Here is a 66971-nt window from a genome sequence, read left to right as displayed (position 1 = left end):
ACAGGAAGCTTTGAATAGAAAATGTACCTTTAGAAAAATATTTTAGTCATCCTAGTCTGGGGACATGCAAAGATGCCAGGTTATAGGGTGTAGCATTGAGAATGGAATGCCAAATTTTGGAGGATGTGTTGCTTACTTTGGAATGACCAGAAGGAGGTTATTCACACCAACCTGGAACTCAATCAGCATGATGACAAGAGTGGGGCTGATAACAGTGTGTCAGGAAGTGAACAGCTCATTGCATTGTTTGTGACTCTCCATTGGTGACACCTTTATGTTTACTTTTGACTTCACAGGCAACAATTACAACAAATGTGATTATATCCACTAACATGAATTTCCTTCACTTCCTTACATGCATCTAGTTAGTCAAATTACTCTATGACTGGCTCTCCACTGGCTCCCTCTCCAGGCAAATTCATCTAAACTTCCCCTCATGACCTTTCCTTTGTTCTGCACACTTCTCTTGCATTGGCTGACCCCTTCCCCACCCCATGTTGTGATTTGATGATACTTCTGATAATACTTCTTCCATTTCTTAAGACTAGTAGAACATTTTGAAAGCCACACTCGTCCCATAATAAGCAGATCTTTTTCTCCTCTTCTTCTTAGAAGCACAATTGACACCGTCTCACAGACAATCCTTTTACCACTATTATAGACTCTTGAAGATTAAAGAGTGTTGTGATCAGGAAAAATAATCCTTAAGCCAGTGTCCACTGAAGCTGGGATTGGAATATGTATAGCACACTGGGCATTGATCTGGAGTGAGAGTGATGACATGTGTTTTGCTCTTACTCTGTTGAAGTTTCATACCCAGAGTTTCTGCTTGCTGGGGTTATTTGGCCTTCCAGATCCCTAGAGGTGGATATTCTCTTTTGAATGCAAATACAGCAGGTTAGTTGGGTCAAGGAACCATGTCATTTCTGTCTGAGGCATGTTATGAGTTGGGACAGAAGATAAATCCAGGGCAACCAATCCATTGGGGAGTTATATAATAATGTAGTATTAAACATTTTTAAATCCTTGACGTGAGTCAGTTCTTTTCCTGAAAACATTCCATGTATTATTTATAATACATATTTATAATAATAAATATTATTGTGTTTATTAGAGTGGAGGGGGAGTGGGAAGGATGGGGTGCCTGGGTGATGGACATTGGGGAGGGTACATATTGTAGTGAGTGCTATGTATTGCATAAGACTGATGAATAACAGACTTGTATCCCTGAAACAAATAATATATAATACAACAATAATTTAAAAAAATTAAATTTTATATCCATTTTAAAATGAGAATAATTTAAGTAACTTCTATAATTTTAAATAGTTGGTAAATGATAGACCTGTTTCTAGCCATTCACACTGATTCTAAAGACCTTATTCTTTTTGTTTGTTTAAGATTTTATTTGTTTATTTGAGAGAGAGAGAGAGAGATCACAAGCAGAGGAGGGGCAGAGGGAGAAGCAGGCTTCCTGCTAGGTAGGGACCCTGATGTGGGACTTGATCCCAGGATCCTGGAGAGCCAAAGGCAGACTCTTAACCAACTGAGCCTTCCGGGTACCCCTAAAGCCCTTATTCTTAACTGTAGTGATAAAAACTGCCCTAAGAATGTGGCAGTCTATTTGCAATTTTGCATATAAGAAGAAGAGGAGGACTTGTCCTGTACCTAACAATAAAGAAAACCATCACCATTAATTTGATTACAAATACTGTTCAAAAGTCCCCAACTATTATATTCTATAAAGGAACTGGTCCAAATCCAAGCCTTTCTCTTCTTAATTAACCCTCCTGCACTTTCAACAGATGACCTCTCAGAGGGAAAATTAACCTCTCAAACTCAGAGGCAAAATTAACATTGCCACCAGACAGGTTTGTCAACCTTACCCTCTTAGCTTTATGTTTATGTACTTGTAACACATTGAACTAGTACATTTTCACAGACTCTCCTTCCTTTATTCTGAAATGAAACTTCATGTCCTTCTACCTATATTTGTAATTCCATCAACATTCTCATCTTTCTCATGCACTTTTCCTTCATTTCTTCTACTTCCTCTATGCCATTACACAATTTAAACATATTTTACCGACAGAAAACATGTGGACAGGTGTGCCTGGGTGGCTCAGTTAGTTGAACAGTTAACTTTTGATTTCGGCTCAGGTCATGACCTCAGGGTCCTGAGATGGAGCCCCAGGTCTGGCTCTATGCTCAGTGGAGAGTCTGCTGGAGATTCTCTCCCTCTCCCTCTGTTCCTTCACTTCCTGTCTCACTTTCTTTCTCAAAATAAACAAATAGATATTTAAAAATTTAAAGAAAATATATGGATAGATTATGTAGAGCAAACGTTCACACTGAAGTAAATGCAAACGTTCAATCACATAGGCTTATTCTTACTGGAAATCAGGAAATTAAAAATTAAATGAATATGATATAATTCATGCAGTATTATATTTTTAACCAACAGAATTTCAAGATTGATGATGATAAGCATTAATGAGGTTTGGGTTAAAGAGTGATTCTTATGCCCAATTGATTAGAGAGAATTACTCCTAGAGGAAAATTGCATAGTATTATTCTTATGAAAAACAAAGTTCTGGGCAGAGCAATTTCACTACTTGCCATTTAGGGAATAATGTTCACAAATACATATGGAAGTATATGCAGTAATTCTCATTGTAAAAGTGCCTGTGATAGAATTAATAGTGAATCATTCAAAATGTCCATCAATAAAGTAATACTGAGCTTACAAATCTGTGTTATCTTTATATCATAGAAGTGCTTAGAATAAGTAAAGTATATTTATGTAAACTGACATTCAAATAAAAAAGAAGCAAAAGTTTGATTTTTCCATTAACATTGACAAATTATGAAAAAATTAAGAGCATACTGTATGTTCATATATGTACATTTATAATGCAAATTTTATAAACATAAGAGCTACCTAAAAAGGATACATAGCCAATGGAGGAGAGATCTAAAATGTGGAGTGGATGGAAAGAGGCATAGACAGTATAATTAAGCTGTATAGCTTGGCATTTTTAAACAGTGCCATTATATATTCATGTATTACATGTATAGTTTAAGTCAAGTAAATAAATAATGCAGTTACAAATGTTATTTACCAGAAAATAATACAAACCAAGAAATTACAAAGAAGATGTGGCCTTCCATGTCTTATAAAATATTAGCAAATTTTCTAACCTCTTGAAATATGTTGTCTATATCTCTCTGCATATAGAGAACAGGTCACCTACTCAATTTGTGATGGTAGTGACCTGTGTCTTTTTTTGTCATGGTATTTCTTCATACATGCAAAACCTAGGTAACCTAGTTAGTGTTGAAGATCCTGCTAAGATATCAGCTCTGTGAGAAAATTTTTCTAGGAACTTTGGACCATCATGGATATCCATCCTCAAGTGTTCCACTGACATGTGTACTTACCAATCTTCTATATCTTCTCATATTGTATTTTATATATCTGTATGTTTTTCTCCTTTATTATATTGCATGTTCTTACTTGGCAGAATCCATGTATTGTCATATATTCATTTGTTCCAATGAATGAATAAAAAGAGGAAAGGAGAAGACAAGGGAGTATTCTTATTTTTCTGGTAAATAATTTCAGCATAGGGGCGCCTGGGTGGCTCAGTGGGTTAAGCCGCTGCCTTCGGCTCAGGTCATGATCCCAAGTCCTGGGTTCAAGCCCCACATCGGGCTTTCTGCTCAGCAGGGAGCCTGCTTTCTCCTCTCTCTCTGCCTGCCTCTCTGCCTACTTGTGATTTCTCTCTGTCAAATAAATAAATAAAATCTTAAAAAAAAATAATTTCAGCATAAATTTAAGACAACCAGTGGAATCACTATAAATTTATTATAGTCCACATGATCTCCAAACACTACAGTGCACTAATAGTTTCCCTGATTCTAATATAAAATCTTTAAGACATACCCAGGGATTAGCTTCTAGCAAAATCAAATTCTCTCAGCATTTGATTCCTTGTCTGACTACACAGCATGGAAAACAGGAGGGATTGGAAGGAAAAAAACCCTCACATCTGCTTTTGGGGAGGAATAAAATGGAAAAAGAAAACCCTGCTACAATAGATCAACATGAATTAGCATATATTAGGTACATGTAGTATTTATAGTGCACACATTACCAGGTGTTCTGTGAGGAGGATGAGGATGGTTTGAGGAAGATTTTCCTTGTCTCAAGACCTTTAAGGTTTCTAGATGAGCTCAGTTATAGACTTGTCTACTGATTTCATGGGCATAGAGACCACCCCCAGTGGTTTCTCGACAGGTGGGGAGGACATGGTCTCCCCACCTGTCAAGAAACCACTGGGAGTTAAATTTGAGTTCAGAACTCAGGTTCTAAGTCTTTAGAGCTAACCTTTTCGTAACAGGTGAATCCCAGAAGGGTGAGGGGAAGGCAGGAGAGTTTTTTCTGAACTGTCTCTGGAGCCTTCAAGTTGGCGGAGTTGCTTGAATCTCAGAATTGATTGTTCTTGGGGCGCCTGGGTGGCTCAGTGGGTTAAGCCACTACCTTCGGCTCAGGTCATGATCTCAGAGTCCTGGGATCGAGCCCCGCATTGGGCTCTCTGCTCGGCAGGGAGCCTGCTTCCTCCTCTCTCTCTGCCTGCCTCTCTGCCTACTTGTGATCTCTCTGTCAAATAAATAAATAAAAATCTTAAAAAAAAATAGAATTGATTGTCCTTAAATACATGAAGTGTATGTATGAAGTTAGGATAGATAAGTGTCTAGTTCCTTCACTTTAAACAATGCCTTTTTATCTTTATTTTTATTTTTTTTAAAGATTTTATTTATTTATTTGACAGAGAGAGGGAGAGAGAGAGAGCACAAGCAGGGGAGCGGCAGGCAGAGGGAGAGGGAGAACCAGGTTTCCCACTCAACAGAGAGCCTGATGCGGTGCTTGATCCCAGGATTCTGGGATCATGACCCGAGCTGACGGAAAATACTAACTGACTGAACCACCCAAGCACCCCTCTCCTTTATTTGTAATACAAGAAAATATAAATAAAAAACCAAACAATCATAATGTCACTTTGATATTTGGTTGATTTTATTACATGATTTTCATATTCATATAATTTAGAATATTCAAATCATATTCGACTTTAACATTTTTTTAAAGACTTATTTATTTATTTGACAGACAGAGATCCCAAGTAGGCAGAGAGGCAGGCAGAGAGAGAGGAGGAAGCAGGCTCCCCCCAACCCACCCCCAACCCCCCCACCCCCCACACCCCCCACCCCCACCCACCCCCACCCCAAGCAGAAAGCCTGATGTGGCGCTCAATCCCAAGACCCTGAGATCATGACCTGAGCCAAAGGCAGAGGCTTTAACACACTGAGCCACCCAGGCGCCCCAGACTTTAACATTTTATCTCATAGTCTAAATTTCATGTTGTGACATGTACTGCATTTTTTCATAATTCATCAGAATAAATTTCACAGAAAATTTAATTATATGAAATTAATCAAAATGGGATTTTTTTTTTAATTTTTTTATTTTTTCAGCATAACAGTATTCATTATTTTTGCACCACACCCAGTGCTCCATGCAATCCGTGCCCTCTACAATACCCACCACCTGGTGCCCCCAACCTCCCACCCCCCCACCCCTTCAAAATTCTCAGATCGTTTTTCAGAGTCCATAGTCTCTCATGGTTCACCTCCCCTTCCAATTTCCCTCAACTCCCTTCTCCTCTCCATCTCCCCTTGTCCTCCATGCTATTTGTTATGCTCCACAAATAAGTGAAACCATATGATAATTGACTCTCTCTGCTTGACTTATTTCACTCAGCATAATCTCTTCCGGTCCCGTCCATGTTGCTACAAAACTTGGGGATTCATCCTTTCTTTCTTTTTTTTTTTTTTTTTTTTTACAGCTTTATAAACATATATTTTTATCCCCAGGGGTACAGGTCTGCGAATCGCCAGGTTTACACACTTCACAGCACTCACCATAGCACATACCCTCCCCGATATCGATAACCCCACCCCCTCTCCCAACCCCCTCCCCCCATCAACCCTCAGTTTGTTTTGTGAGATTAAGAGTCACTTATGGTTTGTCTCCCTCCCAATCCCATCTTGTTTCATTTACTCTTCTCCTACCCCCTCGACCCCCCATGTTGCATCTCCTCTCCCTCATATCAGGGAGATCATATGATAGTTGTCTTTCTCCGATTGACTTATTTCGCTAAGCATGATACCCTCTAGTTCCATCCACGTCATCGCAAATGGCAAGATTTCATTTCTTTTGATGGCTGCATAGTATTCCATTGTGTATATATACCACATCTTCTTTATCCATTCGTCTGTAGATGGACATCTAGGTTGTTTCCATAGTTTGGCTATTGTAGACATTGCTGCTATAAACATTCGGGTGCATGTGCCCCTTCGGATCACTATGTTTGTATCTTTAGGGTAAATACCCAGCAGTGCAATTGCAGGGTCATAGGGTAGTTCTATTTTCAACATTTTGAGGAACCTCCATGCTGTTTTCCAGAGTGGTTGCACCAGCTTGCATTCCCACCAACAGTGTAGGAGGGTTCCCCTTTCTCCGCATCCTCGCCAGCATCTGTCATTTCCTGACTTGTTAATTTTAGCCATTCTGACTGGTGTGAGGTGATATCTCATGGTGGTTTTGATTTGTATTTCCCTGATGCCGAGTGATATGGAGCACTTTTTCATGTGTCTGTTGGCCATCTGGATGTCTTCTTTGCAGAAATGTCTGTTCATGTCCTCTGCCCATTTCTTGATTGGATTCTTTGTTCTTTGGGTGTTGAGTTTGCTAAGTTCTTTATAGATTTTGGACACTAGCCCTTTATCTGATATGTCATTTGCAAATATCTTCTCCCATTCTGTCAGTTGTCTTTTGGTTTTCTTCACTGTTTCCTTTGCTGTGCAAAAGCTTTTGATCTTGATAAAATCCCAAAAGTTCATTTTTGCCCTTACTTCCCTTGCCTTTGGTGATGTTCCTAGGAAGATGTTGCTGCGGCTGACGTCGAAGAGGTTGCTGCCTGTGTTCTCCTCGAGGATTTTGATGGATTCCTTTCTCACATTGAGATCCTTCATCCATTTTGAGTCTATTTTTGTGTGTGGTGTAAGGAAATGATCCAATTTCATTTTTCTGCATGTGGCTGTCCAATTTTCCCAACACCATTTATTGAAGAGGCTGTCTTTGTTCCATTGGACATTCTTTCCTGCTTTGTCGAAGATGAGTTGACCATAGAGTTGAGGGTCCATTTCTGTGCTCTCTATTCTGTTCCATTGATCTATGTGTCTGTTTTTGTGCCAGTACCATGCTGTCTTGATGATGACAGCTTTGTAATAGAGCTTGAAGTCCGGAATTGTGATGCCACCAACTTTGGCTTTCTTTTTCAATATTCCTTTGGCTATTCGAGGTCTTTTCTGGTTCCATATAAATTTTAGGATTATTTGTTCCATTTCTTTGAAAAAAATGGATGGTACTTTGATAGGAATTGCATTGAATGTGTAGATTGCTTTAGGTAGCATAGACATTTTCACAATATTTATTCTTCCAATCCAGGAGCATGGAACATTTTTCCATTTCTTTGTGTCTTCCTCAATTTCTTTCATGAGTACTTTATAGTTTTCTGAGTATAGATTCTTAGTCTCTTTGGTTAGGTTTATTCCTAGGTATCTGATAGTTTTGGGTGCAATTGTAAATGGGATGGACTCCTTAATTTCTCTTTCTTCTGTCTTGTTGTTGGTGTAGAGAAATGCAACTGATTTCTGTGCATTGATTTTATATCCTGACACTTTACTGAATTCCTGGACAAGTTCTAGCAGTTTTGGAGTGGAGTCTTTTGGGTTTTCCACATAGAGTATCATATCATCTGCGAAGAGTGATAGTTTGACTTCTTCTTTGCCGATTTGGATGCCTTTAATTTCCTTTTGTTGTCTGATTGCTGAGGCTAGGACTTCTAGTACTATGTTGAATAGCAGTGGTGATAACGGACATCCCTGCCGTGTTCCTGACCTTAGCGGAAAAGCTTTCAGTTTTTCTCCATTGAGAATGATATTTGCGGTGGGTTTTTCATAGATGGCTTTGATAATATTGAGGTATGTGCCGTCTATCCCTACACTTTGAAGAGTTTTGATCAGGAAGGGATGCTGTACTTTGTCAAATGCTTTTTCAGCATCTATGGAGAGTATCATATGGTTCTTGTTCTTTCTTTTATTAATGTGTTGTATCACATTGATTGATTTGCGGATGTTGAACCAGCCTTGCAGCCCTGGAATAAATCCCACTTGGTCGTGGTGAATAATCCTTTTAACGTACTGTTGAATCCTATTGGCTAGTATTTTGGCGAGAATTTTTGCATCTTTGTTCATCAAGGATATTGGTCTGTAGTTCTCTTTTTTGTTGGGATCCTTGTCTGGTTTTGGGATCAAGGTGATGCTGGCCTCATAAAATGAGTTTGGAAGTTTTCCTTCTATTGCTATTTTTTGGAACAGTTTCAGGAGAATAGGAATTAGTTCTTCTTTAAATGTTTGGTAGAATTCCCCCGGGAAGCCGTCTGGCCCTGGGCTTTTGTTTGTTTGGAGATTTTTGATGACTGTTTCAATCTCCTTACTGGTTATGGGTCTGTTCAGGCTTTCTATTTCTTCCTGGTTCAGTTGTGGTAGTTTATATGTCTCTAGGAATGCATCCATTTCTTCCAGATTGTCAAATTTGTTGGCGTAGAGTTGCTCATAGTATGTTCTTATAATTGTCTGTATTTCTTTGGTGTTCGTTGTGATCTCTCCTCTTTCATTCATGATTTTAATTATTTGGGTCCTCTCTCTTTTCTTTTTGATAAGTCTGGCCAGGGGTTTATCAATCTTATTAATTCTTTCAAAGAACCAGCTCCTAGTTTCGTTGATTTGTTCTATTGTTTTTTTGGTTTCTATTTCATTGATTTCTGCTCTGATCTTTATGATTTCTCTTCTCCTGCTGGGTTTAGGGTTTCTTTCTTGTTCTTTCTCCAGCTCCTTTAGGTGTAGGGTTAGGTTGTGTACCTGAGACCTTTCTTGTTTCTTGAGAAAGGCTTGTACCGCTATATATTTTCCTCTCAGGACTGCCTTTGTTGTGTCCCACAGATTCTGAACTGTTGTGTTTTCATTATCATTTGTTTCCATAAATTTTTTCAATTCTTCTTTGATTTCCTGGTTGACCCATTCATTCTTTAGAAGGATGCTGTTTAGTCTCCATGTATTTGGGTTCTTTCCAAATTTCCTCTTGTGATTGAGTTCTAGCTTTAGAGCATTGTGGTCTGAAAATATGCAGGGAATGATCCCAATCTTTTGATACCGGTTGAGACTTGATTTAGGACCAAGAATGTGATCTATTCTGGAGAATGTTCCATGTGCACTAGAGAAGAATGTGTATTCTGTTGCTTTGGGATGAAATGTTCTGAATAGATCTGTGATGTCCATCTGGTCCAGTGTGTCATTTAAGGCCTTGATTTCCTTGTTGATCTTTTGCTTGGATGATCTGTCCATTTCAGTGAGGGGAGTGTTAAAATACCCTACTATTATTGTATTCTTGTCGATGTGTTTCTTTGATTTTGTTATTAATTGGTTTATATAGTTGGCTGCTCCCACGTTAGGGGCATAGATATTTAAAATTGTTAGATCTTCTTGTTGGACAGTTCCTTCTAGTATGATATAGTGTCCTTCCTCATCTCTTATTATAGTCTTTGGCTTAAAATCTAATTGATCTGATATAAGGATTGCCACTCCTGCTTTCTTCTGATGTCCATTAGCATGGTAAATTCTTTTCCACCCCCTCACTTTAAACCTGGAGGTGTCTTCGGGTGTAAGATGAGTTTCTTGTAGGCAACATATAGATGGGTTTTGTTTTTTTATCCATTCTGATACCCTGTGTCTTTTGATTGGGGCATTTAGCCCATTAACATTCAGGGTAAGTATTGAGAGATATGAATTTAGTGCCATTGTATTGCCTGTAAGGTGACTGTTATTGTATATTGTCTCTGTTTCTTTCTGATCTACTACTTTGAGGGTCTCTCTTTGCTTAGAGGACCCCTTTCAATATTTCCTGTAGAGCTGGTTTGGTATTTGCAAATTCTTTCAGTTTTTGTTTGTCCTGGAAGCTTTTAATCTCTCTGTCTATTTTCAATGATAGCCTAGCTGGATATAGTATTCTTGGCTGCATGTTTTTCTCATTTAGTACTCTGAATATATCATGCCAGCTCTTTCTGGCCTGCCAGGTCTCTGTGGATAAGTCTGCTGCCAATCTAATATTTTTACCATTGTACGTTACAGACTTCTTTTCCCGGGCTGCTTTCAGGATCTTTTCTTTGTCACTAAGACTTGTCAATTTTACTATTAGGTGACGGGGTGTGGACCTATTCTTATTGATTTTGAGGGGGGTTCTCTGAACCTCCTGGATTTTGATGCTTGTTCCCTTTGCCATATTGGGGAAATTCTCTCCAATAATTCTCTCCAATATACCTTCTGCTCCCCTCTCTGTTTCCTCTTCTTCTGGAATCCCAATTATTCTAATGTTGTTTCGTCTTATGGTGTCACTTATCTCTCGAATTCTCCCCTCGTGGTCCAGTAGCTGTTTGTCCCTCTTTTGCTCAGCTTCTTTATTCTCTGTCATTTGGTCTTCTATATCGCTGATTCTTTCTTCTGCCTCATTTATCCTAGCAGTGAGAGCCTCCATTTTTGATTGCACCTCATTAATAGCTTTTTTGATTTCAACTTGGTTAGATTTTAGTTCTTTTATTTCTCCAGAAAGCGCTTTTATATCTCCCGAGAGGGTTGCTTTAATATCTTCCATGCCTTTTTCAAGCCCGGCTAGAACCTTGAGAATCGTCATTCTGAACTCTATATCTGACATATTACCAATGTCTGTATTGATTAGGTCCCTAGCCTTTGGTACTGCCTCTTGTTCTTTTTTTTGTTGTGAATTTTTCCGCCTTGTCATTTTGTCCAGATAAGAGTTTATGAAGGAGCAAGTAAAATACTAAAAGGGTGGCAACACCCCCAGGAAAATATGCTTTAGCCAAATCAGAAGAGATCCTGAATTGTGAGGGGGGAGAAAGGGGATAAAAAGGGGTTCAGAAAGAAAGAAAAAAAAAACTATTAAAAAAAAGAAAGCCGATAAAGAAAAAATATAAAAAGAGGAAAAAATATATATATATTAGATAAACTATTTAAAAAACGTTAAAAAAAAGAAAACGGTAAAAGTTAAAAAAAAATTTAGCAGAAGAAGAGAAAAAGAAAAAAAATTGAAAAAGAAAAAAAAATTAAATTAACTGCAAGGCTAAAAAATCATGGGGAGAAAGCCATGAGTTCTGTGCTTTGCTTTCTTCTCCTCTGGAATTCCGCCGTTCTCCTTGGTAGGTGAACTTGGTCCTGGCTGGGTTTCCCGTAGATCTTCTGGGGGAGGGGCCTGTTGTAGTGATTCTCAAGCGTCTTTGCCCCAGGCGGAGTTGCACCGCCCTTACCCGGGGCCGCGCTGAGTCATCCGCTCGGGTTCGCTTTCGGGAGCTTTTGTTCCCTGAGCGCTTTCCGTAGAGTCTGGAGGACGGGAATAAAGATGGCGGCCTCCCGGTCTCTGGCCTGGAGGAGCCAAGAGCCCGGGGCCCCACTCCTCAGTGCGCCCTCAGAGAACAGCGCCAAATGACTCCCGCCACCCTGGCCTCTGGCCGCGCTCCGAGCTGACCGAGCCTGCGACCGGTTCAAGGCAACCCTGAGCTGAGAGTCACTCCTCGGCTCTGTCTCTGCAGCCGGCTTCCCCGTTCTAATACCGGTAAGCTCTGCGACACTCTGACACCCCCGATCCTTCTGCGACCCTGCGGGACCTGAGGCTGCGCTTACCCCGCCTAGGCTTCACCCCAGTTAAGCCTCTGGAGCGATGTCCCTCAGCGGAACAGACTTTAAAAATCCTGATTTTGCTCCGTTGCTCAGTTGCTCCGCCGCTCGCCGGGAGCCGGCCCCTCCCCCCGCGGTCTATCTTCCCGTCGCTTTGGATTCACTTCTCCGCCAGTCCTACCTTGCAGAAAGTGGTTGATTTTCTGTTTCTGGAATTGCTGTTCTTCTTCTCTTCAATCTCCCGTTGGATTTGTAGGTGTTTGCAATCTTTAGATAAGCTATTTAGCTGATCTCCCGCTACCCGAAGTAGTCTCAGCCTGCTACTTCTCCGCCATCTTGACTCCTCCCCCCTCAAAATGGGATTTTGATGAAAGTTGAGTTGTATCTAAACATTACTGTGGAAAATGTGACAGCTTTAAACATGCAGTCCTTTTAGCCATCTAGATTTATTGTGTTCTTACATTCATTCCAGCCCCCTTTGAGAACTTTGAATAGTTTTTAAATCATTTTGTGTCAATCTCACCAATATTTAAATTGCAGAAGTTGGAATTCTATTGTATAATTTTTACATTTATTTATATGCTTTATGTATGATTTGAGTATGAATCCTATATCCTATGCTTTATGTATGATTTGAGTATGAATCCTATAAATTACATATACACAATGGGGCTCTATTATATGTGAATTCCATATTTACTAGTTTGCCTACTCCATAAGATTTATTTGTAACCCCAAATAAATTCTCATGGCACTTTAGCAGTCATTTGCCAACGTACAAAGAGATGTGAAAAATTTGAGTTGCCAGATGATCACATTCTCAGCTGAGGCTAAACAAAGTGAGATTCTGACTTCCCATTTCAGCTATAAACAAGCGTTTTTACATTCAATTTAAGGCCAGGTTTTTCTTATTTTTTTCTACTTTTTGTTGATTCCACTGTTTAATATGGCCCTCCAGGATAGTGCTGAAGTGCAACACAGTAAATAACGATCTTGTTATTTATTCATGGAGTGTATTGCAGTTAAATAATACTTTTCTAGTGTTCCTAAGTGTAAGATGGTTGTGCTTTACTTTATGGAAAAAATAACCATGTTGGATAAACTTCATTCAGGTGTGAGTTATAACAGTGTTGCTTGTGATTCAAAGTTAACGAATCAAAAATAAGATACACCCAGACATAGGAAGACGAAATTCATCTCTATATGAAGCCACTCTGGAAATTACTAAAGTAACATTTGTAGCATGTGATATAAATATGGAAAAGATGAGAAAGAGGATAAATTTGTGGAGTCATGAGATGACAACTAGTAAAAAAAAAAAGTGTAATGGACAACATTGTGGTGAAGTCAAAGATGGCTACAGTTACATCACCTGGGGTCAGAGGAAAAAAAAATCAAACTCTTGTTGGATAGCACTGGGTTTGCTAGTACATTTCAAAAAGCAATGAAGGATATACAATATTAAACTTAGAGTCAAGGCAGATTTTGCTAATTAGAAGGTTGTAGAAGAGATTTTAAAGTGCCTACTATGTGTACAGGAAAAGGATTATGTAGAAATCAGGTTTTCAACACCAGTGAGACTCTCTGTTGTACACAGATGTTGGTGAATGAAACACAAGTGGCCTCCAAAGTTCCTGGCTTTCGATCATTTAAAAGCGGCACGATTAATCATAAGAGCCATGACCAACCTATAAGAACTATGTATTACAGGAAGTGTCTCTCACAGAAAAACACACATTAAAAAAGTTATGTATTGATTGATTGACAAAAATGTTGTGCATTTCCCCTAAGAGAAAAGGCACCAAATTTCCTAATTCAGTGTTCAAAGTGACCTAATAGAACACAGCTACTGAGGATAGTGAGAACTGACAATGTTTGTGTGAATACATACATGTGTATACACACACACACACACACACACACACACACACACATCTGGGGGCAGGCTTGCCCTTTCTTTTCCCCATGAGAGAACTCAGGGGCTGAGGAAAGCTCTCCTGGGGCAGAAAAGTACCAGGCTAGGGGAGAGGGGATGTGGGTAAAATCAAACTTTCTTTGTATCCTTTTCAATTTGTTTTTTGTTGTATGTACCACTAGAGTCCTGTAATCTCTCATTCAAATTCTGGAACTCTCATAAAGGCCTTTCCATCCATCAGTGCTTGTTAAATCTGTGGTTTTGTACTTGGAGGAGTACTGGGTCCTCCTGTCATCTTGCTGACCTAAATCTCACTCCTGTGCCTTCATTTCTTTCCAAGCCAGGGACCCCTAATGGTTCTCTCTTTTTGAATCAGAATTAGACACTAGAATCCTCAGAGACTTTGTGTTTTTTGGCCAAACTGGCTCCAGGGAATTTCCTGTTGCAAGCTCCTCCCAGGCAAAGAGCAGCACCCTCATAAAGACTGAGCAGGTGAGATAAAACAGAGACAGGATTCCATGCTGGTGCTTAGTCTGGTGAGTCTTCCCCATCTCCCAGCTCATGGTGCATCCTTACTTCACAGTGAGAGGTGAAAGGAAAGAAGGTGGATGGGGAAGAAGAGAGGAGACACAGGAAAAGTGTGGGGCAAAGAAGACTAAGACTGGTGCTTAGAGAAGGAGTAGGATGTAGGATCATATTAGGAAAAACCATCCAATCCTAGTGAAAGCATTTGGATTTTAGCCTGAATCCAGTCAATGTGCATTTTAAAAATCAGTCTGCTTGAAGATATCTAAGGAATGATGGACAACCAGTCTCTTTGGAACATGCTTCAAAGTGCTTTAAAAAATTATCAGTTAGGGGCACCTGGGTGGCTCAGTGGGTTGAGCCTCTCCCCTCAGCTCAGGTCATGATCTCAGGGTCCTGGGATCAAGCCATGCATCGGGCTCTCTGCTCACCAGGGAGCCATCTTCCCCCCTCCCTCTCTGCCTGCCTCTCTGCCTACTTATGATCTCTCTCTTTCTCTCTCTGTCAAATAAATAAATAAAATCTTTTAAAAAATTATCACTTTAAAACTAATAACATACTTAAGGTTTTTATCTTTATTATCTCTATTTTATGATAAAAATACATTATGATGAAAGGTGCTTGTTATTTACTTTCCTTGGATTAGAGAGTGAATTAAGTCATGAATCTGGGTTTTAACACAGTTGGTCAGACTATAGAGCTCTTGCTCTTAAGCACTATAAAGTACTGTGTTATAGTTAACCTCCCAAATGATCCCATTAGGATGGAGATAAATGTACAGATTTTAAAGATATTGGAAAAGTAGAATCAGCTTTTTGTTTGGTTTGGTTTGGTTTGGTTTTTTAATGTGTGAAAGAGAAGGAGGGTGGTTTTCAGACTTTTTTCTTCTCTCAATTTTTTTTTAAATTTTAGAAATAATTGACATAGAACATTATATTAGTTTCAGTTATACAACATCATGTATAATTGGTAAATGATCACCACCATAAGTCTGGTTAATATCCATCACCATACAGCCTTATTCAGATTTTGATCTAGTGAGTTCACTGAGTGGTAATGATATAAGCCAGACAACTACAGAATTTCATTGTTGTCTATGTCTTCTATTTCTACTAGGCTATTCATATCACTGCCTCTCTACTTAGCTACTGAGGCCTTGTTGTAGGTTATAATTATCTGAGTTGAGAAACACACTAATTTCCCTCAATAATGAATAATCAATAATCAATAATGAACTCTATACTATGAGCTACAGTAATTTTCTTTTTTACTGAGAATCTACTGGGTATAAGTACGATGAAATAAGGAAAGCATTGTTTTTATAGCTTTCTAAGACTATTGCATACATTCCTGATCTACAGAAATGTTACTGAGGAATACAAAAAATGTTTTTTTTTTTTTTAAAGATTTCATTTCTTTACTGACAGAGAGAGAGAAATCACAAGTAGGCAGAGAGACAGACAGAGGTGGTAGTGGGTGGGAAGCAGGCTCCCTGCCGAGCAGAGAGCACCATGCAGGACTCGATCCCAGGACCCTGGGATCATGACCTGAGCCGAAGGCAGAGGCTTTAACCCACTGAGCCACCCAGGTGCCCCACAAAAAATGTTTTAATAAAAGAATCTGCCATTAGCATTTCACTGACATTGATAAATCATAGGAAGTTAAGCCCTCATAATTGAATTTTACCTTTTATCCTTGTGTGGTTCACATCACACATTTTTAGACTATTCACTATTCCATAAAATTGATTACAAAGAGGAAAGCAGAGAAAGAAGCAGCCTGCAGATGAATATTATGTACAGTCTTGCAGGACTTAACCAGCTGGGGAATCTCTGTTTTTTAAATGTCATTAATAAAATATTTATCCAAATTTGTACTTTTCTTTCACTTTTCTCAGGAGGCAATTAGAGTTGAGATATGTTCCTTCCTATCTTCCTTCATTCCTCTATGTTTCCTTCTGTTTTTCCTTTCTTCTTTTTTTTCACTTTTCTTCCCTCTCTTCCTATACTCCTTATTGCTTATTTATTTCTATAGTACTAACTATATCTGCTAGTTTTTTTTCTATAGGAAGAAAGAAAGAAAGAAAGAAAGAAAGAAAGAAAGAAAGAAAGAAAGAAAGAAGAGAAAGAAAGAGAGAGAGAGAGGAAGGAAGGAGTGAGGGAAGAAGGGAGGAGGGAAGAAGGAAGGAAGGAAGAAGGAGGAAGGGAGGGTACATCAAAACCAAGAAACAGACATTGGGACGCATGTGTGCCATTTTAGGTCACCTTATCACATGTGTAGATTCAGGTAACAACCACCACAATCAAGATTAGATTTCATCAACACAAAACCTTCCCTCTCAGTACCCCTTTCCAGTCACAACCACCACCCCCCCAACCTCATCAGCCCTAACCCTTGGTGACTGCTAACCTAACTCTGTGATAACAAAAGCGTGAGTGGCTGCCTTCAATGTGTGACCTGCACAGATTGGCTTTTTTTCACTCAGCACCATGCCCTTGAAATCCACACCAGCTGCTGTATGCATCCAGAGTTTGTTCCTTCTTAATTGCTGAGAAGTATTCCATCTGGTATGGATGTACCACTCATCTACTGAAGGACATCTGGGTCATTTCCAGTTTTAGGGTGTTACAAGTAAAGCTGGCATTTTTAAGAGCTGCAAAATATTTGTAACTATTGCACAGTTTTGTATCAATTCCCTGACCTCTAAGTAGGCTGTTTTGTTTGTTTTTAACTTGCAGCAAGAATTACTATCAAACTCCACTTTCGGGGCCATAGACCTTGGGGTCTTAGCAAAAGACCTGCCCCTCATGAAGCACACTACCAACATTTAATGAGTTCATTGGCTATTTTTTGTTATAATAATGATGCAACAAATGTATTTACACAGAAAATGTATAAGCAGAGAACACGAAGAGAGGGCGGAAAGAAGGAAGGAAGGAAGGAGGGTGGAAGGAGGGTGGAAGGAGGGTGGAAGGAGGGAGGTTGGGAGAATGAGGGAGGGAAGGAAGGAAGGAGGCAGGGTGGAAAGACAAAATAAGGAACAAAGGAAAAGACAGATCTTAACTACAGTGTGGTAAGTAAGGAGCATGGATTTCTTAACCCTGATGTTGACCACCATCACTGTCATTGGAAACACATCTTTACCCCTCAAAGTTTCTCCTTTCAAAACATCTTTTCACTATTCTTTCCCCAAACCCGTCCCCCAAACACACACAAGGATCTGTAGAATTGTTGGCTATCCAGAGACATTCTTGAGAATTTGGCAACCAACAGAAACCTTGGAGTTCCTTATTAAGTTAATTCCCATCACAATGCTATAAAAAAGAGATGCGTTTCTCTCCTGGAGGTAATTTCCAGCTGCAGTATTTTACTATCTTTGTGTGTCTCTTTTCAAATCTGAGGCACAGTACAGTGTGCAGTGTGTCTACCCATCTTTGTGCAACTCTTACTATATTATATCTTAATATATCTTATTATATCTGAGATTCAGCACAGCACGTCTGTGGGGGACATATGAGTAAACATGGAGGGATGCAGTAATGAAGCACAGTTTTTCATTTTGGATCTGGTTTTCTAAATGTGTATCAATGTATACTGAATACTGAACAAAGTGGTTAATGAAATCTTGTATTTGCTATCATTCTATAGCTCTAGGTACACTTAAATTCCTTTTATATTGTTATATTCTGTGTGCAGTTGTCTGTACTGTTGCTTAGTGATTTTGTGTTGATCTGTTTAGGTAAAGTGAACTTTGTCTTCAAAGAAGATTGATATTTCAGTATAAATAAAGTCCTTTTATGTTTTTAAAATTCGATCCAGTTTTTATTTGGGGTTTCAGCAAATGAATATAAGATATTATTGTCCAAAACGTGAGAGGGAGGGAGACCTTTCATAAGGTTATGTTCCTTCCATTTGAAGAGTGCTAAGTCAGTTCCTGCATACTACTTTGAACTCAAGCTTTAGCATTAGATTTCTGTTTTGTTTTGTTTTAGAGAGAGAGAGAGAGAGGGAAGAGGAAGGGCAGAGGGAGAAGGAGAGAGAGACTCTTAAGCAGGCTCCATACCCAGCCTTGAGCACTATGTGGGCTTGATGTCATGACCATGAGATCATGACCTGAGCCAAAATCAAGAGTTAGACATTTAACTGATTGAACCACCCAGGCCCCCCAGCATTAGCTTTTATAATAAGAAAACTACAGATAAAAATTAAGCCTACTGGAAAGTTTTGAGATATACTTTTGTTTTTCCTTCTAGAGTAGTCAACTACTTCTCATCTCATCTGTGGCAAGATGTTCCACACAAACACTTCCACTTTCCACCCAGACACCTTCTTTCTTACAGGCATCCCAGGACTTGAGAGTTCCCATGGCTGGATCTCCCTGCCTTTTTGCTCCATTTACTTAATGGCTCTGTTGGGCAATGCTACGATTTTGCTGATCATCTGGTCTGACTGTACCCTGCGGGATCCTATGTTCTATTTCCTAGCCATCTTATCAGCCATAGATCTGGCCCTCTCCACAACCTCAGTGCCCAGAATGCTGGGTATCTTCTGGTTTGATGCACATGAAATTGGTTTTGGAGCCTGTGTGGCTCAGATGTTTCTGATACACACCCTTACAGGAATGGAGTCCACTGTTCTGCTGGCTATGGCTTTTGACCGCTATGTGGCTATCTGTGTGCCACTCCACTACACAACCACCCTGACACCCCGAGTGCTAGGAGGCATTGGTGTGGGTATTATCATGCACCCTGTCCTGCTTACATTGCCCATTCTTTACCTAACCCATCGTCTACCCTTCTGTGAGACTCAAATTATTGCTCACTCCTACTGTGAACACATGGGCATCGCCAAGTTGGCCTGTGCCAGCATTCGAGTTAATGCCATTTATGGGCTTTTTGTGGCTTCCTTTCTTATTTTGCATGTGGCATTGGTTGGAGTCTCTTATGCCTACATCCTTCGTGCAGTTTTCCGCCTCCCATCTCAAGAAGCTCGTCACAAAGCTCTGAGTACGTGTGGGTCACATGTTGGGGTCATGTGTGTTTTCTATACTCCTTCTCTCTTCTCCTTCCTCACCCACCGATTTGGCAAAAAAATTCCCCGTTATGTCCACATCCTGGTTGCCAATCTCTATGTGGTTGTTCCACCTGCCCTCAATCCTATTATCTATGGTGTGAGGACAAAGCAGATTCGTGAGTGTGTGATCCGTGTTTTCACCTCAAAATAGAATCCCTTGTTTCCTTAGTTCTTGAGGACATGCACAGAACTGAAAGAAGTTGATTTTGACCCAACTCTATGTTGATTATCTTTTTAAATGCTCCTCCTGTCAAGAGATCCTCCAGCTCCTAAAGGAACAAACTTTGGAGAATGCTTTTGTTCTTAAATCTCAATGTTTCCTCTCCCAGTTGGTGTTGAGTGCTTATTCCTTTGAATATAGGGTTCGACTACAGTACGGATAACAACCAACTGAGAGCCTTTTACCTTTAAAGTGTGGAGATCTAGTGAACCTCCATCTCTCTGTGTTTGAAAATAGGATAGTATTCCAGCTGGCACACTTAGTTTAAGGTCAATCGCCATACTTTCCTGAAAAAAAGAAATAAAACAGTTAACAAAACCAAAAGACAACTGACAGAATGGGAGAAGATATTTGCAAATGACATATCAGATAAAGGGCTAGTGTCCAAAATCTATAAAGAACTTAGCAAACTCAACACCCAAAGAACAAATAATCCAATCAAGAAATGGGCAGAGGACATGAACAGACATTTCTTTAAGGAAGACATCCAGATGGCCAACAGACACATGAAAAAGTGCTCCATATCACTCGGCATCAGGGAAATACAAATCAAAACCACCATGAGATATCACCTCACACCAGTCAGAATGGCTAAAATTAACAAGTCAGGAAATGACAGATGCTGGCGAGGATGCGGAGAAAGGGGAACCCTCCTACATTGTTGGTGGGAATGCAAGCTGGTGCAACCACTCTGGAAAACAGCATGGAGGTTCCTCAAAATGTTGAAAATAGAACTACCCTATGACCCAGCAATTGCACTGCTGGGTATTTACCCTAAAGATACAAACGTAGTGATCTGAAGGGGCACGTGCACCCGAATGTTTATAGCAGCAATGTCTACAATAGCCAAACTATGGAAAGAACCTAGATGTCCATCTACAGACGAATGGATAAAGAAGATGTGTTATATATACACAATGGAATACTATGCAGCCATCAAAAGAAATGAAATCTTGCCATTTGCGACGACGTGGATGGAACTAGAGGGTATCATGCTTAGCGAAATAAGTCAATCGGAGAAAAACAACTATCATATGATCTCCCTGATATGAGGGAGAGGAGATGCAACATGGGGGGTTGAGGGGGTAGGAGAAGAGTAAATGAAACAAGATGGGATTGGGAGGGAGACAAACCATAAGTGACTCTTAATCTCACAAAACAAACTGAGGGTTGATGGGGGGAGGGGGTTGGGAGAGGGGGGTGGGGTTATGGATATTGGGGAGGGTATGTGCTATGGTGAGTGCTGTGAAGTGTGTAAACCTGGCGATTCGCAGACCTGTACCCCTGGGGATAAAAATATATGTTTATAAAGCTGTAAAAAAAAAAAAAAAGAAAAGAAAGAAAGGATGAATACCCAAGTTTTGTAGCAACATGGACGGGACTGGAAGAGATGATGCTGAGTGAAATAAGTCAAGCAGAGAGAGTCAATTATCATATGGTTTCACTTATTTGTGGAGCATAACAAATAGCATGGAGGACAAGGGGAGTTGGAGAGGAGAAGGGAGTTGAGGGAAATTGGAAGGGGAGGTGAACCATGAGAGACTATGGACTCTGAAAAACGATCTGAGAATTTTGAAGGGGTGGGGGGTGGGAGGTTGGGGGCACCAGGTGGTGGGTATTGTAGAGGGCACGGATTGCATGGAGCACTGGGTGTGGTGCAAAAATAATGAATACTGTTATGCTGAAAAAAATAAAAATTAAAAAAAATATATATGTTTATAAAGCTGTAAAAAAAAAAAAAGAAAGAAAAAAGAAAGGATGAATACCCAAGTTTTGTAGCAACATGGACGGGACTGGAAGAGATTATGCTGAGTGAAATAAGTCAAGCAGAGAGAGTCAATTATCATATGGTTTCACTTATTTGTGGAGCATAACAAATAGCATGGAGGACAAGGGGAGTTGGAGAGGAGAAGGGAGTTGAGGGAAATTGGAAGGGGAGGTGAACCATGAGAGACTATGGACTCTAAAAAACGATCTGAGAATTTTGAAGGGGTGGGGGGTGGGAGGTTGGGAGCAACAGGTGGTGGGTATTGTAGAGGGCACGGATTGCATGGAGCACTGGGTGTGGTGCAAAAATAATGAATACTGTTATGCTAAAAAAATAAAAAAATTTAAAAAAAAATTTAAAAAAAATAAAATGTGAATTCCAAAAAAATAAATAAATAAATAAATAAATCTGAGTGTAAAATAAGTAAGATCCTCATAGATTTCTGTTAAAAACTTAAATGTATCTGATTTCACTGGGGACAATCCTGGGATATTTAGTGTAGTTTTAAAAAATGACTCCAGCTTTTACCTTTCATTTTAGCATCTTTCCTCTTTTTTTTCATAATACCTTTTAGGTACTATGTGCCCTCACTGTGCCACTACCACCCTTTCTTAAGAAGCATGAAATGAATGTACCTGAAAACAATACTTGTGTTAAGGAATGAAAATCCTTATTTCTAAGAAAGCTTGAATGTATAGAATTCTAACAGTGGTTTTCAGTTATGTTTCATTAGAATGTTTCCTTGAAAGTGTATATGTTGTGTGTGTGTGTGTGTGTGTGTACATGTTAAGTGTATTTAGACAAACTTCTGTCTAAAGCACATTTCTGGCTCTCCAAAGCCCTCCTTCTTTGTGTACTGCAACATACATGCATCCTTTGTGACTTCAGGCTTTGCAAAAGTAGATGAATCTCAGACAAGTTCAGGTAGAAAATAAATTTTCAAAATCTCCTACTTTTACAAGAATTTGTTGCATGTCCTTACAAGTATTTTCTGTAATCCTATAGGGATGTATCTCCTCCATGATTCCTGGGCATCAAAGATCTATTATTCTTCCTGAATTTGTTGTGAGCAGAAACTGATGTGTACATAAAAAATCATGAGACAGAACATAAAAGCAACTGCTCAGGAGGCTAGGAATGAGTTTCCTGATGTCATGTTTGCCATCTGATGGTACAAAAATGACTGTACAACTCTGCAACATGACTGAGCCAGAATATGTACCTTCAGGGTTTGGAAGTATGGAAGGTTATCTTTCAGCAAGAAGCATGGACTAGAGATATTGATGAACACTTTCTGAAAGGAATTAATGGAAGGTGAAACAGGGATATCTAAATATAATTGTCTAAAGAACTTACTTCCTGGGAGCATCTTGAGCCCATTAAAAGCTCTTTTCTCTTAAAGACAGAAAGATGTACATTCTAAGTTATCAATGGCTTCTTTTTTCAAAAGAACAGCAACAGTGTTCCTCCCAGTGTTTTCCTTAATTTCGATGTCATGTTTCATTTTAAGCACAACTCAAATTTAGTAATATTTAAGAATAAAATTCATAAAATAAAGATTGATATCTTTCCATTTATAAATTATTTTTATAAGTTGATTTTAAATTTCCTCCATTATGAGGTCCCCTATCTTGAAAGCCACACAGGATTACCAACAGGATTCCTCAAAGAAACTAAATTCAGTATCCTACCTTTTGAGGGAAAGTTCGTACATATTTCCAGTTATCTGAAAGATAAGATTCAGATATGCCAATCTGTAAGTAATGATGTTCGCTATTAAAATTTTAACAGCTACTATATATTCATGTTTGAACCATGTCTTCTATAGACCTAATGTTCATTGTCTCCAGCCATCTCCCAAGGTTCCTTTCCATAAATTCCATACAATTAAAAAGCCAAGCAGGGTTTTGCAACAACAGCATTGAAAATATCTTTAAGTCCTACTTATAGGGTCAGCACCCCCAAACCCTATGTTGGTGGATCTTGATCCCAAGCAACACAGAAAATGGACCACTGTTCCCCCACCCCCATGCAGTCAAAAATCCACTTATAACTTTTGACACCCCCAAAACTTAACACTAATAGACTGTTGTTGACTTGAGCTTTAATATAAACAGTCGATTAACACCTATTTTTGTAAGTTATATGTTTTATATATGTATTCTTATAATTAAGTAATAGAGAAAATAGAATGTTGTTAAGAAAATCTTAAGGAAGAGAAAACACATGTATAGTGTTGTACCATATTTAAGTGGATCCACATAGTTCAAACTCATATTACTCAATGGCCAGCTGGATATATACAAATGATATAAGGCCAACAGAAGACAATTTGCAGTTCTAAATACCTAAATATCTCCATATTTATTAAATAAGTTGCATAACTAATTAATAACCTTCCAAAACAATCAGGTTCTGAGGGTTTCACTGATGAATTCTATCAAACACTAAAGAAAGAAATTACATCAATTCTTTAAAAACATTTGAGACTACAGAAGCTAAAAAATACTTATATTATGAAGCTGGACATACCTTAATACCAAAGTCATTTAAAGATGTCCAAAAAATATACATAGAGACTATATCTAGCCATCTATCTATATATAGAGACTATGTATCAAAATTATCTCATGAATAATTGCAAAAATCCTCAATGAAATATTATTAAATTAAGCTAACAATTTACCAGAATAAGTAAGTATACATGGAGCAATCATGCTTATTCTTAATATACAAGATTGATTCAATGTTCAAAAACAAACAATGTAACCTAGAGCATCAGCCTAAAGAAGAAAAGTCATATTGATCATATCAATGGTTAAAAAAATATATTTTCTTAAAAAAAAGTGACAACACATATTTATAAAAACACACAGCAAACAAGGATTCAAGAAGAACTACCTCAATTCATGTAGTAACAGATTAGAGACTTCACTATGTTTAGATAGATGATAAATGATAGAAAGATGATAGATAAATAGATGATAGATATTTATAGATATGTACACATACAGAGGTTGGCATTTCCTTGCTTTTCCAGCTGAGAGGGTCTTAAATGAATCACACCCCAGTAGCAAAGTACATCCAGTACCCTAAAATTTGTTTATAATACCATTATCCAATTAAAGGTATCAGTAATTTTCAGAGAAATATCACATCTAAGATTGAGGCACCTGATATATGGGATACACCTGTAGCAACTTGGGGTCCCAAAAAGTAAGGATGTGACCCTTCTCACCAAAAAAAAAAAAAAAAAGGACACGCAATTATGGGGGTAAGGAAAGGGACACAAGAGATAACTGAAAGAACTCCCAATAGCCAAAACTGGTCAATGTGGCAAAACAAAGGAATATTGGATTACAACCTAAAGTATGAAATAAATATTTGAGTCCATCTGGGTAAAAATTGAATCATAAACAAATGGGGGAATAGATTATCTCTCACACAAAAACAAATACCAAAGAAAAAGAAAAACCAAAAAACAAACCAACCAAACAATATATGAGGATGTTCCATGTCCAAGGAGGAGGAGCATAACTACTCACTGTTTAATTTGTGGGCTATATACTGCAAATTAGTTGCAAAGAGAAAACTTGGAAATGGAGGAGACAGAGACCCTGACATGACATCAAGTGATAAAGCTCAATATCAATAGTGATAAATCATGTCAATAGTATGTACTTTTGATATATTTTGAAATAAATAGAATTTTACCTCATTGATCTTCCCCAATCACATAACTCTGGTCTAGTCATGGGGGCAATAATCAGACTAATTTCAATTGAGGGATATTTTACAGAAACCTGACTAGTACTACTTTAACAACAACAACAACAACAACAAAAAAGATTTATTTGAGAGAAAGGGTGTGTGCACAGGGACAGGGAGGAGAAAGGGAAAAAGAATACGGTCTTCAAGCAGGTTTCCCCACCAAGATGAGAGCACACTGTGGGGCTCAATTCCAGCACCCATGAGATCATAAACCTGAGCTGGAAACAAGAGTCAGATGCTCAACCAGCTAAGCCACCCAGGTACCGCTAAAATCTGACTAGTATTTCTAAACACTGTGAAGTCATCAAAACTAAAAAAAGCCTCAGTAACTGTCACAGTCAAGAGAACCTAGGAGACCTAACTAGATAAAACTAGTCAATGTAATTTGGTATTCTGGATGGGATTCCCAATAAAGAAGAACATTAGATACAACTAAAGGATTCTGAATAACATGAACTTTAATAAAATATGAACTTTAGTTAATATTGTTTTATTAATTATAATAAATCACCATACTAGTGAAAAGTGTTACTGATAGGGGAAATTATGTATACATTTATATGAAAGCTCTCTGTACTATATTTACATTTTCTATAATCTACAGTGTTAAAAACTTTTTAAAAAAACATGTGGAAAATCAATTGGCTAGAAATTACTATAGACCTAGCAGAGAGAAACAGGATATGCTCTATGAAATATCAGCAATTTTAGTATATTGTTATATTTAATATTTATACATTAATTGTAATTTTATATATTAATTATAATAACAAATATACTAATATTATTACATTATAATATTATATTAATATTTAATATATTGTTGGAATTATGATAAGAGAATTCTGATAAAAGAATTAACAAAAAAGGTGAATACACTGAACAGAGATCCTAGACACACATATTTAATTGTCACATGACAGTGTTGACATTGCATACCCCAGTTTCTGCTTAGATGATCTATCGCTGAGAGTAGAGTGTTGAGGTCTCCTATTATTTTTTTTCCAAGATTTTATTTATTTATTTGTCATAGAGAGAGAAGCGAGAGTGAGCACAGGCAGACAGAGTGGCAGGCAGAGGCAGAGGGAGAAGCAGGCTCGCTGCCAAGCAAGGAGCCCGATGTGGGACTCGATCCCAGGACGCTGGGATCATGACCTGAGCTTAAGGCAGCTGCTTAACCAACTGAGCCACCCAGGCGTCCCGAGGTCTCCTATTATTAACATATTATTATCAAGATGTCTCTTTATTTTGGTTAACAGTTGGTTTATGTAGTTGGCTGCTTTGTGTTGGGGGCATAGATACTTAAAATTGTTAGATCCTCCAAAATTACTTTTATCTCCAAAATTCAGGAGTTCCATAAGTTTCCTCACAAGGCTCTGCCCCTCCAACAAAAATCCTTAGCTTTTGAGGTAAGTTAAATCTGGGGGACTTGAGAGAGCAACGATTGTTAGAAAGCCCAATTTTCCAATTTGGATGCACAACTAAACCAAGAAATACTACACAGCTTTTACTCAGTAATAATGCTGATGTTCTAAAAGCCATTTTTTGTACTCATATGTTTTATTCTTTATTGGCAATAAATATAGGAAGGAAAATGACGTCACACTTATCAACTTCCCTGTAACTCCGAAAATGAATCTAGGAGACATCTCCATGGCAACTCCTATCAGTATGAACTTCCACAAAATATCCTTGCCTGGGAATACTGTTAGTTAAGTGGTTTAGATTATTATCAACAAATCATAATAAATTTTTTACTATACATCAGGAAATGTTTTAAGTGTTATACAAGTATTAGCTTTTTAAATCTTCACAACAATGTTTTCCACTAGATATTACCCTGCTTGTTATAGAGGAGGAAATGGAGACACGATTTCTTTCCCAAATTCATATGTCCATTAAGTAGGGAAGACAGGATTTGAACCCACATGTCTGTCTCATAGTTCATCCACTTAACCAATTTTCAGTATCTCACATTTATTTCCTTAGATCCCTTTATACCATAAATTAACCCCTCTCTTATTTTACTGTTAATAAGAACCAGGAAGCAGAAAGGATTTGTGTTCAAAACAACTGGTCTTTGTTTTATTATATTATCTCTCCCATCAAAGTTCTAACAAGTACTCTACTCCATGAGATGATAGATATTAGCTGGGCTTCATTTTTTTCCTGATAGTATTTAACGCTGAATTGTGTTTAGTATGGAGTTGAGAGGGAGAGGTAAGTTTTAGAGAAATTGACCTGATAACAGCAGGTAAACAACATGGTAATGAAAAAAAGAGCCAGAATGACTTGCCAATCCCATACATAAAGTCATCCTGATCTTCTATGACCTGGCCTTGTACATAGGGCCCATGAGAAGGAATCTAGAACTAGAGGGATCTTGAAGAGAAAGAATGTGAGGTAAGCCCTCCTCATAGCTATTCCTGCCTAGAGATGAGCCAATTTATCACAAGTCATCCCAAGCTTGGGAAACAGTATTCAGAATCAGGATATTTTCTTCTTTCTTTCTTTCTTTCTTTCTTTCTTTCTTTCTTTCTTTCTTTCTTTCTTTCTTCCTTCCTTCCTTCCTTCCTTCCTTCCTTCCTTCCTTCCTTCCTTTCTTCCTTTCTTCCTTTCTTCCTTTCTTTTTTTCCTTTTTTCCTTTCTTCCTTTCTTCCTTTCTTCTTTCTTCCCTTTCTTTCTTCCCTCCTTCCTTCCTCCCTTCCTTCCTTCCTCTCTCTTTCCTCCTTTCTTTCTTTCTTTCACCAATGATTCTTTGCTTCATGTTTGTTTAATAACACATAATGTATTATTTGTTTCAGAGGTACAGGTCTGTGATTCAGTAATCTTATATAATACCAAGTGCTCATTACATCACATGACCTCCTTAATATCCATCTGCCAGTTATCCTATCCCCCCACCACCCCTCCCTTCCAGCAACTCTCAGTTTGTCTCCTATGATTAAGAGTCTCCTCAGGTTTCATCTTGTTTTATTTTCCTTCTCTTCCCTTATGATCCTCTGTTTTGTTTTTTAAGTTCCGTACCAGTGAGATCATATGATCTCAACCCATGGAATGGGAGAAGATATTTGCAAATGACAGTACAGATAAAGGCATGATATCCAAGATCTATAAAGAACTTCTCAAACATGACACCCAAAAAACAAATAATAAAATAAAAAATGGGCAGAAGACATGAACAGACACTTCTGCCCATTTCTTGATTGGATTATTTGTTCCTTGGGTGTTTGGTTTGATAAGTTCTCTATAGATTTTGGACACTAACCCTTTATCTGATTATGCCATTTGCAAATATCGTCTTTCATTCTGTAGGTTGTCTTTTGATTTTGTTGACTGTTTCCTTTGCTGTGGAAAAGCTTTTTATCTTAATGAAGTCCCAATAGTTCATTTTTGCCTTTCTTTCCCTTGCCTTTGGAGATATGTCTAGCAAGAAGTCTGCTCCAATTTTTATTGCTTCTCTTCTTCTGCTAGGTTTAGGCTTTATTTGGTGTTCATTCTCCAGATCTTTTAGGTGTAAGGTTAGATTGTGTGTTTGAAAATTTTCTTGTTTCTTGAGAAGGGCTTGTATTGCTATATACTTCTCTCTTAGGACTGCCTTTGCTTCATCACAAAGATTTTGAACAGTTATGTTTTCATTTTCATTTGTTTCCATTAATTTTATTTAATTCTTCTTTATTTCCTGGTAGAACCATTCATTCATTAGTAGGATGCTCTTTAGCCTTTATGTATTTGAGTTCTTACCAAATTCCCTCTTGTGACTTCCAGTTTCAAAGCATTGTGGTCTGAAAATATGCAGGGTGTGACCCCAATCTTTTGGTACCAGTTGAGACTTGATTTGTGACCCATTATGTGGTCTATTCTGGAGAATGTTCCATGTGAACTTGAGAAGAATGTGTATTCTGTTGCTTTAGGGTGTAATATTCTGAATATATCTGTGAAGTCTATCTGGTCCAGTGTTTCATGCAAAGCCCTTGTTTATTTGTTGATCTTCTGCTTAGATGATGTGTCCATTGCAGTGAGTAGGGTGTTAAATTCCCCCATTATTATTACATATTAGTATCAATATGTCTCTTTAATTTTGTTATTAATTAGCTTATACAATTGACTGGTCCCATTTTAATGGCATACATATTTACAATTTTAGATCTTCTTTTTGGATAGACACCTTAATTATGATATAGTGGGTGTCCTGCCTCATGTCTTATTACAGTTTTTGGCTTAAAATCAAATTTGTCTGATATAATAATTGTCACTCCAGCTTTCTTTTGATGGCGTTTAGCATGATAAATGGCTTTCCACCCCCCCTCACTTTCAATCTGGAGGTGTCTTTGGATTTAAATGAGTCTCTTGCAGACAGCATATTGATGGGTCTTGCTTTTTTATTCAATCTGATACCCTGTGTCTTTTGATTGGTGCATTTATCCCACTTAATTTAGTGTCATTGTATTACCTGTAAAGTGACTATTACTGTATATTGTCTCTATTTCTTTAGGTCTATGTTACTTTTGGGCTCTCTCTTTGCTTAGAGGATCCCTTTTAATATGTCTTGTAGGGCTGATTTGGTGATCACAAATTCTTTTAGTTTTTATTTGTACTGGAAACTTTTTGTCTCTCCTATTTTGAATGACACCCCAGCTGGACAGAGTATTCATGGCTGCATATTTTTCTCATTTAGCATCCTGAATAAATCATGCCAGTCACTTCTGGCCTGCAGGTCTCTGTGGATAGGTCTGCTGCCAATCTAGTGTTTCTACCCACAGACCTCTTGTCCTGAGCTGCTTTCAGGATTTTCTATGTGTCTTTGAGATTTGCAAGTTTCACTATTATATGTCAGGTTATTGGCTTATTTTTATTGATTTTGAGGGGGGTTCTCTGTACTACCTGGACATGGATCCCTGTTTCTTTCCCCAGATTTGGGAAGTTCTCTGCTATAATTTGCTCCAGGATACTTTCTGTCCCTCTCTTTCTTTCTTCTTTGGGATCCCAATTATTTTAATAGTGTTTTTTCTTTATGGTATCACTTATCTCTCAAATTCTCCCCTAGTGATCCTATAGTTGTTTATCTCTCTTTTTCCCAGCTTCTTTATTCTTCATCATTTGGTCTTCTCTATCACTAATTCTCTCTTCTTTCTCATTTATTCTAGCAGTTAGAGCCTCCATTCTTTTATTAACATATAATGTATTATTTGCCTCAGGGGTACACATCTGTGAATCATCAGACTTACACATTTCACAGCACTCACCATAGCACATACCCTCCTCAGTGTCCATAACCCAGCTACCCTATCCCTCCCTCCCCAGCCCCCAGCAACCCTCAGTTTGTTTTGTGAGATTAAGAGTCTTATGGTTTGTCTCCCTCCTGATCCCATCCTTTTTCATTTTTCCTTCCCTACCTCCAACCATCCCCTGTTCTGCCTCTCAAAATCCTCATATCAGAGAGATCATATGATAATTGTCTTTCTCTGATTGACTTATTTCACTCAGCATAATACCTTCTAGTTCCATCCACGTCATTGCAAATGGCAAGATTTCATTCCTTTTGATGGCTGCATAGTATTCCATTGTATATATACCACATCTTCTGTATCCATTCATCTGTTGAGGGGCATCTAGGTTCTTTCCATAGTTTGGCTATTGTGGACATAGCTGCTATAAATATTCCAGTGCACATTCCCCTTCAGATCACTACATTTGTATCTTTAGGTAAATACCCAGTACTGCAATGGCTGGGTCATAGGGTAGCTCTACTGTCAACTTTTTGAGGAACCTCCATGCTGTTTTCCAGAGTTAGAGCCTCCATTTTTAATTGCATCTCATGAATAGCCTTTTGGTTTCAAGTTGCTTAGATTTTAGTTCTTCTATTTCTCCAGAAAGGGATTCTTTATTTCTTCTATGCTTTTTCAAGCTCAGCTAATGTCTTTATAATCATTCTAAATTCCAGTTCTGACATCTTACTTATATCTGTACTGATTTGGTCCCTGGCAGTCAGTATTGCTCCTTGTTCTCTTTTTTGAGGTGAGTTTTTCCATCTTGTCATTCTTCCAGAAAGTAATAATCACTTTTCTATTTGTAGACTTGCAGGAATTCTTTTCTTAAGTCTCTGGTTGAGTTTACAGGTGTTCAGAATGTTTTGATAGCTATCTAGCTAAATTCCTGGGACCAGACAAAACTAAAGTCTCCTACTCCTCTGCCATTTTGGAAAGTCTCCCTGTAAATGTATCTTAAAACACTGAATTTTATACTTTTTTTTTTAAATAAGATTTTATTTATTTATTTATTTATTTATTTGAGACAGGAAGAGAAAGCACACACATGCCCATGAGTTGGGAGGAGGAGCAGAGGAAGAAATAATCTCAAGCAGACTTCTCACTGAGCCCAGAGCCCAAAGTCAGTCTCAATCTTCACAACCCTGCAACCGTGACCTGAGCAGAAACCAAGAGTCAGACACCTAACACTGCAACACCCAGGCACCCCGAATTACATACTTTAATTGAATGAATTATATGTAGGTGAATTATATCTCAGAAAGCTGTTAACATTTTTTTAAAAATACAGTATTTAACAACCTAGTCGCTTAAAATATATATTGAAGTAAAGGGATGGAGATAGATACAACATGCTAACATTAATAAAAAACAAACAAACAAACAAACAAAAAATTCTAGAGAAGCTATATTAATTTCAGAAAAGACAATCTTTAAAGTGAGAAAAGCTATCAAGGATAAAGGGCATTATATTTTGATAAAGTGATTTCCAAGAAACATAACAAATCTTAATATCTATGCACCCAACAAAAGAGAATCAAAATACCTGAGGTAAAAACTGATAGAATGAAGAAGAGAAATAGAAAAATCCACTCATATTTGGAAGCTCTAACAGCTCTCTTTCAGTAACTGATAGATCAAAAGCCATCTTAAAATCTATTCTTCAGAAATTGAGGAACTTCCCAAAGTGTAATGAACAACTTCATTAGACTGTTGACTTCATGCTTTTAGTTTCACAAACATATACTGCTAATTATTAAAAGAAAAATCATAATTCCGGTAAGAAGGACCTAACTTAGGTTTAGTGACTTCCCTAGTTGTCAACATAAAGACAAAACAAAACCATGTCTTTATTCTCTATACTAAAAATACAGATTTTACTGCTATTGAGGTTTATATCTACCACCTTGAAATTAAAATATTATTAGCAAAATTTAATTCAAAATTCAACATTAATATGAAATACTCTCATAAATATAAAGGAGAGGGGGAAGAAATATGTCTTCTAGGTTCTCTCTCACTTAAACTTTCTGTTGCTTAAATTTCCGGAGGATTTGATCACGAATCTGCTTGGTCTTGACACTGTAGACAATGGGGTTCATTAGGGGTGGGACCAGCAAGTAGACATTGGCCATGAGCACATGGACAATTGGGGAAGCATTCTGCCCATAGCGATGGATCATAGAGAGCCCAATCATTGGTATATAGAAAGTGAGTACCGCACAGATGTGGGAGATGCAGGTGTTGAGGGCTTTCACCCTCTCTGTCTTGGAGGCTATACTCAATACTGTGCCAAGGATGAGGATATAGGAGAGGAGAAGAAGCACTGAATCAAGTCCCATGGAGCAAATGACCACCATGAGGCCATAGATGCTGCTCACTCGATGGCTGGATATAGTTGTTTTTATGAGGTCCTGGTGTAGGCAGAATGGGTAGGAGAGAATATTGAGAGGATGATATTGAAGCCTCTTTAGGAGGAAGGAAGCTGGAAAGACTAGAGCCAAGGCCCTTCCAGCAATTGCCAACCCAGTTCCAATGATTACATCATTGGTTAGAATGGCCACATAGCGCAGGGGCTCTCGGATTGCTACCAAGCGATCAAAGGCCATGGCCAACAGCACAGCTGACTCAATAATTGAGAAAACATGAATGAAGTACATCTGGACCAGGCAAGCATTAAAGGAGATCTCCCGGGCATGGAACCAGAAGATGCTGAACATTGTAGGCAAGGTAGTAGTGGATAGGCCCAGGTCAGTAAGTGCCAGCATTGATAGAAAGTAGTACATTGGTTGGTGGAGGGAAGGCTCAGTTCTGATGATAAACAGAATGGTAATGTTTCCTGAAATTGAGGTGGCATAAACCAAAAAGATGGGGATGGAAATCAAGCTATATCTGCTTTCAAGGCCTGAGTAGCCTGTCAGGAGGAAGCGAGGGTACAAGGCAGAGCTATTGAAGACAGACATCGTGGTGATGGAGGTACCCTCAGTCTAATTGGGAAGACGAGAACCTGCAACAATTCATGTACAGTCAATATTGCAAGAAGAACCAATGCTCTGATGCATGCTGCTCTGCGTAGTCTTTCTAGTCATTCCTTTGTTCATTATATACAATTACCACCCACATTTATTATCTTCCCAATTAATCTATTTCATCACTGTACATTTATTGAGAATATATTTTATAAAAGGAAAACTGGTAATACTAAAATGTAGAGAAATATATAAAAACAGAATTCAAATACTTATAGCCTAGTAAATGGAGAGATCTAAAATCAACGTAGTAGTTTAATACAAGCCCCTACAAAACACAGAAAGAGGGAGTTAACCTGACCCAGAGATGTCAGGAAAGATTTACTGAAGGAAGATTTATTTATTTATGACCTGATTCAAGACCTGAACCCAGTCTTGAATTAGGTCTTCAATGACAAGTATGAGATAGAGGGAACAAAAGGCTGTGTTGGCTATTCTATGCTGATTGAAAACCAGGTAAATGCAGAAAAATGTTAGCATTATACATGTAAATGAATGCAACTGAGCAAAACAGTGGGATAGGGTGATTTTCAGATAGTTATCAGAGTAAAGATTGAATAGATATGGACCAGAATTTTGAAGGAATTTGTGTATAAATATAAAGAGCTTAGACTTAATCTTAGAAGACACAATATAGTCATTTTAATAAAAAGTAAACAGTATGACCAGATTTATATTATATTGCCATCAAACTAGAATCATTGATAAGAATAGACTAAAGGTTGGCAATAGAAGGCAGAGAAATCCTTTAGAAGGTTATCATAGTAATATTTAAGACAGATTAGTGAACTTCTTTGAGCATAAAATCTGGGAACCATATTATCTTACTTAAGAGATTATGTAAGAAAATGTAGCTAAAATTATTGCACAGAGTCTGAGACATTTGGGCTTAAGTGAAGCAAAATGTTAATGGAGTTACCAAAGTACCCACAATCTTAAGTGTACCAATTTTAAATGTAACAGGAATCCAAAGGCAGGTGTGACCTGGAGTATCCAAGTTATCACTTATAAAGATATTACACTTCAGGGCTTCTCTTGAGAGCTATTTTGTCAAATTTCTTTTTTGGCTCATAATACTGCCAAGAGTGTATGATACATGGGAGAATGAGATAGAGGAGGTACTCAAATCACCATGAACATTATCATCATCATTTTTAATGGTATAATTTTTAGTTAATATCAGATACCAATGTTTCAAAGAACAGAGATTTCAGTACATTGATTCCTATTGTGTACTACCTATATCTGGAGATGAGTTTACAATGGTATCCCATCCTAGGGCTCTTTTGATCAGCCTTTGAAGATGATACTCTGGCTCACTTTGGGGGAAATGACACTCTATACCTCTGACTTATCCTAAAGCTGTGAATTTGCATGAGCAATGCCTCTTGACTTACCCTTCTACTTCTTGGATTCTTCAAATATATTAAGTACTTATAATTTCTTGCCCATTTTGCTCACTTTTGAACCCTTCCTTTAGGCATACCTGAGTCCTCAAGTGCAGACAGCCATCCACCCTGCTACAGATTTGCTGGGCTCCATTCTGCCAGGCCAAGGGAATTGTTGCAGGTAGAGAGAGCCATTGAATATGGACATAAAAGAAGACTAAAAAGCACAATGGCAGGTAGCTCTCCAAGGAAGAAGTATAGATGTCCTGAATGAGGCATCCGTTTCTCCTTCAGCAACTCCAGAGCCAAGATAACATGTTTGCTTTCAGTGTCTCTGACTCTACCCAGCTAGGTGCTTTAACCATACTACACTTCTTGGCTTTAACTACTTTAAACTGCATTGCCCCTCTTGACTAGCTATCCCCTCAGGAACATTCTTTTTTTTTTTCTTAATGTAAACTTCAGAGAGGATAAATGCCACTGGAGATTTTACTCCTGCTCAGACAAAGGAGATGATTATGCCAATTCCCAAACTGGGAATCCAGATGTGCCAGCAACTGAGCAGTGTCCTTGGGATCCTCTGATGGAGTAAAACAGTGAATTTAGTCAGAATAGAGTACTAGAAAAAGTCTGTGCTCTGAATAAAAGACAAAGACAGCAGTTATTTACTAGCAGTTGAATGTTGGGAAAATTACAGTAGTTCCTCTTTACTTTAAAGTGGTTTCACTTTATGTGATTTCAGTTACCCAAGATCAATTGTGGTCTGGAAGCAGATGATTCTCCTTCTGAAGTATCATCAGAAGGTCAGTTGTGGCACAGGCTTCAGTGCACTAGAAATATAAATCATAGCTTCTTTCCTCATTGCACTTTATTTGGTGCCTTGATCAAGCCTTCGCTGAAATAACCTTCTTCTAATGTCTAACGTGTGGCACCAGAAGGAAAAAAAAAAAGATGAAAATGAAAACAGACAAATAGACCAAAGAATAATTAACATGTGAGATATTCAAAGGCTCTAAAGATACATGAGAGAAGAGTACAACACAGAGCCAATATCTGAGGGACAATGGCCCAGAAATTTCCATCTGAATCTAGTGTTCTGCAGATTATCAGGAATTGATGTCTTTCTTGAAACCTTATTTGAAAGTTTTATAGAGAGAAAATCCCAGGCCCAGATAGCATTTTTTTAAAGATTTTATTTATTTATTTGACAGACGGAGATCACAAGTAGGCAGAGAGGCAGGCAGAGAGAGAGGAGGAAGCAGGTTCGCTGCCGAGCAGAGCCTGATGAGGGGCTCGATCCCAAACCCCGAGATCATGAGTTGAGTCGAAGGCAGAGGCTTAACCCACTGAGCCACCTGGGTGCCCCCCAGATAGCATTTCTTTTTTTTATGAAAAAAATTTTTTTTATTTTTTTTATAAACATATATTTTTATCCCCAGGGGTACAGGTCTGCGAATCGCCAGGTTTACATACTTCACAGCACTCACCATAGAACATACCCTCCCCAGTATCCATAACCCAACCCCGTTCTCCCAACCCCCATCCCCCATCAACCCTCAGTTTGTTTTGTGAGATTAAGAGTCACTTATGATTTGTCTTCCTCCCAATCCCATCTTGTTTCATTTACTCTTCTCCTACCCCCCAAGCCTCCCACATTGCATCTCCCTCCCTCATATCAGGGAGATCATATGATAGTTGTCTTTCTCCGATTGACTTATTTCGCTAAGCATGATACCCTCTAGTTCCATCCACGTCGTCGCAAATGGCAAGATTTCATTTCTTTTGATGGCTGCATAGTATTCCATTGTGTATATATAACACATCTTCTTTATCCATTCGTCTGTTGATGGACATCTAGGTTCTTTCCATAGTTTGGCTATTGTAGACATTGCTGCTATAAACATTCGGGTGCACGTGCCCCTTCAGATCATTACGTTTGTATCTTTAGGGTAAATACCCAGCAGTGCAATTGCTGGGTCATAGGGTAGTTCTATTTTCAACATTTTGAGGAACCTCCATGCTGTTTTCCGGAGTGGTTGCACCAGCTTGCATTCCCACCAACAGTGTAGGAGGGTTCCCCTTTCTCCTCATCCTCGCCAGCATCTGTCATTTCCTGACTTGTTCATTTTAGCCATTCTGACTGGTGTGAGGTGATATCTCATGGTGATTTTGATTTGTATTTCCCTGATGCCGAGTGATATGGAGCACTTTTTCATGTGTCTGTTGGCCATCTGGATGTCTTCTTTGCAGAAATGTCTGTTCATGTCCTCTGCCCATTTCTTGATTGGATTATTTGTTCTTTGGGGTTGAGTTTGCTAAGTTCTTTATAGATTTTGGACACTAGCCCTTTATCTGATATGTCATTTGCAAATATCTTCTCCCATTCTGTCAGTTGTCTTTTGGTTTTGTTCACTGTTTCCTTTGCTGTGCAAAAGCTTTTGATCTTGATAAAATCCCAAAAGTTCATTTTTGCCCTTGCTTCCCTTGCCTTTGGTGATGTTCCTAGGAAGATGTTGCTGCGGCTGAGGTCGAAGAGGTTGCTGCCTGTGTGCTCCTCGAGGATTTTGATGGATTCCTTTCTCACATTGAGATCCTTCATCCATTTTGAGTCTATTTTCGTGTGTGGTGTAAGGAAATGATCCAATTTCATTTTTCTGCATGTGGCTGTCCAATTTTCCCAACACCATTTATTGAAGAGGCTGTCTTTTTTCCATTGGACATTCTTTCCTGCTTTGTCGAAGATGAGTTGACCATAGAGTTGAGGGTCCATTTCTGGGCTCTCTATTCTGTTCCATTGATCTATGTGTCTGTTTTTGTGCCAGTACCAGGCTGTCTTGATGATGACAGCTTTGTAATAGAGCTTGAGGTCCGGAATTGTGATGCCACCAACTTTGGCTTTCTTTTTCAATATTCCTTTGGCTATTCGAGGTCTTTTCTGGTTCCATATAAATTTTAGGATTATTTGTTCCATTTCTTTGAAAAAAATGGATGGTACTTTGATAGGAATTGCATTAAATGTGTAGATTGCTTTAGGTAGCATAGACTTTTTCACAATATTTATTCTTCCAATCCAGGAGCATGGAACATTTTTCCATTTCTTTGTGTCTTCCTCAATTTCTTTCATGAGTACTTTATAGTTTTCTGTGTATAGATTCTTAGTCTCTTTGGTTAGGTTTATTCCTAGGTATCTTATAGTTTTGGGTGCAATTGTAAATGGGATGGACTCCTTAATTTCTCTTTCTTCTGTCTTGTTGTTGGTGTAGAGAAATGCAACTGATTTCTGTGCATTGATTTTATATCCTGACACTTTACTGAATTCCTGTACAAGTTCTAGCAGTTTTGGAGTGAAGTCTTTTGGGTTTTCCACATAGAGTATCATATCATCTGCGAAGAGTGAGAGTTTGACTTCTTCTTTGCCGATTTGGATGCCTTTAATTTCCTTTTGTTGTCTGATTGCTGAGGCTAGGACTTCTAGTACTATGTTGAATAGCAGTGGTGATAACGGACATCCCTGCCGTGTTCCTGACCTTAGCGGAAAAGCTTTCAGTTTTTCTCCATTGAGAATGATATTTGCGGTGGGTTTTTCATAGATGGCTTTGATAATATTGAGGTATGTGCCCTCTATCCCTACACTTTGAAGAGTTTTGATCAGGAAGGGATGCTGTACTTTGTCAAATGCTTTTTCAGCATCTATGGAGAGTATCATATGGTTCTTGTTCTTTCTTTTATTAATGTGTTGTATCACATTGATTGATTTGTGGATGTTGAACCAAGCTTGCAGCCCTGGAATAAATCCCACTTGGTCGTGGTGAATAATTCTTTTACTGTACTGCTGAATCCTATTGGCTAGTATTTTGGTGAGAATTTTTTCATCTGTGTTCATCAAGGATATCGGTCTGTAGTTCTCTTTTTTGATGGGATCCTTGTCTGGTTTTGGGATCAAGGTGATGCTGGCCTCATAAAATGAGTTTGGAAGTTTTCCTTCTATTGCTATTTTTTGGAACAGTCTCAGGAGAATAGGAATTAGTTCTTCTTTAAATGTTTGGTAGAATTCCCCCGGGAAGCCATCTGGCCCTGGGCTTTTGTTTGCTTGGAGATTTTTGATAACTCTTTCAATCTCCTTACTGGTTATGGGTCTCTTTAGGCTTTCTATTTCTTCCTGGTTCAGTTGTGGTAGTTTATATGTCTCTAGGAATGCATCCATTTCTTCCAGATTGTCAAATTTGTTGGCGTAGAGTTGCTCATAGTATGTTCTTATAATTGTCTGTATTTCTTTGGTGTTCATTGTGATCTCTCCTCTTTCATTCATGATTTTATTTATTTGGGTCCTTTCTCTATTCTTTTTGATAAGTCTGGCCAGGGGTTTATCAATCTTATTAATTCAAAGAACCAGCTCCTAGTTTCATTGATTTGTTCTATTGTTTTTTTGGTTTCTATTTCATTGATTTCTGCTCTGATCTTTATGATTTCTCTTCTCCTGCTGGGTTTAGGGTTTCTTTCTTGTTCTTTCTCCAGCTCCTTTAGGTGTAGGGTTAGGTTGTGTACCTGAGACCTTTCTTGTTTCTTGAGAAAGGCTTGTACCGCTATATATTTTCCTCTCAGGACTGCCTTTGTTGTGTCCCACAGATTCTGAACCATTGTGTTTTCATTATCATTTGTTTCCATAAATTTTTTCAATTCTTCTTTAATTTCCTGATTGACCCATTCATTCTTTAGAAGGATGCTGTTTAGTCTCCATGTATTTGGGTTCTTTCCAAATTTCCTCTTGTTATTGAGTTCTAGCTTTAGAGCATTGTTGTCTGAAAATATGCAGGGAATGATCCCAATCTTTTGATACCGGTTGAGACTTGATTTAGGACCAAGAATGTGATCTCTTCTGGAGAATGTTCCATGTGCACTAGAGAAGAATGTGTATTCTGTTGCTTTGGGATGAAATGTTCTGAATATATCTGTGATATCCATCTGGTCCAGTGTGTCATTTAAGGCCTTGATTTCCTTGTTGATCTTTTGCTTGGATGATCTGTCCATTTCAGTGAGGGGAGTGTTAAAATCCCCTACTATTATTGTATTCTTGTCGATGTGTTTCTTTGATTTTGTTATTAATTGGTTTATATAGTTGGCTGCTCCCACGTTAGGGGCATAGATATTTAAAATTGTTAGATCTTCTTGTTGGACAGTTCCTTTGAGTATGATATAGTGTCCTTCCTCATCTCTTATTATAGTCTTTGGCTTAAAATCTAATTGATCTGATATAAGGATTGCCACTCCTGCTTTCTTCTGATGTCCATTAGCATGGTAAATTCTTTTCCACCCCCTCACTTTAAACCTGGAGGTGTCTTCGGGTTTAAGATGAGTTTCTTGTAGGCAACATATAGATGGGTTTTGTTTTTTTATCCATTCTGATACCCTGTGTCTTTTGATTGGGGCATTTAGCCCATTAACATTCAGGGTTAGTATTGAGAGATATGAATTTAGTGCCATTGTATTGCCTGTAAGGTGACTGTTATTGTATATTGTCTCTGTTTCTTTCTGATCTACTACTTTGAGGGTCTCTCTTTGCTTAGAGGACCCCTTTCAATATTTCCTGTAGAGCTGGTTTGGTATTTGCAAATTCTTTCAGTTTTTGTTTGTCCTGGAAGCTTTTAATCTCTCCTTCTATTTTCAATGATAGCCTAGCTGGATATAGTATTCTTGGCTGCATGTTTTTCTCGTTTAGTACTCTGAATATATCATGCCAGCTCTTTCTGGCCTGCCAGGTCTCTGTGGATAAGTCTGCTGCCAATCTAATATTTTTACCATTGTACGTTACAGACTTCTTTTCCCGGGCTGCTTTCAGGATCTTTTCTTTGTCACTAAGACTTGTAAATTTTACTATTAGGTGACGGGGTGTGGACCTATTCTTATTGATCTTGAGGGGGGTTCTCTGAACCTCCTGGATTTTGATGCTTGTTCCCTTTGCCATATTGGGGAAATTCTCTCCAATAATTCTCTCCAACATACCTTCTGCTCCCCTCTCTGTTTCCTCTTCTTCTGGAATCCCAATTATTCTAATGTTCTTTCGTCTTATGGTGTCACTTATCTCTCGAATTCTCCCCTCGTGGTCCAGTAGCTGTTTGTCCCTCTTTTGCTCAGCTTCTTTATTCTCTGTCATTTGGTCTTCTATATCACTAATTCTTTCTTCTGCCTCATTTATCCTAGCAGTGAGAGCCTCCATTTTTGATTGCACCTCATTCATAGCTTTTTTGATTTCAACTTGGTTAGATTTTAGTTCTTTTATTTCTCCAGAAAGGGCCTTTATATATCCCGAGAGGGTTGCTTTAATATCTTCCATGCCTTTTTCAAGCCCGGCTAGAACCTTGAGAATCGTCATTCTGAACTCTATATCTGACATATTACCAATGTCTGTATTGATTAGGTCCCTAGCCTTTGGTACTGCTTCTTGTTCTTTTTTTTGTTGTGAATTTTTCAGCCTTGTCATTTTGTCCAGATAAGAGTTTATGAAGGAGCAAGTAAAATACTAAAAGGGTGGCAACAACCCCAGGAAAATATGCTTTAGCCAAATCAGAAGAGATCCCAAATCGTGAGGGGGGATAAAGGGGATAAAAAGGGGTTCAGAAAGAAAAAAAAACTATTAAAAAAAGAAAGCCGATAAAAAATATAAAAAGGAATATATATATATATATATACATATATATATGTATATATATATATATATATATTAGATAAACTATTTTAAAAACGTTAAAAAAAGAAAACGGTAAGAGTTAAAAAAATTTAGCAGAAGAAGAGAAAAAAAAATTGAAAAAGAAAAAAAAATTAAATTAACTGCAAGGCTAAAGAATCATGGGGAGAAAGCCATGAGTTCCATGCTTTGCTTTCTTCTCCTCTGGAATTCCGCCGCTCTCCTTGGTATAGAAACTGCACTCCTTGGTAGGTGAACTTGGTCCTGGCTGGATTTCTGTTGATCTTCTGGGGGAGGGGCCTGTTGTAGTGATTCTCAAGCGTCTTTGCCCCAGGCGGAGTTGCACCGCCCTTCCCGGGGCTGGGGCCAGGCTGAGTAATCCGCTGGGGTTTGCTGGGTTTGCTTTCAGGAGCTTTTGTTCCCTGAGCGCTTTCCGTAGAGTTCTGGAAGACGGGAATGAAGATGGCGGCCTCCTGGTCTCCGGCCCGGAGGAGCCGAGAGCCCGGGCCCCACTCCTCAGTGCGCCCTCAGAGAACAGCACCCAATTACTCCCGTCACCCTGGCCTCCGGCCACACTCTGAGCTGACCGAGCCTGTGACCGGTTCAAGGTAACCCCGAGTTTAGAGCTTACTCCTCGGCTCTGTCTCTGTAGCCGGCCTCCCTGCTCTAATACCGGTAAGCTCTGCGACACTCAGACACCCCCGATCCTTCTGTGACCCTGCGGGACCTGAGGCCGCACTGACCCCGCCTGGGCTTCACCCCAGTTAAGCCTCTGGAGTGATGTCCCTCAGTGGAACACTCTTTTAAAAGTCCCGATTTTGTGCTCTGTTGCTCCGCCGCTCGCCGGGAGCCGGCCCCTCCCCCCGTGGTCTATCTTCCAGTCGCTTTGGATTCACTTCTCCGCCAGTCCTACCTTTCAGATAGTGGTTGATTTTCTGTTTCTAGAATTGCTTTTCTTCTTCTCTTCAATCTCCCGTTGGATTTGTAGGTATTTGTAATCTTTAGATAAGCTATTTAGCTGATATCCCGCTACCTGAAGTAGTCTCAGCCTGCTACTTCTCAGCCATCTTGACTCCCCAGATAGCATTTTTAATGAATAACTTAAAACATAGAAAGAAGAAGAAGAATAGAAACCCTACATATGTATTTCTAGAGAATATAAAAAGAGGGATCACTTCTTCATGATTTTTATGAGGCAAGTATAACTATATGCCATTACCAGAAAATGACGTCACAGAAAACAAATATCGAAGAGCAAAATACTCTGTAAAATTGATTATAAAAAATCAAAACCAAATATTAAAAACTGTAATCCACTGACTACATGTGCATGCGCACGTGAGCGCGCACACACACACACACACACACATACACACATACACACTATGATCCTGTTGGATTTTTATGATAATACATAATCAGTATTAAATTTAGTCAAATATTTTTTCTTCATCAGTCTGGAGTAACAAATGATTTTCTCCTTTTTGTTTGTTTAAGTCAAGCATCAAATTGTTTTACATGCAAAAATCACACAGTGTAATTAACTATATGTAATATAGTGAATAGGGCATATATAGAAAATATAGTGAGTATAGTATATATAAAACATAGTGAATAAAAGGGATAAATCATTTGGTAATGTAGATTGATAAAGAAAAATTATTTGACTAATACTGATAATCCTTATTAAAACATATTAAACTAAAAAAAAAAGAACTTTCTTGATCTGATTTTAAAAACAAAAATAAACTTGATGTCCAGTTTCTTCTGGTTCCTCATGTCCTAACAATGAGGAAAAAACTGAACAGACTGAAAATCAACATCTCTTCTTGGATCCATGAGAGAAAGGACACAGGGCAAAACAGCCCCACCAAGAATGGAGAGTCAGAGAATATAGGGAGTCACAGCTTACAGAGTAGAGGCTCACAAGAAAGATGGCTTCAGGAGACACCACTAGTGTAGGAAAATCTGAACCAAATTAACAGGTTACTGGAACCTCAGCGTGACAAGTCTGACAGTTAAAATCCTCAGGGGGACCCAACAATGGCAGAGGGTAGAGAGTAAAATACTGTGATATTTGCCTCCAAAAAAGCTGTAGAAAAATTTTCTCATGCTCCAACCATGGAGAAGGGGAAAGGAACCATTTTGAAATATGCCATGGCTCTCTGTTCATTTTCATAAGGCCTTAGGAGAAATTAGTTAATCAGAGCCTAACCTGCTAGAATATTAGCATTTAACTGACCTTAGGAAAGCAAAACACCCAACTCCAGCCCTCTCTAGTTTGTCCATGTGGGAGATGGAAATACCCAACTCCAGTCCATGCTAACTATCCTATTTCATCTAAGGCAGGAGAATTAAAACAAAACAAAATAAAACAAACTGAGAAACAGCTGTGAAGTTCAAATTTCAGGGGTATAGATAGGCTCACTGAAAGACTGAAACTTAATCATAAGACTATAGGATACTTCTGCCCACCCCCACATATCTTCCTATATATTAATAAACCCTATTTAAAGTAGTTCTTTTTACTTGGTACATCATGTCCAGCTATTGGGGGAGGGAAGGAGCTTCCTAAAAGGCTGAAAATATAATTTGAAGAAACAGAGCAAACATCAGAACTAAATATGACAAGGATAGTTGAATTATCAGACCAGGAATTTAAAAACCTTATGATTGATTAATATGCTAACAACCCTAATGGATAAGGTAGAAAGCATGCAAGAACAGATGAAATTTCCTTTTCTCAACCTAGCCAAATGAGAGCCTCCACAACCCTTTTCTGTCTATACGTACATACAATGCTTAGGAGTAGAAGAATAAGAATTATGTACCTTCTCCCAGGCTCATACACTGAATTTGGACTTTTCTTAAGGCTTAGAATCAAAAATCATGGCTATCTGTTCTTACTTTGTTCCATCTTCCTGCACAAGGATGTCTCTGTGAGAATTAAATTTCATCTTTCATCTTTATCACAGTTTTTCTGGGAACCTCTCATCCCAGGGTTTCTAAGAAAGCAAACTTTGAGATAAAATTTAGTCTGCAGTATGTTTCAGATAGAGACTCGTTGGGATAAACACCCTAAGATGAAGAGGGATAGAAGTAGGATTGTCAGAAGGAGAAATTGAGCTGTGAGTCATATCTGATGCTATCTATGGTCCATACCACAGAAAGTTCTAGGGGTAAAATTGTCCAAGTGAATTTTTTTGCATTGGCCAAAAAGGTCAGGGCTTTATACCTTATATCTCAGTGGTTGGATAGGTCCTGACCTTGGGTAAGGCTCATATTTGCAACTGAGGAAATTCTTGAAGAGGCTGAAAGTCAAAGGCTTTTTACTGATGGCCCTTCCAGCAGCTGAAGCTACAAATCCTTTATTGAAGTGGGATCTGGGCAGGGGCATGTCCATGGCCATTACAACTCATTTCAGAGTCATTTCTTTTCTTAGGTAATGTGAGATAGTTCGAGAAATTCTCAAGTTTCTCCTGGAGATGGGGGTATATTACTAACACATGCTCTTTCTACAGTCTTTCTTTTTCTTCATGCTACCTCTCCTTCCTGGAATACCTTGCCTGGTGGGGTGCCGGTAAATGCTTAACAACCAACTCTCTAGGAAAATGTTTAAAAGCTTTGGTATATAGTGTTTACCTATTTCTGTTGTGTATTTTATAATGTATACATGATGTATTTCCATCACGACCAGTTTCAAACTACCAATGTTTTATAGAACATGGATTTGGAACAAGATATTGCACAATTGGCTTTCATAAGCCAAAGAAGCTAGCTTCAGCACACCACTTTCTTTCACACTTAGTCTAGATGGCAAGAATGAATTTAACCTACCAGACACAGCCAAAGTGTCAATCGCTTCAATCTCAATCTTTTTATTTTTTAAGATTTTATTTATTTATTTGACAGAGATCACAAGTAGGCAGAGAGGCAGGCAGAGAGAGAGGAAGGGAAGCAGGCTCCCTGCTGAGCAGAGAGCCCAATGCAGGGCTCGATCCCAGGACCCGGGGATCATGACCTGAGCTGAAGGCAGAGGCTTTAACCCACTGAGCCACCCAGGTGCCCCTTCAATCTCATCTTTAATAAAAATATTGTACTATTTATTTATTTCAATGATAGCATCTGTTAACTTTAATAATCCTTTTATAAATGTGTCTCTGCTATTAAACATTAATGCTTTAACATTAAGACCATGCATTCTATATTTTATATATCCACAGTATTGCAAGCAGTGAGTGCCTCAAAAGGTATTTCATTTTTCTCAGTATGTTTTACTTGGATGAACAAATAGGCAATATCATTTACACTTATTAGTACACATGATGGTTGGGGGAGGTCAGCCCCAGAGTGATGTGTTAGTGTAGCAGTCATGATAAATAGTAAAATATCACTAATGAAAGCATATGTGTAAAGCATATTAGTGAAAAAGAGAAGTCACAGGTTATTGACAATAAAGAAACTGAGAAAGACAATAATATTAAAGACCTACATAGAAATGCAGAACAAGAGGAGAAAAAGAAAACATAAAAAAATTTTTATGTTATAAAAAATAACATTTTTATTAAAAGATAATGATGGCTATTCTACACAACTCCCAACCTACTCACTGAGGAAGACATGAAATTCTGTGCTGTTCAACAAGGAATCTGCACATTTGCCTGGACGTTTAGACTGTCAGGCCTTCTGGAGCAATTCCTATGTGTCTTCCTCAGTATTTGCTGATAAACTGAAGAAGCTGATAGACCTACAGCGGCCAGGGGAGAAAAGACACATCACTGTGTGATGATGAGGTGAAAACTTAGTTTATAGCCAACAGCCACAGTAGCAGTTCAAAGTCTTGTCAAAAAACTCAATTTCCAAACTTGCCCCAAAAAGTCAGAAATCTTTTCATTAAAAAATATGACATTTTGGCATGAGAGACACAATATGGGCAAGTGAGAGAGATTTATTTCTGGATCATAAACATGAGAAATTATATAAACAGTTGTATTTTATGAAGAAAATTCTTGCTATTATTGTCATTCATAGTAATAATTTAATGATATCAACAAATTTGTAGTTTTCAAAAGTAATCTTTTTTACACACATTATCCCTTGTAAGTCTCAATTATTTGGGGCATAGAAAAGAACATACTTAGCACAATTTGGTTATGAAAAATCTAAATCTCATAAGGGTTGATGATTAACTGAGATCACATATCAAGGGAGTAAAAGAATTATATATTTAACCAGATGACCAAGACCCAAGTATTTTACTTCTCATCTACTCAGACAGCTGCCCCAAGATTTTTCAGTGGGAAACCTTGAGGATAGATTTATTAATAGAGGTTATTTAAAACCTCCTCCCTAGTCCAAACTTGCGAAGAATTCTTAAACGAATCTGCTTTGTCCTGACACTATAGACAATAGGGTTAAGTACTGGGGGGAAAAGCAGGTAAATATCGGCCATGATAAGGTGAACTATGGAAGACAGATGTTTCCCAAAGCGATGAACCATTGACACTCCAATAACTGGCACAAAGAAAATGAGCACCACGCAGATATGGGACACACATGTGTTGAGTGCCTTAAGCCGCTCTTCTTGAGATGCGATGCCCAGCACAGCATTCAGTATCAGAACATAAGAAAGAAGTATGAAGACTGAATCCACGCCCAGTGTGGTGATAACTACACATAGTCCATAGACACTGCTGATTCTGGCATCTGAACAGGATAATTTCAGAACATCTTGGTGCAAACAAAAAGCATGTGAAAGGACATTGACATGGCAGTAGTGATAACGTCTCAGGAGCAAGGGTGTAGGAAGTACAACTCCCATGCTTCTTAGCAAGCAGGCCAAACCAATCTTGCCTATTACACTGTTGTTAAGGATTGTGGTGTAGTGCAGTGGACGACAGATAGCAACAAAACGATCGAAGGCCATGGCCAATAGCACCGAGGACTCCAGGAATGTGAATGTGTGGATGAAGAAGAGCTGAGCATAGCAAGCACTTGCCTGGATCTCCCGAGCATCCAGCCATAACACAGCAAACATGGTGGGAAGCGTGGACATGGACATACCTAAGTCAGTCAGTGCCAAGATGGAAAGGAAGTAATACATGGGTTGGTGGAGTGAGGACTCTATCCAAATGACAGAGAGGATGGTGACATTACCAATAAATGCTACCAAGTACACAAAACAAAATGGGATTGAGAGCCAAGAATGGACATACTCCAATCCAGGAAATCCCCTCAGAATAAATATGGGCTCTACAGTGTTATTGTTACTCCAGACCACCATGGTGACCTTTGGCAAACAGTGAAGAATGTTTTCCTTTTTTTCCCTCAAAATTATCCCTTGTGAACATAAGCAGTGCAATCAGGATACAGTGTATCTTTCCTCCAACCTCACAGAGATAGGAAGGATGTACTTATTGTTCTTACATGAGAATCAGTTCCCAGTAGAGCACCAAATTCCAGAGCAAAAAGTGTATACCACAAAATCTGGTCATCTCTGACAAGAAAGTTGATGAATTTGCATGGAGGACACTAAAAATTAAAGCAGTAAAAGAGTAGATAAAGAAATTTTTATCAAACATTATAAAAATAAAACTAGAGAAAAGTCAGAGTAGATGTCTATGAATTTGCATTAAGTTTCCTGTCAGTGATGTTCTTGAGTTAATCTTTTGTTGCTTCTATGCAGTCTCTTAATTCATAACAACTGAACTGTTCCCAAGGACTAAACATAATTTCCTTTCATATTTAGTTTTATTTAATACTTTATAATATTTTAAAGATTGAGAATATTTAATATTTTAATAATAAAAAATAAATGCCACATTATATAAAATGGAGACATGAAAAAGAGTAAAGTCCATAATCCTAGCACACTTGCATATTTTCTGCTGTTTAATAAAGCAATTCTTCCTTCATCTAAACTCCTCACAGTAGCAGGAAAAGTATTTATTATGATCAATATATCATAAGATCACAATGTAACTATTAAAACTCTTCCTATATCCCTTCCCACAAAATAAAATTAAAACAATATATTCAAATTAGACATCTGTTAGTAATAGTGGATAATATCTGCTTCATTTCTATTGATCTTTTCTTGCACTTTTCTCTCAAAATGATGCCTATAATCATATTTTTTAAATGTGCAACTTAAATATTAAATGTTTTTCCAATTTTATGACCCAGTTCATGTACCTCCATGAACCCAGAGCAATCCCAGAGATGTCACCTTTAGCATCCACCATCAATACCTCTTAGAAACATTTTTTTTTTTCCTTTTTCAAAATAGAATTCTAATGTCTGGCCTTACTTCCTCAGATCAGTCTTCGCTGTGATCGCCTCTGCTGATGCTGGTCTTGCTATTCCCCAGGCTGATAACACTGGTCACAGCAGCTAAGCCCTCTGTCCCTTCAGTTCTCTACTTCCTTATTTTAGCCCTGTCTAATGCCATTGACTGTCCTTGAGAAAATTCTTCACTTAACCCATCTTTTTTTTTTTCCCTCTCTCTCATTATAGAAAGAAAGAGAACAAGCTTCACCAACTGAGCCACCCAGGTGCCCTTACTTCCTCCAACCCTTAAGGTCAGACATCTCTTCTGCAACATCTCAGCATCTCCCTTATCCTACCTTATAGACACTTAGTGTCTGAACTCTTAAAAGTCTAACACAGATTTCAGCTCTGGCCAGAAGTGAAGATCTTTCCAAATGTAGCCCCAGGTTGGTCATTGGTTCCATTTGTCCAGTACTGACATTTTATTGTCTCTATTTTATTTCATAAAACTTCTTTTTTTTTAATTCCCCCCTTTGGTGGATTCTCATCTGCATTTTTTTATAGTGTTAACACTGAAAGTTCTCCAGGCTGAGCAATCTGTAATTCCAAAGAACTCTTCAGCTTAGAATCTACAATCTGAAGAACAGAAGGAAATACCAAGCCATCCTCTCCATGTAGTAAAACAGACTTGCCGCTTTCTCCTTTTTCCCCCAAGCCCAGGCATCCCATCTAGGAGTGAGACACCTCCCTGGTCCTCTTCTCCAGTCCCAAGGAGCCCAAACTGAACTTTCACTGGGGCCCGTGTCTTGAGAAAGCAGTCTTGCATCTATCAGGCAAAATATCAGTTCTTTACCTCCAAGCAACATTTTTCTCTCTGGTCTTCAAAATCTACTAAAGTCCCTACTGCCTTTCTTTTTTCTTCCTCCTCACTCAGAAATATTTCTTCTAATTTCTGTTCTAAAGCTCAGCTCGTGAAAACACTCTAGACATTAACATTGAAGTATACAGCACACATGGGCATGTGTGAGCACATACACACCCCCACACCCACACCCACACCCACACACCCATACACCCACACAAAGAGATTGTATTGTGGCCACAAACGGTAAGTAGTTTACTCCATGCCAGGAAATCATTCTATGCTTTCTCTTTCAACTTTGATATAAGTCACATTTTCTTTAATTCTCAGAGAAGTTGCAGAAAATAAAGTGGATCACTGGTATTTAGAAATGGTTTTCTCCCTGATCTGAGCCCTCTAAATTCAGATTGCAAGGTTTAGAAACCTTCAGTTGCAGACCTGTGCATAGATTTAAAGCTCAGACATTTGTGCTCTTTCTTGTCTTTCTCTCTCACCAAGTAGCTGTCATGTCTTTCACTCTTTCTCAGTCCCTCTATGATTGTCCTTTCTTGGTTCATTTTTTTATGACTCTATGTCTATGTCATTCACAATGATTCATTGTGGTTCTTAACTTATTTAAACACAACTTAGTCATGGTAAAGTGAGAAAGAAATAGTCGAAAGAGGCTGAGACTGATTTCAAGGCATTTCAAGGGCAGAGCATGAAAAGACTCACATCGCACACTCACCTAGTCCAATTAAGGGAGAGCCAATGAGGGTGAGGACACCATTTTACACAGCCTCTCTGGGGTCTTGCTGTGGTTCTCAAAAAATCCCTTCTCCCCACTGACTAGCCTATATTAAAATTGTTGGAAAAAGACATTATGATAGGTCATACATTTCATATTGTTTCTCAACTTGTTCTTAAGAAAATGACACTCACTTTCCCCTCCTGCATAAATTGTGCATTGTCTGAATGATTTTACTCTCTTTGGCCTTTGTATAATAACACAGATTGTGCCAAAATCTATCTGCTGTTTATTTGTAATTTAAAAATTATACTTACCTGAATTTATAAGATACTCACATCAGTGTGAATGCTTAATCACATAACCAGGAGCCATTTTCCCAAAGGATCCAGTTTCCTTGTGTCTTTCTCTGCCTAAACTTTCCTCCATTGGAGGTAAAATCATATTCTCTTTCTGTTTCTGTCTCTGGGGCTTTCTCTCTCTCTGCCACTTAGTTTACTTTCTAAACATCTTTATCCTTCTTAATCTGTCCCCTGCTGCCATTTTCTTGTATTTTATTTCACCTAAATCTGTGTCCTTTCACAAATTTAGGAAAAAAACAAGTGTAACTATCTTTTTCCAGTCCTTTTATTGCCCTTGTCTTCTCATTTCTCTGCTTTTAGTTCTGTTTCAGTTTAGCCCTCACCTGAGAAGAACTCCCTTCTCTATCTGAAAGTCACTTGTATACTGGTTACAGATGCTACTATTGTGATTATCCATGAACCTCAGGTCCTGAAAACCTTTGATTCCATCAATAGTGAGTCTTGGATACTTTTACTTCTCTATAAATACTCCTGGTTTCTCCCAGGATAGAAAAGTAGGGTTGGTGTCAGAGTCCAATGGGTCCTCAGAGATGAAATTAATATAAACAACCTTTCAGCACAGCTGTTGCAAGAGCATATAATTATGATACTGGAAATTGTATAAATGGCTCCCTCCTTCTCTCTCCACCACTCCCCGTCCTTACTTTCAAATGTAACAGTTTTCTTTCCTTGAATGAACATTTGATAATCAAAGAATAACTACTCCAACCCAGAGGGATATTGAAACTTCAGCTTCATTAGGGACATCTATATAGAACTGTGGTAATTAAGTGCAGAGAGCCCTTCTGTTACAAGGTACTTACAACTTCTCACTGAACAGGATGTTCATAGGGTTATGTATTTAATAATCATTTATTAAGCAAAAACAGGATTCAAGTCTCCATACTAACTTCTGTAAAGGCAAAATAATTATCTATTTCATCACTAACTTCCACTGTGCTTAGTACGGAACATGACTTCTTAATACATTGTTTTTTTAGCTTATACCTGACAATCCACCTCTTTGCACTTCCTTATGAATTTTATAGACAGCTTATCAATTTCCATCCACTAAGATCTATATTGGGACTTTCATTGTGAATATATCAAATCCATAGCTCTGTTTTGGGAGAATTGAAAGTTTTAGGTTACCAAGTCTTCCAATCTGAGAACACAGACCTCAATTAATTAAGGTCTTTATTTTTTCTCAGTATTGTTTTATGCTTCTAAAATAAGAACTATTATATATCTTATATTTATTCCTAGCTATTTGATACTAATTTATGCTAATATGAATGGCACTTATAAATTATCTTTTTCTAAATCTTTGGTTCTGACATATATATGTGTGTGTGTGTGTCTGTATATATGTATATATGTATATGTAGTATATGTATATGTATATACATATATATATGTCTATATATATGTATACATATGTATATATGTATAGACATATATATAATGATTGCAAGATGCCTTTGGCAAGAACTATTAGCTATCTTTGAGGGAAAAAAATAAAAGGTTTATTACTTACAGGACCAGGAAACTACATGGCACACCTGGGACAACATAGCAAGGTGTGGGGTGGAAGTTGGGGGAAGGGAAAGAGCCCACTTCTGCACAGGGGCCTGGGGTTCTTCTCCTATTGGACTAGAGTTTCTTGGGCTCACTCTTTATTGGTGACTTCTTAAAATTTAAATTCAATTAATTAACATATTGTGTAGTATTATTTTCAGGGGTAGAATTTAGTGATTCATCAGTTGTATATAACACCTGGTGCTCATTATATCGAGTGCCTTCCTTAATGCCCATCACCCAGATACCCCATCTCCTACCCACCTCCCCTCCAGCAACCCCCAGTTTATTTCATAGAGTTAAGCATCTCTTATAGTTTGTCTCACTCTCTGATTTCATCTTATTTTTTCCCTCTCTTCCCCTATGTTCATCTGTTTTGTTTCTTCAATTCCACATATGAGTGAAATCATATGATAATTTATTGGTGAATTTAAAATTTAAGAGCTGGAATTTAAAGAGAGAGAAGACAAAAAGCACGTGGCCCAAATGGTCAGTCAACTAAGGAGCCTCAGAGGGAGTGGGGAGGGAGGGCATTGGTTTAGGTGACCTTGTTCTCTATCTAGTTGTGTGGCTGGCAAAGTGTTTACCTGAAATAGTCATCTTTGAAATGAATGCCTCTTTAAAGTGGAGGCTTAATCAAAGCTTAAGTCAGGTACTCGTATCACAAAAAAGAGAAACTAAATGTCAGGGTTTACACTACAATTGATTCTGTGCACTGGTTAAGACCCCTGGTGCAGTGTTGAGCAGAAGTGATGAAAGTTATGTTATTTTCCCTTTGTTGCTCTCACAGGTAACGTGCTCTCCATTTCCTTATTAATGTATGTTTGCTAGGATTTTTTTTTGTAACACTTTTATCATAGAACATATTACTTTCTCTTTATTTGATCAACTATTTTACCCAGAATAGATGTTGAATTTCATAAAGTTATTTTGTGTCCATTGAGATTTGTGATTTTTATGATTCATATGATTTTCCTTCATTATCTTATTAAAGTGATTAATTATATTGATTGATTTTCAAATATCACCTTTACATTTCTGGAACAAACCCAACTTGGACATGTTACCTGACCTTCCCTTATTTATTAGCAGGTTTAATTTGTTAATATTTTGTTCAGGATCTTCACATCTATGTTCATCAGTGAGAGTACCCTGAAATTTTCCTTATTTATAATGTTTTTGTCATGTTTTACTGAAAATAACCTTTCATGTTTTCATGAAAATAACATAAGAAAATTTTTTTTCCTACTGGATTATTTTGCATATGGTTGGCATGATGTCTTTACTAAATGGCTATCCAGGGGTAGTTTTTATGTATAGTTTTGATAGATAATAGTTAAAAGACAGTTCAGATTTTCTTTTTTTCAGTTTTGAAAATACTTGTGAAGAAATATAATTATAGATTATATTTTTAAGCATTTGTAGAGCTACTTGGATTTTCTAGTTCTCCCTTTGCCTGTTTTAATAAGCTATGTTTAAGAATGTATATTTTAGGTATATATTTTGATATTTATTAACTAGAAATTACTCATTACACATCTTTATGATTTTTCAATGTCTTCAGGAGTGTCAAAATATTGCCTTTTTTCATTACTGATGTTGGTTTTATATGCATTGTCTCTTTTACACTTGCCAGTCATACCACAGATAATTTCAGTGATCTTTCAAAAAGTTAATTGTCTGAAGTGCGGTTCTCAAAAGTAAATATTAAGAGAATTTGGGATGTAAAGTGTAGGTACTTTGTCTAGAAAGCATGAAAACTACCTACTTTGGTCATTTCTTTGGGTCTCAACTTTATCATTGCATCTCCACGTGCATGTAATTAATCTGTTTTCTTTCTCCTTTAGTCTCTCTCATATCAGTTTCATTCTTAGGACAAGAAATTAAAAGTTTATTTAAATAAATTTAGAGAAATTAAAGAAATTTGAAGAAATTTTATGGGGCGCCTGGGTGGCTCAGTGGGTTAAGCCGCTGCCTTCGGCTCAGGTCGTGGTCCCAGGGTCCTCGGATCAAGCTCCGCATCGGGCTCTCTGCTCAGCAGGGAGCCTGCTTCCTCCTCTCTCTCTGCCTGCTTGTGATCTCTCTCTGTCAAATAAATAAATAAAAATCTTTAAAAAAAAAAAGAAATTTGAAGAAATTTTAAAAACTGTGTTATAAGGAGGTTAAATATATTTACTGAAACTTTCAGAGCTAATAAGTGGATAGGCCACCATCCTAACACTTGGTCTCTATAGCTGTAATCTTCAATACAGTATAAACAACATTCCTCAAATGCTACCCATGTAATTACATATGAAAGACTTATTCCTATTCTTATTTTTTTCTTACATTTCAGCTAATTTGAGACTTCTAAGGCCATATCTGTTAGAGTTTTCCATTCTAAAATACTCTTCTCTCTTGCCTTGATCACAGTGACGGAATATATGAAATGCTGAGATATACCAAATTGTAAGAACAAATTTTTACTCTTGAAAACCATCTTTATTGGGACCCGGAAGTATTTTGAGCTTTGACTCAGCTGCCTTAAATAGAATCCATTCTTTAGGGGTTAGTTCAAGCAGTTCCCAATGCTGTGTTAAGGCCTTGAATTCTTTGATCTTCCAGTGAAGCCACCAAAACCCAGGTTGAATGATTCTTCTGTGTTAACTTTGGGGTATTTCAGATGACCATCTTTCTCCTTATGAAGACAGAAGAAAACAGTAAACTCCAAGTGGAATTTCCTGTCTAGGTATCCTCCCTTCCAGCAGGCACAGACCATAGGGTTGCTGGATTATTTTGATATCATCACCATCAAGATGGAAGGTTGTAGGGTCCCAATTCACATATCTGGGGTACATTATGGAGTTCAGACTCTTGGAGAGCAGCAGGCCCTGAGAATGGCCAAGCTCATGAATAGCAACAAGGAACAAACTAAATCCTGAAAAGGTACAGACAAATGTATACATATTAACTATGCATAAAGAAGGCAGAAAAAGAAGGGAGGAAAAAAGAACAACAAAGGAAGAAATAACAAATATTAGAGAGCAAGATAAAGGCAAGCAGAGAGGGAAGGAATCTAGTGGGAAACAGAATGGCAGAATAGATGGACAGATAAACTGGAAGTGAACGAGAAGCATGGAGAAAATTGAGACAACAATAAATGGAAACAAAGTCATAACAGAGAAAAGAAAATGTGACAATGTGTTCATGATAGGAGCATCTTTGTTCAGAAATGATCCCAACTGCCCCCACTCAAATAGGAGACCCAGTTCCTCAACCAAACCTTCCCACCTCACCCTGACACTGAGTCCTTCACTTTACTCTCCTCACTGCATTCTAAGCCCAGGTGAAGACCATCATTACCAACACCTGTGCTCCCAGAGAGTTCTAGCATTCCTACCAGGTAGGTCTTTACTTCTGTCTGAAGTTGACCAATGTTCTCCTCTGTCAAAGTGGATAACTCCTGGAGCTCCAGAATTTGGTAAAAAAGCATGACCTAAGACACCATCTGGTCCATCAAAGGGCCAACAATCTCCATGGGCTGTGGACAATGACAGAAGTTATTGTCACAATGGGGGATCAGGGAAAGGGCAGGAATGATCCTAGTAAGCCTCAGTGACTTGGAGTACCATGCAACTGGATAACACTAGAGGTGTGAGAGGGCTAAAGCACCATCTATGCAGAAGAATGGGGTGGCACCAAAAATCTAGCCATGTCTTATCTTCTGTGGTAAAAGAAGAAAAGATGGCAGAGATTGAGTGAAGGTTATACGTTAGACACAAAAACTTCCCAAAACGGAAGGAAAATGGAGAAGGAAACTTAGACACTGCAGTGTTTTTGTTTTGTTTTTAAAGATTTTATTTATTTATTTGACAGACAGAGATCACAAGCAGGCAGAGAGGCAGGCAGAGAGAGAAGAGGAAGCAGGCTCCCTACTGAGCAGAGTCGTGGGGCTCGATCTCAGGACCCCGGGATCATGACCTGAGCCGAAGGCAGAGGCTTTAACCCACTGAGCCACCCAGGCACCCCAACACCGCAGTGTTTTATAAATAGGTTGGATTAACTTTGAATAGCATTTCAACAGATTTAAGGGCTACCCAACTGCCTTTTGACAGGCAAATATATAGTCACCATCCTTCACTCTGTTCACTACACAGTGCATCTCCTCCCCTAATCTCCTGCTACATTAGACTGAAGATGTCTTCTCTGTGTTATAGATTTATCGATTTCCATTAGCTTTGTCTGATTTTTTTTCAAAAGCTGGACTGGTGGACTGGGTTTTTGTTTATGGATTGAAACCATTTGTCCTTTACATGGGACAACATGCCCTCCCTCCCATGTCAGTTTCTTATCTAAGTTCCAGAAAAAAACCTTGATGTCTGCATCTTGATTTTTCACTTGTTGGAAAATCAAGGGGGTCGCATTGCTCCAGATGGAAAATGCATCTTGCTTAATATCTTTCACCGTGGATTGGCTTATATCTCTTGGGTAATTGATAATCCTGAAAGAAGAAATCTTTAGGTGGAATAGCTCAGAGGTATGGGAATTATCCTACGTGTAAAAAAGAGCAAGTCTACTTTGGGGCAAATCACTTAATATTGGGGGGCCTCATTTTGCTTATCTGTAAATTAAATTCCCAAAGAATTAAACCTGCAAAATATAGATTCCTAAGAATTTAGACATTTGTTAGATTTCTGAGAATTTTATCAAATTCCCCACCTTCTTATGTAAACTAAAATCTGGAAACCATAGCCCTACAAAATAATTATGAAAAAATAAACAATGTGGACTCAGTTGAAAAATGTGCAGCTTTCTATATAGATTAGTATTGCTTGGCTTCAGATGTCTCTAATATGCTTTGGATCCCCCCCATAGAGAGAGTAGCCTAGCCAGGGTGTCTCCTATAGACACCCCACCACCAACACCACCACCACAACACATTAAAAAAAAAAAAAAAGATTTAACTAAGTAGAAGTCAGTAGAAGTGCCTCCAGGAGGCACCTATCACTACCGGCCTTAACAACAAACATCTGTAGGTCAGAGTGTGCCTCTTCCCTTTAGAACTTCCTGAGAAAGCAGTTACTCATTTACTCCACAGTGGGGCTTGTGTGGCACAGTCAGCATCTGCCCATTCTGTAGGTCTGTCTCATTCAGATGAAATGGTGGCAGGCACTGTATCTTTTCCGTCTGGGTGAAGAGTGGTGACTCTTTCTTGGTCTGGAAAATCTGATGGAAATAGTCCTGAGTGAAAGACAAGGAAGGGATAAATAATAAGAGAGGATAAGGACAGACTTGCACCACCAGCAACCTAGGGCAGAGCCTCATTTGAGGTTCTGGGAAGGATGGGGTTTTGTGTATCTGACCTTCCTAAAATTCCTGTTCTCAGCTGAAGGATGAAAATTATCCCACATTTTCCTGTCGCGGGGAGACAATAAAATAAAACTGACCTGGATAGCCTGTTAAATATTCTCCCAAAATAAAGCATCCAGTGTCAGGATAGAGAGGCCCAAGAATAAAGGTCATAAGGTATTAGGTCACACTTGCACAGAGAAGTTGGTGTCTTGTCTTTCTGACTGATTGAGGATTGAGGTGTTCTCAGTCAGGACAGAATCTACGACTCCCATGACATAAAATTTGGTCATTTCTGCATACCCAGTTCATTTGCATTTATTCATTCTATTCCATTAAAATAATTTTTAATTTATTATTTATTTATTTATTAGCTACTCCCTGTCTCCATTAAATTTCTTACCATCTGATAATTTCAGCTCCTGCAGGGGAAAGTGCACCTTATATTATAGCTGGGCTGTATCTGTATCTATGTTTGAACTCTAGTACTTTAAGGGCAGTATTTATCCTATCATAACTAGGCCTACACCACAGTTCTTATGATAGTACTTGATAGAAACTCATAATTCATTTTTACAGTTTGTATAAAATTACATGCTTATGCCTTTATTTTATTGTGGACTTGGCTGGGCACTCAGAGGCATATGATATAGCATATTTTTCTGGGCTAAGTATGAGCAGGAAATTTTACCCAGTCCCTGAGTATTTACAAAGTATACAATTAACACCAGTTTCAGTTATTTTGGATGCCTAAAAAGTCTGGAACAAATTCACAATTTCTTGAGGAATTTGAAAGTGTGGAGTAGGCAGTTTGAGAGGTTTCTCCATCCATAGGAAGGACATATTTATTAGTCCATTTAAATGATTTCCTCTGATTGCTTACCACCTGCCAGACTCAGAGATGCCAACCCTGAGTGTTCATCCTATGCCCTTCCAGAAGGTTAAGAGTGGGGGAGGGAAGCGCTGCAGTGAATTATTCACTAGGCACCATTAACACAGTACTTTTAGGGGCCCAAAAATGGTTTCATTACTTCTAAAATCAGAAGAAAAAAACCTTTGAACCTGAAGAAAATGAAAAATGATTTAATATGTAATACTAATATATTCATTTCTGTGCCATGAGGTAACTCTATATCTATGGATGTATCACATAGCGGAAGAATAGCCCACAGTAGTCATAGTGTGACAACATGGTCTAATTGGCACACCAACCTTAGTAAAGTCCAGTCCTTTAAGGTCTGCAGCAGGGGGCTCTGGGAAGGCCAGGCACCAAGGCAGGAAAACAGTAACCTTTTTATGGCAGGCTACATGGCAAATGCTCATTTCTCCCCCTGCCTGAACTCATGTACCTAACATTGATCATGGAGCCTTTATAGCCATGTCGGCTACATCCACTGACTCATGCTTCGAGTTGCCATTTCTTTGCACTGGTCAGTGTTGTCATTGTCTTTCCCGAGCCGAAGGCCAAGTGGTCAGCCTGGCAGGGTGATGACAACAGCCATGGGATTTATTTTCCCATTCACTTCACACCTGATGGCCCTCAGGATACCTGGCTCAGCACCATCAGAGGAAATAGTGGTATATCTCAGGGTATAGGGGACATTATTATTTTAAAATGGAGGGGGGAAAACCTCAAGAAATAGGAGACATAGGGACAATTTATTACAGCTTTACATATAGAATAATTTCTTTACTAGTCACAGGCATATATTATCTTCCTCCAGAAGCGAAAGAGAGAGAGGGTTATGAAAGTGAGGAAGAGGGTAGCATCCACGATCGTGAAAATTTAGATCAGAATATGAAAAATCTCTGAGACCCATATAGAAGAATTATAGGGACACACAGAATGAGAAAGTTGCTAAAAATATGTTTGAGAAAATAAGTCAACTGACAATAAATTGAGAGAGACACAGATTTATATATACAGAAAAAGATTTCAGCTCATAACCTTTGAAATCATACAAATATGAGTATGAATATTAACTCTGCTACCTAAAAGCTGATCTACCTTAAGCAAGTTATTCAATACTGTAAAGTCTCTGTCTCTTTATCTGCAAATTAAGGAAACTAATAATATTCACATAGTTTGATGTGTAAGGGAGTTAGAAACTGATCACTGTGCTTGGTAACAGTATTTACAATTGGTAAGAGCTGTTTTACAATTATTATTACCTTGACCCTGACACAAAAATTGAAGGAAAAACAAAGACCTGGAGACACTGAGAGAGAATACTTCAAACACTTGAGCGCTTTCTGAGTACCCAGACCTTGAAATTGCCTCCAATGAAGAAGACACAGAGTGAATGGATGTGGTTCCATTTCTTGCTATCAGGAGCTAATCCTTTGGCAACCACAGGGACACCTGCTACATACCTCTCTTTCCCTCCTATTCCTGCCAGTTCCTTCCGATAAATGAAAGAGGATAAGATGACTCTGAAGAGAGTGGAAATAGGATAGTGAATGGATGGAGCAAGTAGGGGTATTCATTACTTCTGACTCACCTCTAAAACTCTAGAATCCCCACAGATTCCCCCATCTGTGCTGTGCTCATTTAATCAAATTTCTCTCTTCTTCTTCCAGGGGTACCTACCCCCTAAACATGATACCATCCAGTCACTGTCCCTGCAAACACAGGCTCAATAAGTCAAAATGGTTTGCCTTCTCCTATACTCTGAAAACATGCCCTTCTAGGATAGTGAAACTTCCACTGGTGCTCCTTTGGAGATGTGTAGCCCTCTGCTCTGTCTCCCCACCCCTCTCTTCTTCATGGCTGGGAAAGACACCATATATGATTGAGATTTCACTGCCTTGGCAATATTTGGCATTGAGAAATGGTGAAAGACAGAGGGTGTGAGGACTGTGCCAACCATGATCTTGACATAAGACCAGGCTCACAATTTCATTAAATGTTAGCCTGTTAACAAGACGTGATAGAAGCCAGAGTTCTAGGACTGGACCTATAGTAAAAACAAAAATCAAATAACAGGTGTTAAAGATGGGAACTGAGGATCACAAAAGAACATGTAAAACAGGGGTGCCTGGGTGGCTCAGTGGGTTAAGCCTTGGCCTTTGGCTCAGGTCATGATCTCAGGGTCCTGGAATCAAGCCCCACAACAGGCTCTCTGCTCAGCAGGGTGCCTGCTTCCCTTCCTCTCTCTCTGCCTGCCTCTCTCCTACTTGTGATTTCTGTCAAATAAATAAATAAAATCTTAGAGAAAAAAAAAAAGAACATGTAAAACATATGCATTTATTGAGGCCTGATTAAACAAGTCTGTATTTTATGCCTTTTGGGAATATTATAATAATTTTACAGATTAAAAGATAGGACTTGAAAATAAGAGATGTCATGTAGCCAAGTAGTTAAGGAATAAAGTTAGTTTCAAATTCAACACTGAAATGCTCCACCAATAATCATGAACAAAATTATATATAGATGACAGATAATTGATCAATCGATAGATGATAGCTAGGTAGAGGATAGCAGACCGCTACGCAGCAACAACAGGGAACCAATTACTGATACATGCAACAAAACAGGCAACATCAAAAACATAACTTTGAGCTAAAGATGTGTGATTATATAGTAGCATTTATGGGAAGTTCTAGAAAAGGCAAACTAATTTATGGAGAGAAAACTGAACAGGGATTTCCTTTGTGGAGGGGAGAGAGGATTGATGGTAAAACACACACACAAAGGAATTTTCTCAAATGATAACACCTTCTATTTCTTGACTAGAACCTGGATAATGCAGGAGGATTCACTTCAAAACTCACTAAACTATACTCAGTTATCTTTACCTTTACCATATGCTAATTATACTTCCATAAAAATAAGTATTACTTATTTAAATAAGTAAGAGAAATTGTAGATCAATAAGGTACCGGATGGTACACACATTTCATCCTGAATGATATGGTACTATTACCATTATCCATATAAATGGTAATATCTGTTGTTGGGAGCCATGAGGCCTGGTCAAGGGCATTGCCCCACTAGGTTAAGGTTTGAACTGATGCAGGCTGGACAGACCCACAGATAAGCATGGTTTGATAGCCTCTTGCCTTTTTCTCTGATTCCCGTATCTCTCTCAGATTAAGAGCCCCTTGCTCATCTGCCGCAAACATCTCTCAGTCTTAAGGACCGGAGCAACTCCAAGGAGGTAAATTATTCTGTACCTAGGACAATGGAGAACTTTAGATGTGTACCGCAGTCTGATGTTTGTCCAAGGCTTTCACAGCTGAGCCATTGATATACACCCTGCCTCCTGCAAAGGTAATTCCTTCTCGTTCCTACTTCTCTCCTATATACTTAGTTTCTCCAGATACCTTCCTGTTTTCTATTAACCTGTATTCTGTTTTCCTGCAGTTCCATACTATCTAGTTTATCCCTAAAGCTTCTCACTTTCCATTAACCTATATCCTTTTTTCCTGTGGACCCCAGAATAAGTTACCAAAAAGCACGTTTCTGTGCTACCTCCCATGGCTTTCTGAGGGACTTGATTACTCAAGAAGCAAGACCCTGTCCCCCATCCCTGGTGCCAGTCTGTACCATTATAGCTTAACTAGAATAACATGTGCTGAACAAAGAGAAATTGTCTGATGAGTGCTTGAGTCTTTTGATGTCCTTTACACAAATGTAGCCCTCTATCACAAATAAACTGCTTATATAAGAAGCTCATTAAATGGTGATAAACCGGAGATGCCTGACTGCTGACCAAAACTCGCTGTGTGGCTCTCTCATTTCTCTCACCAATGCTACCCTTCCTTCAGGGACACCTGGACATGCCGAGGCTGGACCCCGGAGATCCGTGGTCAAATAAGCATATATATAATTATGTTGTATTTTTTTTAATGTGAAAATGCTATAAACTAGTTAACATTCTAAGAGAAGGAAGTTATATCCTAAAGATACAGGTAAATAAATAATGAATAATCCAACAGAAGAATTAATAAGATTGGAAGTATTTGTGGTAAACTTGGAGAAGAGAATATTCTAGATCTGGAAAAGCAAGGTGGAGTTAAGATTATCTATAGACCAGAGGTGTTTATTGTTAGGCAGATATAATATAAAGACAGTTTATTTCTTTTTATTTCTTTTTTTTTTTAGATTTTATTTATTTGACAGACGGAGATCACAAGCAGGCAGAGAATCAGGCAGAGAGAGGAGGAAGCAGGCCCCCAGGTGAGCAGAGAGCCCAATGCGGGGCTCAATCCCAGGACACTGGGATCATGACCTGAGCTGAAGGCAGAGGCTTTAACCCACTGAGCCACCCAGGCACCCTAAGACAGTTTATTTCTTTTTTTTTTTTAATTTTTTATTTTTTTATAAACATATAATGTATTTTTATCCCCAGGGGTACAGGTCTGTGAATCCCCAGGTTTACACACTTCACAGCACTCCCATAGCACATACCCTCCCCAATGTCCATAACCCAGCCCCCCCTCTCCCGACCAGCCTCCCCCCAGCAACCATCAGTTTGTTTTGTGAGATTAAGAGTCACTTATGTTTTGTCTCCATCCTGATCCCATCTTGTTTCATTTATTCTTCTCCTACCCCCCAAGCCTCCCACATTGCATCTCCACTTCCTCATATCAGGGAGATCATATGATAGTTGTCTTTCTCCGATTGACTTATTTCGCTAAGCATGATACCCTCTAGTTCCATCCACGTCGTCGCAAATGGCAAGATTTCATTTCTTTTGATGGCTGCATAGTATTCCATTGTGTATATATAACACATCTTCTTTTTCCATTCGTCTGTTGATGGACATCTAGGTTCTTTCCATAGTTTGGCTATTGTAGACATTCGGGTGCACGTGCCCCTTCAGATCACTACGTTTGTATCTTTAGGGTAAATACCCAGCAGTGCAATTGCTGGGTCATAGGGTAGTTCTATTTTCAACATTTTGAGGAACCTCCATGCTGTTTTCCAGAGTGGTTGCACCAGCTTGCATTCCCACCAACAGTGTAGGAGGGTTCCCCTTTCTCCGCATCCTCGCCAGCATCTGTCATTTCCTGACTTGTTCATTTTAGCCATTCTGACTGGTGTGAGGTGATATCTCATGGTGGTTTTGATTTCTATTTCCCTGATGCGGAGTTATATGGAGCACTTTTTCATGTGTCTGTTGGCCATCTGGATGTCTTCCTTAAAGAAATGTCTGTTCATGTCCTCTGCCCATTTCTTGATTAGATTATTTGTTCTTTGGGTGTTGAGTTTGCTAAGTTCTTTATAGATTTTGGACACTAGCCCTTTATCGGATATGTCATTTGCAAATATCTTCTCCCATTCTGTCAGTTGTCTTTTGGTTTTATTCACTGTTTCCTTTGCTGTGCAAAAGCTTTTGATCTTGATAAAATCCCAATAGTTCATTTTTGCCCTTGCTTCCCTTGCCTTTGGTGATGTTCCTAGGAAGATGTTGCTGCGGCTGAGGTCGAAGAGGTTGCTGCCTGTGTTCTCCTCGAGGATTTTGATGGATTCCTTTCTCACATTGAGATCCTTCATCCATTTTGAGTCTATTTTCGTGGTGGTATAAGGAAATGATCCAATTTCATTTTTCTGCATGTGGCTGTCCAATTTTCCCAACACCATTTATTGAAGAGGCTGTCTTTTTTCCATTGGACATTCTTCCCTGCTTTGTCAAAGATGAGTTGACCATAGAGTTGAGGGTCTATTTCTGGGCTCTCTATTCTGTTCCATTGATCTATGTGTCTGTTTTTGTGCCAGTACTATGCTGTCTTGATGATAACAACTTTGTAATAGAGCTTGAATTCCGGAATTGTGATGCCACCAACTTTGGCTTTCTTTTTCAATATTCCTTTGGCTATTCGAGGTCTTTTCTGGTTCCATATGAATTTTAGGATTATTTGTTCCATTTCTTTGAAAAAAATGGATGGTACTTTGATAGGAATTGCATTAAATGTGTAGATTGCTTTAGGTAGCATAGACTTTTTCACAATATTTATTCTTCCAATCCAGGAGCATGGAACATTTTTCCATTTCTTTGTGTCTTCCTCAATTTCTTTCATGAGTACTTTATAGTTTTCTGAGTATAGATTCTTAGTCTCTTTGGTTAGGTTTATTCCTAGGTATCTTATAGTTTTGGGTGCAATTGTAAATGGGATGGACTCCTTAATTTCTCTTTCTTCTGTCTTGTTGTTGGTGTAGAGAAATGCAACTGATTTCTGTGCATTGATTTTATATCCTGACACTTTACTGAATTCCTGTACAAGTTCTAGCAGTTTTGGAGTGGAGTCTTTTGGGTTTTCCACATAGAGTATCATATCATCTGCGAAGAGTGAGAGTTTGACTTCTTCTTTGCCGATTTGGATGCCTTTAATTTCCTTTTGTTGTCTGATTGCTGAGGCTAGGACTTCTAGTACTATGTTGAATAGCAGTGGTGATAACGGACATCCCTACCGTGTTCCTGACCTTAGTGGAAAAGCTTTCAGTTTTTCTCCATTGAGAATGATATTTGCGGTGGGTTTTTCATAGATGGCTTTGATAATATTGAGGTATGTGCCGTCTATCCCTACACTTTGAAGAGTTTTGATCAGGAAGGGATGCTGTACTTTGTCAAATGCTTTTTCAGCATCTATGGAGAGTATCATATGGTTCTTGTTCTTTCTTTTATTAATGTGTTGTATCACATTGATTGATTTGCGGATGTTGAAACAACCTTGCAGCCCTGGAATAAACCCCACTTGGTCGTGGTGAATAATCCTTTTAATGTACTGTTGAATCCTATTGGCTAGTATTTTGGTGAGAATTTTTGCATCTGTGTTCATCAAGGATATTGGTCTGTAGTTCTCTTTTTTGATGGGATCCTTGTCTGGTTTTGGGATCAAGGTGATGCTGGCCTCATAAAAAGAGTGTGGAAGTTTTCCTTCTTTTTCTATTTTTTGGAACAGTTTCAGGAGAATAGGAATTAGTTCTTCTTTAAATGTTTGGTAGAATTCCCCCGGGAAGCCATCTGGCCCTGGGCTTTTGTTTGTTTGGAGATTTTTGATGACTGTTTCAATCTCCTTACTGGTTATGGGTCTGTTTAGGCTTTCTATTTCTTCCTGGTCCAGTTGTGGTATTTTATATGTCTCTAGGAATGCATCCATTTCTTCCAGATTGTCAAATTAGTTGGCGTAGAGTTGCTCATAGTATGTTCTTATAATTGTCTGTATTTCTTTGGTGTTCGTTGTGATCTCTCCTCTTTCATTCATGATTTTATTTATTTGGGTCCTTTCTCTTTTCTTTTTGATAAGTCTGGCCAGGGGTTTATCAATCTTATTAATTCTTTCAAAGAACCAGCTCCTAGTTTCGTTGATTTGTTCTATTGTTTTTTTGGTTTCTATTTCATTGATTTCTGCTCTGATCTTTATGATTTCTCTTCTCCTGCTGGGTTTAGGGTTTCTTTCTTGTTCTTTCTCCAGCTCCTTTAGGTGTAGGGTTAGGTTGTGTACCTGAGACCTTTCTTGTTTCTTGAGAAAGGCTTGTACCACTATATATTTTCCTCTCAGGACTGCCTTTGTTGTGTCCCACAGATTCTGAACCATTGTGTTTTCATTATCATTTGTTTCCATAAATTTTTTCAATTCTTCTTTAATTTCCTGATTGACCCATTCATTCTTTAGAAGGATGCTGTTTAGTCTCCATGCATTTGGGTTCTTTCCAAATTTCCTCTTGTTATTGAGTTCTAGCTTTAGAGCATTGTTGTCTGAAAATATGCAGGGAATGATCCCAATCTTTTGATACTGGTTGAGACTTGATTTAGGACGAAGAATGTGATCTCTTCTGGAGAATGTTCCATGTGCACTAGAGAAGAATGTGTATTCTGTTGCTTTGGGATGAAATGTTCTGAATATATCTGTGATGTCCATCTGGTCCAGTGTGTCATTTAAGGCCTTGATTTCCTTGTTGATCTTTTGCTTGGATGATCTGTCCATTTTAGTGAGGGGAGTGTTAAAGTCCCCTACTATTATTGTATTATTGTCGATGTGTTTCTTTGACTTTGTTATTAATTGGTTTATATAGTTGGCTGCTCCCACGTTAGGGGCATAGATATTTAAAATTCTTAGATCTTCTTGTTGGACAGTTCCTTCTAGTATGATATAGTGTCCTTCCTCATCTCTTATTATAGTCTTTGGCTTAAAAGCTAATTGATCTGATATAAGGATTGCCACTCCTGCTTTCTTCTGATGTCCATTAGCATGGTAAATTCTTTTCCACCCCCTCACTTTAAACCTGGAGGTGTCTTCGGGTTTAAGATGAGTTTCTTGTAGGCAACATATAGATGGGTTTTGTTTTTTTATCCATTCTGATACCTTGTGTCTTTTGATTGGGGCATTTAGCCCATTAACATTCAGGGT

The 66971-nt window shown here is 38.4% G+C and overlaps 4 protein-coding genes across 4 annotated transcripts; 1 reads left to right on the top strand and 3 right to left on the bottom strand.

Moving 5' to 3' along the window:
- Positions 1-18593: 18593 nt before the first annotated feature.
- On the top strand, positions 18594-19535 carry LOC125079120 (olfactory receptor 52J3-like). The gene has a single exon (XM_047692528.1). The coding sequence runs from the start codon at positions 18600-18602 to the stop codon at positions 19533-19535; it is 936 nt and encodes a 311-aa protein (XP_047548484.1). The 5' UTR covers positions 18594-18599.
- A 12896-nt stretch (positions 19536-32431) lies between these two features.
- Positions 32432-33376, bottom strand: LOC125079280 (olfactory receptor 51G2-like). The gene has a single exon (XM_047692775.1). The coding sequence runs from the start codon at positions 33371-33373 to the stop codon at positions 32432-32434; it is 942 nt and encodes a 313-aa protein (XP_047548731.1). The 5' UTR covers positions 33374-33376.
- A 13468-nt stretch (positions 33377-46844) lies between these two features.
- LOC125079049 (olfactory receptor 51L1) lies at positions 46845-47801 on the bottom strand. Its single transcript, XM_047692393.1, has one exon. It carries the CDS (start codon positions 47790-47792, stop codon positions 46845-46847), a length of 948 nt encoding a protein of 315 aa, XP_047548349.1. The 5' UTR covers positions 47793-47801.
- Positions 47802-54928: 7127 nt separating this feature from the next.
- Positions 54929-58937, bottom strand: MMP26 (matrix metallopeptidase 26). Its single transcript, XM_047693505.1, is given in 7 exon segments — positions 54929-54963; positions 55042-55203; positions 55681-55814; positions 56626-56766; positions 57290-57347; positions 57350-57506; positions 58827-58937. Coding segments are annotated over 7 exon segments (798 nt in total).
- Positions 58938-66971: the final 8034 nt, after the last annotated feature.

The sequence above is a fragment of the Lutra lutra genome, chromosome 10, assembly GCF_902655055.1.
Source record: "Lutra lutra chromosome 10, mLutLut1.2, whole genome shotgun sequence".
In the NCBI taxonomy this organism is placed as follows: Eukaryota; Metazoa; Chordata; class Mammalia; order Carnivora; family Mustelidae; genus Lutra; species Lutra lutra.
The sequence above is the reverse complement of the archived record's forward strand: the minus strand, read 5'-3'. Positions and strand labels throughout refer to the sequence as shown.

What these genes read in the sequence shown, in the direction of transcription:
- LOC125079049 (XM_047692393.1), bottom strand. Translation starts at nt 47,792, where the DNA reads ATGGTGGTCTGGAGTAACAATAACACTGTAGAGCCCATATTTATTCTG.
- LOC125079280 (XM_047692775.1), bottom strand. Translation starts at nt 33,373, where the DNA reads ATGTCTGTCTTCAATAGCTCTGCCTTGTACCCTCGCTTCCTCCTGACA.
- LOC125079120 (XM_047692528.1), top strand. Translation starts at nt 18,600, where the DNA reads ATGTTCCACACAAACACTTCCACTTTCCACCCAGACACCTTCTTTCTT.